Source organism: Pelodiscus sinensis, chromosome 7, assembly GCF_049634645.1.
Source record: "Pelodiscus sinensis isolate JC-2024 chromosome 7, ASM4963464v1, whole genome shotgun sequence".
Lineage (NCBI taxonomy): Eukaryota > Metazoa > Chordata > Testudines > Trionychidae > Pelodiscus > Pelodiscus sinensis.
In genome coordinates this window covers 23918329-23990417 of record NC_134717.1, presented here as the reverse complement: position 1 = coordinate 23990417, position 72089 = coordinate 23918329, and the positions used below count along the sequence as shown (strand labels likewise).

General features: G+C 41.6%; 1 long non-coding RNA gene across 1 annotated transcript; it reads right to left on the bottom strand.

The window, feature by feature from the left end:
- Positions 1–19620: 19620 nt before the first annotated feature.
- LOC142830289 (uncharacterized) lies at positions 19621–61521 on the bottom strand. Its single transcript, XR_012905440.1, has 6 exons — positions 61416–61521; positions 54393–54491; positions 33820–33896; positions 29911–29985; positions 21523–21650; positions 19621–19857 (listed from the first exon to the last, which is right to left on the bottom strand). It is a non-coding gene; the product is annotated as an uncharacterized LOC142830289 (long non-coding RNA).
- Positions 61522–72089: the final 10568 nt, after the last annotated feature.

The following is a 72089-nucleotide window of genomic DNA, read 5'->3' as shown; positions in this document are numbered from 1 at the left end:
CTGGGGAGGGGATGCTCAGGGTTGGGGAGTCTCACTGGACCAACTTGATTGTCATGCAAACCTGCTCCTGCGTTCGCATGTGGCCTGTGGTGGGCAGGCTGGCAGTTATCCTGCCATAGACGGCTGCGTTCCTCCAGCTAGTGCAAAGATCATGGCTATTGGGGGCATCCCCCCACAACCTGAATAAGGTCCATGATCTCCATCCTGGACCAGGAAGGTGCCTGCCTTCTCCAGGCCCTCGCAGGCTCCTGGGAGCTGGCAGACTCCTGGGGAGCGGTGGAGGGTTGGCTGCCAGTGGCTTGCTGGCTCATGTTTTCAGGCCACTGGGCCATGGGCAGTGACTGCTGGCTCTGGGCTGGCAGGCTTGGAGCTGGCACAGGAACTGTGGCCAGAGTCAACCCCTTTAAGGGCTCCGGGGAGGGGGAGAGGGAGTGGAGTGTTTTTGGTTGCAACTGGAGTGGCCACCATGGTACCCTGGGAAGGCTGGAGGCCCCCTATTTCAAAATAAGTGTCTACACAACACTTATTTCAAAATAGCTATTTCGAATTTGGCATTATGCCTTGTAGAATGAGGTTTACCAAATTCAAAATAAGTGCTTCTCTATTTCGAATTTATTTATTTATTTCAAAATAGCTGTTTGACTGTTTAGATGCTAGGAAAGTTATTTTGAAATAACTTTGCTGTGTAGACATACCCTTTGTGAATATGTGTTGAATTTCCTGAATTGTTTCTGTTAAGTCAACAAAATTTTAAAAAATCACTGAAATTAAATATTTTGATGTTTTCAAGTGATTATGCATTTGGACCTTTTAAAAAAGTTTTTAAATGGACTTTGACCTGGAATAAATAAATAAATAGGTAAACAAACAAACAAACAAATAAATGTTTCCTTTGGCCAGCAATCCAAAATATCCATTATTTGCATAGCTTTAATAGTAACTGTCATGAAAAATACCAAAAGTCATATTAGCCCAAAAACTAGTAAAGGACACTGGTTAAAGTAATTTGACTAAAACAATTTGTATATTTATACAATATCAAGTTGTGTTTTATAAAGTGATATGACCTCACCTGAAACAAAAGAACAGGTGGACAAGAAATTTAGATAACATCAATTTAGATTGCAGTTAAAGCAGAGAATCCACATAGAGAAACCAGGCAAATGCTTAGCATTCCTAACATAATTAACATCCCAGACAAATGAACATACTGTATTTCTGAACAGTTTGATGCAGACTGTACATTACTGGTATTACTTAGGGAGTAAATAATACATCAGTAGGGAATAAAACAGCAATAAGACAGATTTGATCAATTCACAGATGATAAGGAAGAGGAGATATTTGCATTCTATTCTCATATCTATTTTTATGTCATTCAGGGTATGTCTACACTAAAGAGTTTTGTCGGAAAAAGGGCAATTTTTCTGACAAATCCTGAGTTACATCCACTCTGCAATCATGTTATTCCAAAAGTAAATCAAAAGAACTGAGGAGTTTTCCCAGCATTGGTAATCCTCTTTCTATGAGGAAGAAGCCTTTTTCTGAAAGAGCTCTTTTGGAAAAAGATGTGTGTGGACGGGGAAGAGGAAGTTCTTTTGAAAGAAGAGGAAAGAGGAAAAAGCACAGGTGCCCTGGTGGCCACTCCGTCCATAGTAATCACCAGTTAAATGCGAGATAGTGTCCATTCAGTGTGGAAGCTGGCTTTCAAAAAAGCAGATCACTTTTTCAATGCACTTTTGTGTGTGAATGCTCTCTTTTGGAAGAAGTTTTTTGGAAGGTCTCTTCCGAAAAAAGATCCTTCCGAAAGAAGCCTGTAGTCTGGATATAGCCTTGCATACTAAAATTCTGGTTATCGTATTGCAGAAATGAACCTTGGAGAAATGCAAGCTAAATCAGATGCCTGAAAGAGGTCCAGTAGTCTAAAAAGGTTGAGGACCACTGGATTAGAATGTCTAGTTTATTACAATTGTTCTGTGTTTGTGCAGCACCTAGAAAGATGGAGTCCTCGTCCATTAATGGGGTTCCTAGGGCTATAATAATACTAATAAAACCAAGTACTCTACTAATGTGGATTCGAACAATGCAAATTCTAAACGATTGACTAGCCATATGAAACTCAGAAGTGCTGTTTACATGTTTAACATTATTCATGCACATGTCTGAGTTAACATTTTAGCCATGATTTTCCATACATATTTTTCTGATGTATAGATTTTGGTTTAAACAGTGAGATACTTCATGGCTGAAAAAAGCTCTGAAATTTATAGAATACTCGTATAAGATACACATATTTAAAAATCATGAGAACCTATTTAGGAATAACTGCTTCTTCAGTATATCAGCTACATAAAAGGCATTACAAAAAAAGCCTAACTACATATTTAACCAATTGACCAGAATGGCACTGAAGGAGTTGTAACGTATTTTGAAAAATTGCCTAAATACATATTTACCCAATAGACTGGAACAGCTCCTTCAAAGACTCTCTGGTCTCTTGGGTATGTAATACGTGTTTTTTAAAAATTGTCTGACTATATATTTAGCCAATAGACCAAAACAGCTCTTGAGTAAATAATGCACATTATATAACACACTATCAATGATATTTTTTATTTTTCTTAAAAGTAAAACGCAAATGAAAAGGAAAAAACCCATATGTGGGCCTTACTGAGACTGATAAAAAGCCATGAAATTTGAAGATAGTGTGTATATTTCAGATTCTAGGAAGCATTGCATATTTCTAACACATTCCTGAGTTGCACACATATACACATATGTGTATTTGTCAAGACCATGAGGGTCTGTGGTGCTTAATGTAGGATACAGGAGAGCAGATGGGAGTTGGAAAGATGTGGCAGAGAGGAGAAAAAAGGAAGACAAGCAACCAGAATGAATGGGTAAATCATGCATTTAATTATAATAATCCTGAAGATAGAACATGAAACATGGCAGAGGAGGGGAAAAAAATTTGGCAACAAAGCACAACAGATTATCCCTTTATCAATGAAGAGCGGCTATGCTGGCTGCAGATCACACCCTTCCCTCCCAGGAGGCTTTCTACCATGACTCCTCAACTATCCATCTGAGGCAGCTTTAGTGCTCCTTTGTGCCATCAAAGATACAAAGGGGCCTTAGCCTTGTTCAGGATCATAATTTTCTTCATGCATTTAGTCTTCATATGTTTTCAGTATACCCATGTGAAAATTTTTGATGAAAAGTGGGAATTTGTTGAAAACAAAATTAAAATATCTTTAAACATATTTGAAATGAAATATAGGGAGGAAAATTTAAAAAAATGAATAATTCAAATGTCTTATTTTGAAATGTTGAGGAAAATACCCACACAATGTTTTAGTTAACGTTTTTCCTCCAAGGAAACTGGAGCAAAAGTAATAATACTTTTTTTAATTTAAAAAGAGAAAGAAGCTTTGACAAACACTTTTTAAAAGTAAGATTTTTTTTCACATTTTAATTTCCTTTTTGTTTTCAGTTGGAAAAAAGTCCAAAATGAGAGAAAGTGGGGATGGCTTTCATACTTTGCTATTGAATTTTCCTGCAGGAAAACTGTTTCCCCACAAAAATTCCAACAGGAAAAAAAAATCACATTTTCCATCTAACTCTAGTTTTCGGTAACTTTTCCCCCACGATCGCTGCAGCATGAACATACTTTGTAATCAGGCCCAGTCTCAGGCAGCAAACACAACTCTAAACATTAGATTCTAGAAGAGAAATCTCATGGTTCTGTACCCCAAACTGACAGGTTCTTCTGCTTTATTATCTATGTCTGTATTAGAGAAAGAAGCTAACATCATTGCCATTCTTCAGATCAGTATTATTAGAGTAGTGGTTACTGACCTTTTGGGGACCATTACACATTTTCACCTAACACTTAACTAAAACGTCAGCTTTGCTGAGCTGCGAAGTTCTCTGCTGTCCATCCATTTATGGAAGCATCGGCCTGAAATAAGGAACTTGGACTATTCCAAACCCCAGTTGATTTCATCATTAAATTGAGAGAAAGCTCCCATACTAAGCCACATATACTTCATCTGAATTGAGTGCACTCTGCAGCACTGGGTACATTGTTAGGGTATCTCAGTGTTCCTGAACCCTTTCTACCCATTCAGACTATGTCTAGACTGCAGGCTTCTTTCGAAAGAGGCTCTTTCGAAAGCATCTTTCGAAAGAGCCTCTTTCGAAAGATCGCGTCTAGACTGCAGGTGGATCTTTCGAAAGAGAAATCCGCTTTTTCGAAAGAGAGCACCCAGCGAGTCTGGATACTCTCTTTCGAAGACGGCCTCTTTACATTGAAGAACTCCTTCTTTCGAAAGAGGAACTTTCGAAAGAAGGTGTTCTTCCTCGTAAATTGAGGTTTACCGCCATCGAAAGAAAAGCCGCGTTCTTTCGAAATAATTTCGAAAGAACGCGGCTTGAGTCTGGACGCAGGGGAAGTTTTTTCGGGAAAAGGCTACTTTTCCCGAAAAAAACCCTGAGTCTGGACACGGCCTCAGAGTAATCAGATGATGTTCATCTAAATCTGTTTGAGTGGGTTTTATATATTATAGACTTAATTGGAAATAAACCAAAATTGTAGCTGGGTTTTTTTTTTCAATACCTGACTTTAATAATAATGAAAGGCTGTTGGGCTGACAGTTGGGGAGTATCTAGACTATGCTAGACTTTCAAAAGCAGATATGCAAATTCAGTGGGAATTTGCATATCTTCTTTTGAGATCACTTTTGAAAGCGGCACTTTCAAAAGTGAAAGTAATTAAGACGCGGTTTTGTTGCTGAACCCTCCCGTTTGTCGACAAGCAGCGTAAACCTCATTTTTTAAGGAAAAGCGGCTTGTCAACAAACGGGAAAGTTCTCTGACAAAACTGCATCTTAATTACTTTCACTTTCGAAAGTCTAGTGTAGTCTAGATGTGTCTTTGGAGATTAAAGCTGCCTACCCACAGAACACATACTGAAGACATAGTCCATGTCTACACTACGAAATTATTTCAAAATTACTAAATTTGACTAAGAACTCCTGATGTAACAAATTCAAACTTCAAAATTAGTCTGAATTAGTCCAAAATAGCGCATTCATCTTGAATGGAGCCTGCCTCAGACTTAGAACCTCTGAAGCACCTGAGGAGGGTACCAGGAGGGCAGATACTTCTTATGGACGCTTGGTCCAGTAAACTGTGATGTGTGCTTACAGGGACTCCTCTGTACGGCTGCATCTCACAAGGCACTCCACTGCCTCCCCCTTTGTGGGACAGAAAAGGGATGCAGCAGGCATGCACCTTCTTGTGCTCTGGTTACCCACGTGGGTGCCACTGCACTGACACCATGGAGACAGTGCTACTGCAAAGCAGTGCCAAGTTTATGGGTCTCATGCTGTGCCTCATGGTTCAGTACTTCCAAACTGCCATATGTTGCTCCAGGAGGACGAGGACAAGGACAAGGACAAGCCCCTCAAATCCCCTGGGCACCATGGAATGACACTTCTGGAGGAGGGAGATGAGCTCAGACTGGTGGGTCTGCATTGTCCTGCAGGTATGGGATGATCAGCAGTGGCTGCACAGATTCCATATGCAGAAGGCCTCCTTCCTGGTGCTCTGTGAGTGGCTTGCTCCTGCTCTCAGGCTGTAGGACATTCGCATGAGACCTGTTATCCCCATGCAGAAGCGCATGACCATCACCCTGTGGAAGCTCGCCACGCCAGATAGCTATTGCTCAGTCAGGAACCAGTTCAGTATGGGGAAATCCACAGCTGGGGTTGTGCTTGTGCAAATAGCCAAGGTCATCAACCACATGCTACTACAGAGAGTCGTCACTCTGAGCAACATGGACACCATTGTTGATGGCTTTGCTGCAAAGGGCTTCCCCAACTGCCTGGGGGGCATAGACGGCAGGCACATTCCCAATCTGCATACCTCAGACTTCATCAATAAAAAGGGGTACTTCTTCATGGTGCTTCAGGACCTCATGGATCACAAGGGATGCTTCACTGCCATGAAAGTGGGATGGTCAGGAAAGGCGCACAACACTCACGTCTTCTGGAACTCCTGTCTCTTGTGAAAGTTGGACACAAGGTGTACCTTGGCTGGACTCAACCATAGTGGAAGAGGTCACTGACCCCACTCCCAGGATGGCATCAAGCTGCTCATAGTAGCAGCAGGGATGCGGTCCCACCCTAAAGCATCCACTTTGCTCCCTGGCCTTTTGGTAGGCCTGGCACAGCTATTTGATTTTCATCCAATGCTGGTTGAGGGTCCTTCTGTGCCCTTTCTCAGCCAGCCTGGCAGCAATCCTGCTATAGAGGTCAGCATTGTACTTCTTGGTACAGAGTTCCTGGAAGTTGGACTCCTTCCCCCACACTTAGATGAGGTCCAGGATTTCCGCAAGTGTGAAGGCCAGGCACAGGAGGCTGTGGGAGCAGCAGAAGTGCTGGCAGTGATTGGAGGATCAAAGGGAATGTTGGGAGTGTTTACATCTCACTATGATGTTTCCTCGCACAGGGTTTGTGAAACTGGCCATATGGAACATGCTCTTTTCCTGTTCTTGGGACATTTACAGCTCCACAGGAGGAGAGCAGTGGAAACGATAGGTGTGGCCAGAGTGTTCATAGCTGCAGCTGCAAGAGCCTCTGGAGGCCATTATTTCGAATTAGCAGCACTGGAGCATCCATGCTATCATTATTTCAAAATAACTATTTTGGAATTAACGTTACTCCTGATAAAAACCAGGAGTACAGAGTTAGAATTCTGCAGCTCATTATTTCAAAATAATGAGCTTGGTAGTGTGGACGCACTGCTTATAAATTTGACATTGGGAGGGTTAGTTTGAAATAAGGTCCTAGTGAAAACCAGGGCATACAGTGCGATACTAGGATTGCAAACTTCCCTATGATGCCACTGTTGATCTTCCATGGTTCAAATTAGCCATCTAGCTAAGACAGCTAATTTGAAGCAAGAGGGGCAGTCTGCTTGATGTCGTTAAGCCTACTTTCACAAGGGCTATGTCTAGACTAAACGCTTTTTTCAAAAGAGGCTTTTTCAAAAAATCCTCTTTCAAAAAAGAGCGTCCAGTAGTCTTTTGAAAAAAAAAAAAGGAACCCAGAACTGCTTCTGGCAGGGCATGGGAGCAGCCTTTACTTCCTGATGCTGCTGCATGCTCTTGGACAGCGATTGCTCTGCTCCTGCTTCTGGCTTGCCTACCTCCTAGAGGGAAAGCAAATCTGCTGCAGTGCTTGTTCTGGTTGCCCTGCTTCCTCGGACACCACAGCAGTTTATTTTCCATGGTTTTTTTTTCTACTTTTCACTGTCTTTTTGGCCATGGAGCGTGAGCTGCCCCATGGCAGGCGATGGCCCCACGCTGCCATACTGCAGCTTCTGCTGCATCTTCATGACTTCGTCATGAATCTCCTGCTCCATATGGACCCGGACCAGACCTATGAGACCTTTGTCTGGGATGCAGGAGCTCTGACCTTGCAACCCAACTTTTTTGGGCACAGGCAGATTTGGAGGCATGTGACGAGTTCGGACTGGTGAGACCGGCTCGTCATGGGGCTCTGGGATGACAACCAGTGGCTCTGCAACTTCTGGATGCAGAAGGCCACAATCCAGGAGTTGTGTGCCTGGCTTGTCCCTGCTCTGCAACACCAGGACACACACCATCCCCCTGCAGAAGCGGGTTGCAATCGCCCTGTGGAACCTGGCGACTCCTGACAGCTACCGTTCCATGGGACACCAATTTGGCATGGGGAGGTCTACTGTCGGGACCATTTTGATGGAGGTAAGTCACTTTCGGGGACGGGCCCTGCTGAGTGGGGGGCTTGAGAAAGGGGGACTGCCAAGCAAGGGCAAGAGGGAGTGGGGGATGGAGTGGCACTTGGAGGCAGCTCCTCGGCTTACCCTATGCTGATGCGGGGGAAGGGGGCATCATGACAAGGGGAGGGGTGGGTTGGTTGGGGGGGGTTCTCCTCCCAAGCTATTAGGTAACCTGAATAACTCCCTGGTTACTGTCTAGTTGTCTCTTGCTGCAGGTGGTAAGGGCCATCAATGTGGAGCTGCTTAAGAGGCTCATCCGTCTTGGGGACCTGGACAACATCATTGCTGGGTTTGCTGCCTTTGGCTTCCCAAAGTATGGAGGAGCCCTCAAGGGGACACACATCCCAATCTGTACACCGCCCCGTCGAGCAGCCCAATTTATAAACAGGAAGGGCTACTATTTGATGGTGCTACAGGCCACCAGGGGCATTTTATGGACATTTGCATTGGGTGGTCAGGGCGGGCACATGATGCCCTCATATTCCGTAACCCCGATCTATACCGCAGGTTGCAGACAAGAACATTTTTCCCCCAGCGGGACCTCGTGCTCAGGGACAGGCAGATGCTGGTGTGCATCGTGGCCAATGCTGCCAACCTCCTGAAGCCGTGGCTCATGTAGCCCTACACTGGCCACCTGGATGTGAGCAAGGAGTTTTTTAACACACATCTTAGGCAAGCTCGCATCCAGGTGGAATGTGCATTCGGATGTCTGAAAGGGAGGTTCCATTGCCTCCTAACACACCTAGGGTACGTCTACACTACAACGCTAATTCGAACTAACTTAGTTCGAATTAGTTAATTCGAACTAAGCTAATTCGAACTAACGGATCCAGACTAAAAAATTAGTTCAAATTAGCATTTTGCTAATTCGAACTAGCATGTCCACATTAAGTGGACCCTGAACCAGGCTTAAGGATGACCGGAAGCAGTGCCGGCAGGGCATCAGAGAAGGACTTAGAGCGTGGAGATGCTGTCTCAGGCTAGCCGAGGGCTGTGCTTAAAGGGTCCCGAACCCCACCCTGGACAGACAGTTCTCAGGGGTGCCCCGCTTGCAAAGCAGTCCTGGCTTGGATTGCCCGAAGTACCCACACTGGGCACATCACAGCACTCGACCATCAGCCCGGCTGCACTTGCCACAGGCTGCCATCTGGGGAGAGAGGGGCAATTGGGGGGCTGCACGAAAGCTTCCACCCCCAGAAGCCTGCAGAGCCAGCCCAGTCCTCCCCATTGGGGGCTCGTGCCCCATTCCTCCCTCATCTCCTTCCACTTACCCTTCCCTAGCCCCTCTTCTTGATGTACAAAATAAAGGACAATTGTGTTCAAAAATGGAATCTGTCTTTATTGAAAAAAACTGGGGGAGACTGGGAAAAGGAGGTGGGAGAGGGGAAGAGAGAGGGTGGGAGAGGGGAGGGCAACTAAAATGATCAAGGGTTGGGAACAGGTCCCATATGAAGAGAGGCTAAAGAGACTAGGACTTTTCAGCTTAGAAAAGAGGAGACGGAGGGGGGACAGGATAGAGGTCTCTAAAAGCAGGAGTTGGGTGGAGAGGGTGCATACAGAAAAGTTCTTCATTAGTTCCCATAAAGAAGGACTAGAGGACACCAAAGGAAAGGAATGGGTAGCTGGCTTCAAACTAGTAACAGAGGGTATGTCTACACTACCCTCCTAGTTCGAACTAGGAGGGTAATGTATGCATACCGCACTTGCTAATGAAGCCCGGGATTTGAATTTCCCGGGCTTCATTAGCATAAGCGGGGAGCCGCCATTTTTAAATCCCCGCTGCTTCGAACCCCGTGTAGCGCGGCTACACGGGGCTCGAACTAGGTAGTTCGGACTAGGGTGCCTATTCCGAACTACCGGTACACCTCGTTTCACGAGGAGTAACGGTAGTTCGGAATAGGACCCTAGTCCGAACTACCTAGTTCGAGCCCCGTGTAGCCGCGCTACACGGGGTTCGAAGCAGCGGGGATTTAAAAATGGCGGCTCCCCGCTTATGCTAATGAAGCCCGGGAAATTCAAATCCCGGGCTTCATTAGCAAGTGCGGTATGCATACATTACCCCGCTAGTTCGAACTAGCGGGGTAGTGTAGACATACCCAGAAAGTTGTTCTTCACAAAGCAAAGAGTCAATCTGTGGAACTCCTTGCTGCAGGAGGCTGTGAAGGCTAGAACTAGAACAGAGTTTAAAGGGAAGTGAGATCAAGTCATGGAGGTTGGGTCCATGGAGTGGTATTAGCCAGGGGGTAGGAGTGGTGTCCCTGCCCAAGGTTTGTGGAAGGCTGGAGAGGGATGGCATGAAACAAATGGCTTGGTCACTGTCTTCGGTCCATCCCCTCCAAGGTCCCTAGGGTTGGCCGCTGTCAGCAGACAGGCTACTGGACTAGATGGACCTTTGGTCTGACCCAGTACGGCCGTTGTAAGCTCAGGGCTCAGGGTTGGGGGTCTCAGTGGACCACTTTGATTTTCATGCACACCTGCTCCTGGGTGGCCAGGCTGGTAGCTCTCCTGCCCTAGCCGGCCACTTTCCTGTGCCTAGTGAGGTCATGGACAAGGGCCACGATGTCCGCACTAGCCCAGGCGAGTGCCTGCCTCTTGCGGTCCCGGGCAAGCTCCCGGGAGCCGCCAGCCTGGTCCCGGGAAGAGGCAGAGGGCTGAGGGGCATCGGGTGGGTGGCTCGATTCATGCCAGGTGCATGGTCTGCTGGTTGGGTGCTGGCAGGCTTGCACCTGGCACGGGCACCGTAGCCAGCCCGTGCCCCTATAAGGGCTCCGGGGCCGGGAGGGGGGCAAACGAGTTTCCCTGGTGTTGGCCAGAGTGGCCACCAGGGAAAGCTGGGGAGGGCTAGCCTCCCACTAGTTCGAATTAAGGGGCTACACACCCCTTAATTTGAACTAGCTAGTTCGAACTAGGCTTAATCCTCGTAAAATGAGGTTTTCCTAGTTCAAACTAACATCCGTTAGTTCGAACTAACTTTGTAATGTAGACATACCCCTAGAGATGGGCAAATGCCACATCCCGGAGGTGATGGCCGCATGTTGTGCCCTCCATAGCCTGGTGGAGAGGCAAGGGGAAGCCTTCATGCCGGGGTGGGGGAGCAATTTGAGCAGCCATCCATCAGGCTCACCAGTCTGGTGTCCAAATCCAAGTGGCCTGGAGAGAGAGATTCTCAGAAGGATCCCACTGACTCTCCCCAGGGCCTCCCTCATGGGGGAGTTTGGCCTGGCCTACCCCTACCTGTCCCTTCACTACCCTCACCCTCTTCCCATAAAGAAAACATACACATCCGGTTTTCTCTGTGTTTTATTAGAAACACTATCAGAAAGGAAATTGTGCTGTTTAAAAAAATCCTCTCTCTTTTTACTGTTCAATTGTTTATATACAAGGTAAATCTTTCACTCAAAAATAAAGATTTTGTTATATAACTGAAATGTCCTTTAACTGCGGTGGTAGGGGACTCATAACCTGGAGAGGAGAGGGGAGGGGAAGGGGACTGGCTCCCGGGAGAGGGTATCTTCCTCCTCCTCCTTCTTCAGGAGCAACTCTCCTTAATGGTTAAGGCATGTGCTAGAGATCTGCATTATTCTGTGTCAGTTTATAACTGGCCTTGCATAACAGGAGCTTCAGAGTACCATTCTCAGCTCTCTGTGGGAAGGTCAGCCTTTAAAAGGCACTGCCTCCAATATCACATCTTTCTTCCAAGGCATCATAAAAGCACTACTGTTTTTAAACCAGTTATAACATTTTGTGTGTTCTATTAACAAACAAACATAATACCCAATTTGCTAACAATGTTAATTAGGCATTTAGGTGTCTAGTGCTTTTGGCTGGCCCTTCAGGGCTCCCCTGAAATACTAGTCCTACTGTTGTCAAGATGAGGCAAGTCCACTTGTTTTGGTTCTGCTATGTCTTGGAGCTTGTCTGTCTCAACCTGGTGTGGCTATTGCTTGTCTGAAACCATCTCTGGTAAACCAACCAACTCAGTGGCACTTCTCTTTCTACCTTCTGGGCTATGGGGAAAGCATTGCCTAATCATCCATATTATGTATTCATCTGGGGGTGACAACCTCATACAATCACAGTGAAATGGGTGACACTGGTGCTCTTTGAGATTGTTGTGTCCCATTGGTTGAGAGGTACAGAACCAAATATCCCACAGCATAGTTCAATTTTTATGCCCCTTCACTCTTTGACCTGCCTGTAGCTTGCTACCACAAATGACAGCTAATGATAATTGGAGCAGTGTTTTTTTGTGTTTTATAAAGTTATGTGCATGATTGCTCTAACTGAGGCTATTGGTTCAGTTCATACAGGCTATTAAACAACTATCAGGTAATATACAGCCATGGAGAATTTGTGCTGGATTTGAAATAGTGATCTTCAAGTGCAATCTTTTGTACTTTTTTTCACCTTCTCAATAGTCATCCATCTATGTACCCCCATGTCCTGCTGTTTTAAACTAGGATGCAAGCATATTTTTAGGATTAAAAGTAGGGTAGAATTAGTATGTGATACTTAAGGTAAAATTGTATTGCTATCTCTTAAATTTCAAGTTAAAAAATCTGTTTAGCTAGGAATTTAGCTTTGTTGTATCATTTCCAAGCTCTCTATTCACTATTTAGAAGCCTTGCTGCAAGACACAAAATCCATTGTATAATATTTTCTAGCAGACTGCAGGAGTGTAAAAGTATACACTGTTTCCTTCAAAAATGGAATCATCTTTCACAGATGTAGATGTGTACTTGTTATGCCAAGATGAGACAGATGTGGCTCTATTCACTCAGGGACAGGTGCGGAGGAAGAAGAGATAAAACATTTGTAGAAAGTGTAAGCAACTGCATCGATGTTGTTAAATAAATAAACTCTCTGCCAAAAAAAGTTTATTCACATATTTTTTTCTAGAATATTTCTTTTAAGATGTAGTTTAAATGTGCTTTATTCAGATTTATATTTCCGTATCAGTTTCAAAAATTTATAATATAGATTACATATATAGATATACAATATATAGACAACAAGTATCTACATTCACCATACACAGAAATACATATAAATGGTAAATATATCTATACATATATGCACTTACTAAGTGATAATGTGAACAATGTAGGAGATTATGTTGATTTAAGGAATATTTGTGTGTGTGTGTGTGTGTGTGTGTGTGTGTGTGTGTGTGTGTGTGTGCGCGCATCCGAATGAGTCAGAGACAGAGAAAGAGGGAGGTATGGATGGGATGGCTGGATACTATTACTTGTTCAGGATTAAATCACTTTTAGCTCTGGGTTAATGACTATAGATAATCCTAATTCTCTGTTGGTCAAGTGGACAATAAGAGGAGTAATAGAATCATAGAAATATAGGACTGGAAGGGACCTCAAGAATTCACATAGTGCATTCATCTGCACTGAGAACAGACTGGCTGTGTCTACACTGGCATCCCTTCCGGAAAAGGGATGCTAATGTAGCACTTTGGAATAGGCAAATCCGCGGGGGATTTAAAAGCTTTCAAGTAGGAATAAGAGATCCTCTGGAAAAGGCTTTATTTTCCGGAGAATCACGTCTAGCCTGGCGCTTTTCTCTGGCTTATCTCCAAGCCGGAAAAAAGCGGCAGCCATGTTAATGCAAATACCGCGGAAGATATTTAAATCCCCTGTGGATTTGCCTATTCCAAAGTGCTACATTAGCATCCCTTTTCTGGAAGGGATGCCAGTGTAGACACAGCCACTAAGTATTATCTAGGCCAGAGATGGGGAACCTCAGACCCAGGGGTTGCATCCAGCCCCTGGCTTGCCTGGATCCGACCCCCAAGACCCACAGCTCCCCCACACAGCATTGGGGATCCCGCGCCTACTGCAGACATGGACCACACAAAGTCTACTAGCCTAGGCCCCACTAGGCTCTGGTGTGCAAGTGTAAGAAGTGTTGTTCTTCTCAGTCAGGGGCCACATGAGTGAGGGTTTGTCTTTTGGGGGGGGGGGACTTCTCACTTGTGGGCAGCCCCTGACTGATTTTTCTGTAGGTCAGTGGCCCGTGACCCAAAAAAAGTTCCCCACCCCGATCTAGGCTATCCCTGACAGGTGCTTGTCTATCCTGTTCATAAACACCTCTAATGACAGAGATTCAATAGCCTCCTAGATAATTTACTCCAGAGCTTTACAGTTAGGAGGTTTTTCCTAATGTCTAGACTAAATCTCCCTTGCTACAGTTGAAGCCCAATATTTCTTATCCTGTCTCCTGTGAATAAAGGGAATAATTTATCATCCTTCTATTTTAACAATCTTTTACTTACTTGTCATGTCTCCCCTCAGTGCTTTCTTCTCCAGACTAAACAAAACCTTTTTTCAATTTTTACTCATAGGTCATGTTTTCATGTAATTCTTGTTGTCCACTTCTGAACCTTTGTCAATTTGTCCACAATTTACCTGAACCATTGTGGTGTAGCTGGCTAGGCCTCCAGGTCAGTGGGTAGGCACTCTGCCCCACTTCAGGGGCAAACAGTTCAGAGCCCAGCCTTGCTTAGGTGAGGCAACAAATAAACCCTGTTAAAGAGCCCCTAGGTCAGGGCTGGGCAGCAAATAAACACAGTTACGGGCAGTTCAACGGGCCCAGGCCTTGTTTCAGGCAGGGCAGCAAACAAACAGTTCAGGCTAAGGCCCTGGTTCAGGGCAAGGCAGCAAATAAACACAGCAATAACAACAGTTCCTTAGCCCAGGCCTTGGTTCAGGCGGGGTAGTAAACAAACACCATCAAATCCAGAGTTCAATAATAAGCAGTTAGTTCAAAGGCCCTAGCCCTGGTGCAGAGCAGGCAGCAAACAATACAGTTTGTCTCTTGGTTCAGGAGGGTACAGGTGCTTTGCCTTTGGTGGCAGAGAGTGGAAACTGCCACCCGGTAGGTTGGTGGCAGGGGAGATGCAGGCCTGCCCACTCCACTGTGTCCCAGCCCAAGGCCCTATAAGCAGCAGTTCAGTCTGCTGCTGGGTCAGCGGGGGCTCCAGACTGAAACACACTGACCCATGTATTTTACTGTCAATAATCTTCCCTGGGCCACTTCCTTCTTCCCCTCGGCATGTACCGGGGTTTCTAGATGGTCTCTCGGGGTGTCAAGAGTTCTCGAGTCCAGCTGGGGTCCGGGTGATCCAGGCGAGTCCTTGGCTGCTTGCAGGTCCAGCAGTCCTAGCTGGTCGTCTGGTACAGGCTGGTGCAGGCATTCATGCTGGTCCTCTGGGCCAGGCATGGCTGAGGGCCCAGGCAAGTCCTCTGGTCCTTGCAGGTCCGGCAATCCCAGCCAATCTCTGGGTGCAGGCCAGTGTAGGCATTCAGGCTGGTCTTCTGGGCCAATCACAATAGGAGGACCAGGCCAAGCCTCAGCCTCCCAGGTAGAGAACACTGAGCTGGCCTCTAGTTCCTCCAGAAGGTGGGCCCAAACTGAGCAATCAGGCCTGGCTTTTATAGTCCTAGCCCTGCCTCTGGGCTTCTGGTCAGGTGACTGGGAGGCGTTAGGCTATGCCCAAAATGGCTGCTGGAAGGATTCCTCCACCTCCGGGTCAGTGAGTGGTCCTCCTCTCCACTATAGATAGCCAGAACTGGACACAATACTCCAGGACTGTGTCTAGACTGCATCCCTTTTCCGTAAAAGGGATGCAAATTAGACACATCGCAATTGCAAATGAACTGGGGATTTAAATCCCCTGCTTCATTTGCATAAAAATGGCTGCCGCTTTTTTCCGGCTCGGAGCTTTGCCGGAAAAAAGCACCAGTCTAGACGCGGATCTTTCGGAAAATAAAGCCTTTTCCGAAAGATCCCTTATTCCTCTTAAAATAAGGAATAAGGGTATGTCTACACTACCACCCTAGTTCGAACTAGGGTGGCAATGTAGGCAACCGGAGTTGCAAATGAAGCCCGGGATTTGAATTTCCCGGGCTTCATTTGCATAAAGCCGGGCGCCGCCATTTTTAAATGTCCGCTAGTGCGGACTCCGTGCCGCGCGGCTACACGCGGCATGGACTAGGTAGTTCGGACTAGGCTTCCTAGTCTGAACTACCGTTACTCCTCGTTTCACAATATAGTAATGGTATAGTAACGTTTCACGAGGAGTAACGGTAGTTTGGACTAGGAAGCCTAGTCCGAACTACCTAGTCCGTGCCACGTGTAGCCGCACGGCACGGAGTCCGCACTAGCAGACATTTAAAAATGGCGGCACCCGGCTTTATGCAAATGAAGCCCGGGAAATTCAAATCCCGGGCTTCATTTGCAACTCCGGTTGTCTACATTGCCACCCTAGTTCGAACTAGGGTGGTAGTGTAGACATACCGTAAGGGATCTTTCAGAAAAGGCTTTATTTTCCGAAAGATCCGCATCTAGACTGGCGCTTTTTTCCAGTAAAGCTCCGAGCCAGAAAAAAGCGGCAGCCATTTTTATGCAAATGAAGTGGGGGGGGATTTAAATCCCCACTTCATATGCAATTGCTATGTGTCTAATTTGCATCCCTTTTATGGAAAAGGGATGCAGTCTAGACAGCCCAGCTGATCCCTTATCAGTACTGAGCAGAGTGGAAGAATTTTTTTCTAGTGTCTTGCTCACAATTTATCTGCTAATGTATCCGAGAATGATATTCACTTTTTTTAAAGCAACAGTATTATGTTGTTGATTTATGTTTAGTTTGGGATCCACTATAATTTACAGATTCTTTCTTTCTTCTGCAGGATTCTGTCTTAGGTAGTCATTTAAGCTTGGTATTTGTGCAATTGATTTTCCTTCCTATGGTGGTATTTTTCATTAGCCCTTATTGAAAATGATGGTATTTATTTCAGGCCATTTCTTCAGTTTGTCAAGATCTGTTTGAATTCAAATCCTGACCTCCCAAAGCGCTTGCAAACAAAGCCAGGGGCGGGGGGGGAGGAGGGGGGGAGGGGAGCGTATCATACACAAACTTAACATATGCAGTCACTATGCTATTATCCAAATAATTTATGAAGATGCTGAGTAGAACCAGATCCAGAACACATACCTGCAGGGCCCCACTCAATATGTCCTACCCGTCTGACTGTGAACTATTGTTATCTATTGAGTAGGGTTTTTCAATCAGTTGTGCAGCTACCTTAAAGTAAGTTTGTCTAGGGAAATTTCCCTAGTTTGCTTATAAGGTCATGTGAGACACTATCAAAAGCCTTTCTAAAGTTGAGATATATCACACCTGTTGCTTTCCTCCATCCACAAGGATTGTTCTTGTTATAGGAGGATATTAGGTTGTTCATTTTTCTTCACAAGTCCATGCTGATGGTCACTTATTGGCACCTTGGTAGTTACAAATTGATTATTTGCTCCATTATCTTTGCGGGCTCTGAAGTTAAGGGTATGTGAGTTCCACTATATGAAGATTACTTTCAGTCAGACCTGGAGAAATATACAAATCAGTTTGAACCAGGTTTAGAGTCCCAAGTCAGAAAAAGGAACTTTAAGGAAGATAGATTGTGAATTCAAACACAGTGGCTAAGAGAAAAGGTCTGGAAACGTGCTGGATGAATGTTAGACTCAGAAGGGACATCTGGACAAGTGGAACCCACTTATAATTGCCAAGAAAAGGTTATAGTGTTGGTTATATAAGAAGTTAATAGGTTTTTATTGCCGTTTTTTCCTTTGCTTATTGTGTTCCTATAGGTAAAAAAAAAATCATACTCCATTTTAAACAAGCTTTTCCTTGTCAGTTTGTCCAAGCTACTGGAGAGGATTTCATGACCTAAAAGGAGCCAAACCCAGTTGGACCAGTGGGAAATATATAGTTAATATGGTAAGGAGCCTAGAGGTCCTATAACCTTGTAGTCCAGGGAAAAGTAGGATGAGCCATGGACTACTACTCAGTGAGAATGACAGGCAATAGGTATAACACATGAAACAAATGACCATGGTGAAACCAAGAGATGTCACTGGTATATGAAAATAATTCATTTTCCCTCTCTTTAGAATAGGAAATATCTCCGAAAAGTTGGTGACAATGAGTAGCAAACATTCTGATTAACTCCTCTTTGGTCCATTAACGTTGCTTTGTGAAATTCTGACAGTGAAAAGGAGTCACAAAACCAGAATAGGTGGCCAGTGGAAAATTTCTCCTGCAAAGGAAATTTGCTGGTGTTTTAGGGTCTCTGTAGTGACTGCTACACATACTCCTACAAACCTCCAATCCTTTGAAACAAGGGTCACTGAAACCCCATATTATATAGTGCAAATCTCAGGCAGGCCAAAATAAGGGAATATAAAGATGCTTTGAGCCACCTGTTCTGCAAGCTCTTGGGTTCTCATTAAGTCAGTTTTGAGAATCCATGCCAATATATTTAGAGTGGAGTTGCCATTCAGCTAGTCTTGTAATTTGAATGAGGCATACCCTGCCACTTAGAGGCAAAATTTTACACTCACATAAAGAGGCTGCTCAAAGCATTTGTATGGCATTACTCAAAGACAACCAGTTAAAAGTGGGGCAGAGGACATTTTGAAGCAGGCCCTAGATAAGGTTTGGGTTATTTTCCCCTGAAACATTTCACTGTGCTGGGGATTCAGAATGGAACAGGGAATAAAACTCAACAGCTGTGAGTATGAAAAGGAGGAAGATGGAAGATTCTTTCAAAAAAATTTTTAAATCCCCAAACATTTCCATTAATCACAGCTTCAGAGAAGGAATTAGGATGGAAATCAGTGATCAGGAAGGGAAGAGGAAAATGGAAAATATGTTTTATTTCAAATATATTTGTTAAATCATAACTGCATAGAGAATATATGGGAAGTACGAGGCTGCAGATAAGTATAAGAAAGGTAGTGGTGGATAAAGAAAACAGACTATTTTAACTTTGTACATCATACTTGGGTTTATGGAGACTGAGACCTGGGAATGAGATATGTGGGAGGGTAGAAGGATTCTGTAGCTGAAATTGGGTTGGTTGTTTTTAGATTTGTCAGTGTATAATATGCCTGCTTTCCTCTTTCCTGCTGAACAAACAGGAGAGTATCTTTTCATGCAGTCACAAAATGCAGCACATTATAAAGTAATGTCAAGTGACTATTTTTTTAAAATTCCTACAAGCTTGTCTGCTTAAAGCAGTTTTCTGCCCTTTGCCTTCATTTTAAAAAAGAGCAAATTTGTTCACCATGTGTTAGGTTTTTCTTTTTAAATCCAGAATTTCATAGCTTGACCAATGAATCCAAATTAACAAAAATGTTTCCCTTTGTAGGCTGAAAACTCAAAGAGTTCACTGATTTGTGTGAGATACTATTTTGTTTGAATGCCAAGCTAACAAAAGGATAATATTCATCTTTATTTACATCCTGAGGAGCAATGGGTACCCCTTGTTCAGTAGTACTCAATATAATTGTATCTTTTATGCATATCTCCAGCTCTGAATATATGGCATTTGCCCTTTGTGTCAACAGGATGACTGAAAGTAGACAACATTTTAATCTTTCAATGAAGCTAAAAGCACAAAACTGTATAGAATGTTATTTCCTTTACCTTTATATTTTCTACACCCCAGCATTGATTTGCTCCTTATTTAAGCAACATTTTCTTGATAAATTAAAAAAGCAGCAATAGCCATTACTGCAGGCTATATACAGCCTCTAATATCACTTAAGCATATTACAGAATATAATATCTGGTACTTAACGACTAACTTGCATATGAAAGCTCACATAATGTCTCATAAAACCCTTAAAATGGCTTCAGTTTAAGAGTCTCTTTAAAAAAAAACACACCTTCAGGGAATATTGTAAATGAAGTAGCACTCCAGCCTTGGAAAAAAAATTCACACACTTGCAGAAATTTTTAATATAAATTGAACACATTAAAAATTAATTTTGCATGACCATTTCGCATTGCAGTGCCAATGCCTAGTTAAGATAAGGCCTTAACTCTTCACTTGTTTAAAGTAACATGGCAGCTTCTCTCTCTCTCCCTCTTATCGGTGCATAATTATTATTTTCATTAATCAGAAATTGGAACGCCATCCTGTTATGATGACAGCCCAGCTGGACTTGAATGCAACCTACCTGTGAGACAAGGATAACTTGTTATAAACTTTGAGGAAACTCATTAAAGAAAGATGTGACCTTAAAATTAGCCAAGTCCATGTATAACTTCCACATTTATATTATTTGCACTTCACAGGATAAGCCATTTCACTGGAAAAAGCACACAATCTACTTTTACCATACTTAGCAACCTTCCACTAATGAAGATTCTCTAGCAATGTCAATCATTAGCTGTGCAGACTGACGTGACTTGAGTGCTGGCATCTAAAAGTTAGACCAAAAGCACAGCTTGATTTACAATATTACTCTTCATTGGGAATAATAATAAAAAACCCTCTGTGTTGATTTCTTTTTTTTTTTTTTACTTTTGCAGATTTTTGATTGGACTTGTGGCCACAATTTTACACAGAAAAATTCCCAAGGCAGGCGTCAGTTGCAATAAGACATTGACGAATGTCTTTTTCCACCAGAGAGCTGGTGTTGCATGGATCTGACATGCTGTAGTTTTGCTATGGCTCTGACATGAGCAGCCTGCTAGCAGTGTCATGTGCCAGTTGGGAGCTTGCTAAGATTCACTGTGGTGATTCATGTATCATACCTCTAGTGATCAAGTTTTAAAGGTGGAAAAGGTCTTAGCTGAAAAAAAAAACAACACACCTAATTAGGAAAGGTTTTTTCACGGAAAAGGTATAATATAATATAATTAATAAAATCCTTTGCCACCTCAAGACCCAAATCAGATTTTGGGTCCTGTTCTGCAAAGTACTACAACCAACTATATGGGGACATGCTGTATGTCACAAACTTGCTGTTCAAGGGATATTTTGTCTTTATCGTATATGTTAAATATGTTAGATATAATATGTAGTGTGACTTACTTCTACTGTGTGCTTGTCACTAGTGTAATATTTATTTATTTAGCTAGCTGAAATAAACTGTTGCTAAGGTTGGAGAATAATGTACATGGCATTTCAAAACTTTCCCAGTTTTCCTTTACTTCTTTCATCTCATGCTATTGATACTTCAGGTACAAAAATGAAAGTTTATTCTAAAGTCTCTGGGAGAGATGTTTGCTGCTAAAAACAGAATAAGAGCAGGGTGTAAGTTTTATCTTTGAAAATCCATATGAATAGAAGACAACACACTCTTATTTCCAGAAAAAAAAACCCAATACTTATCAAACATGCAAAGGTAGCCAACAAAGAACAGCAAAGTTGGCTCAGGAAAATACATATGCTTCCGTATGTGTGGCAAAACAGTGAAGTATTTAATCTAACTGGGGGTGGGGGGTGAGTTCTGGGTACAGTGAGTGTCAAACTTTTTCATGGTGTATAGACAGAATAATCAGGGTTTGCACCAAAGAGGGAGTCCTCTATAGATTAAATCCTCACCATGATTAGCAAATGGCTGTTGTACCTCCTCTGTATGGGTGGAAGGTATAATGAGTAAGAGCCTCAGGATGGGATCCCCAAAATCTGTTCCAGTAATGGAAGCATATTGTAAGCAGTGTGAAGAAGAATAGGATTCCAAGTCATGAGTGCAGGATTAGGCACATCATATCAAGCTGAATGCATATTTTGTAACCCACCGGATAAGACAGCTGCAAATCCTAATACAGTGTGGTACAGTTAAAAACACTCTAAATTAATTTATTTAGAGTATATAATAAATCCCCATACTCACCATTTTAATTCATGCCAAGAGCTTTTCCCCCACCACTAAAGTATTCCTCATGTCCATATTTATTTTTTCCCTGCTCCTGGTCTGCAATTGTTCCTTTTTTGATATAGCATGCGTCCTGCTATTATAGCCTGTTATTATTAAATATGTTAGTGACAATACAGGAATCTTAATGAGTAACAAAAATTGCATATAACTGCACTTTCAGATGAATGTGAAGTATTACCAACAGGGAAACTTTATATTTCTCTTACAGTTTATCTCCTTATGTGGTTTATGTCTGTGGCTTAATTGAGGATGCCTCGGCACCTACAGCTACAAAAAAGAAGCATTTGTGAGATATTCTGAGGTAGCATGATAAGGGTGGTAAACCATGCTCACCACAGATGTGTCAGCGTCTTTACAGTTAGCACAGTTCCCTGGGTGAAGTCTTGCCAGCACTGCTAGGAGCCACATCAGAGGTGGTATGCACACTACTGCTTTCAGGTGAAATGTTCTGCAGATGGCAAGATGCATGCCACTTTGGTCAAGTGCCTGGTTATGCACTGTACATGGGAGACTACAAACTTTGGGGCCACAGTTAGACTCCCTTAAACTTTAACTGGGAAGAAAGAGGGTCCTCATGGCCTTTTTTCCTTTAATTGCTTTTCTACTGAACAGAACAGAAGGTAGGGCATATTCTTCCCTCTCCTGCTTTCATAGTTAGGTAATGCCATGAGTGAAGGACTTGACCTCTTCCAATTCTATTATTCTATGATTCTATGTTGCTTCAACCAAACATTTTCACTTAACAGTTAAATGTTGGGAGCTTGATTCTCATTTATGCTATAGCCCCCTTTACATAACTTGACAGCAGAAGAAAGCCTTACAATCAGAATAAATTACATCTATAGCCACTTTCAAACTCCTTTATCATGTCCAGCATGGTGTAACAGAGCTTTAGGTTATTTGGAATCAAGGCCTGTATTTTACTACCTGATCACCATTAGTCAATCACTAGAAAGTCAGCAATAGATATTTATGTGTATAGGTAGAATTTTGGCTGTTGCAATAGTGACCTAATTTTAAACATGACATGAACCACATGGTTTGAAAAAAAACTCTCTGAACCTGCAATTACTCTGCTTCTGAATATAATTGTTACACTGTCCACTCATAACAAATTTGGATGATTAAGCTAATGAACAGGCAGGGATAAAAATCTTGCAGTCTATAAAAAGATTTATTGGAAAAATGATTTTTGCCAATTTCAAATCTGGTATGAATGAATGGAACCCCCTGTACAGTTTTACCTGCTTGCATGAGATCTTAAGTTCTAAGCTCAGCAGGGCCATGACTATGCTAGGAAACTATTTTGAAATAACTGAATTCGACTTAACTCCTGATTTTACAAAATTAAAATAGCACATCCCCGCTACGGGAAAGCCTCAAAATTAGATCAACGCAGGATCCATTAATGTGTATGTACTACCTTGAATTAAGGCCCCCAGAAGCACTGAGGAGTAATTAGTCTGAAGTACTCTGAGGAGTAATTATTTCAAAATAGTGACACCAGAGAATCCACACTACTACTATTTAAAAATTAGCATTATTCCCCGAAAAAACGTAGGAATACAGATTTCAAAATAAGTGGCTCCTTATTTCAAAATAATGGGCTTGGTAGTGTGCATGTGCCACTTATAAATTCAACCTGAGGAGGGTTATTTAGAAATAAAGTCCTAGTGTAGGTCAGGGCCAGTTATGTCTCAAAGAAAGGCCTTATAGCTGTTCTGCATGCAGTTGATGTTAATGGAACTCTGCATAGGGGTTTGCACTCAAGAAGCAGCTGGCCTAAATTTGGCTCACTGCTGCCATATGTCCTGAAATCACCCTTTATATGATGGATCCCAAAAAATTATGTATAAAGTGAGAAATAATTTTTCATCTTCAAGAAAAAAATGATTATCTCATTTTATTCATAATAAACACTATTTTCTTTCATTTCCATCTTGTAAAATTTTTGTGGGGAATAAAAAAACCCTAAATATCAGACTAGGAGAATAGCAAACAAATTTTTTTGAGGAAGTTAACAACTGAAATACATCAGTGTTACTCTTTTTAGTGGTTATTAGATGAATTCTACACGATAAGTGGTTCTTGTCAGATTTATTGAGTGCCCAAAGTGTGTCTGGTGCTGCTGTAAACTGAAATATTTTATTTTTGGCTGTTTCATTTTTGAGCTGAAAAAGTGGTGAAAACCCTATTTTCTTTTGAAAAATGGTTTAAATGGATTTTTGGAGCCAGTCCTATCATAGTATTTTGTTTTGAATATGTTTATTGTTTTCTTGCTTTGGGCCCCAATCTTGCAAAAACTTACACATATGTTGGTAATCCCATTGACTTCACTCTTGCATAAATCGTGAAAAGAAAAAAAATCTTCAAGTAATTTGTGGGATATAACAGCTCAATTCCTAAAGGGTTATTGCAGTCAATTGGTCCAGGTGGGTTTGGGACTCTGTCTCAGCTCATAGATGTTATATCTCTCTGAAGTATTATATTTTGTTGCACAGGAAATTTAATAACAGAGGTGAATCTAGGAACAGCTATGGTACCTCCAGAAAATATAAAATATTAATGTATTATAAATATGTATGATAAATAAATTATATGTATGGATGTATATGTATATATTCACTTTTTAATAACTAGTGGCGATGTCACCTATTGCACGTTGCCCTTGTGACCTTTGTGTAAGAATTTGAATGACATTTTATCACAAGACCTGAAAGTATTGTTGCTTTGCTGTATGATCTAGTGTCTCCCATTCACTAAATTCTGAGCTATATGGGAAAAATCAAAATGTAACATGCTTAATAAGGTTTGAGATCTTAGCAGATTGCATGTGAGGCTGCAGTCCACCAAAATGAACTTTTCCAAACTGTTAAGCTATTAAGTAGCCTACTGCAGTTAACTCTACATGAAGATCCTTCTAGTGTTCTATATTCACTTTTTCTAGATGCTTGTTCCGATAAATTTGAACTGTAGCAATTTGTTACATATGCCATTGTAGCCTTCACCCTCAATGATATGCAGCTGCGGCAGCTGCTTTTCCCCTGCACTAAATGACCACACATCTCCCAATATATCCAGTTTCTCTCAGGAGCGCACATACAGTCCATTAGAATTAGTTTACACAATCTGCTGGCTTGCTACATTATATCCATAGGTTTCTCCTTCATATCCAATGACATTAAGGAAAGCTTGCTGCATATTCTCCTATTTTTATGAGGGCAGGGCATTTTTAAAGTAAGACACGAATAAAACTAATTGCTGTGGAGCTTGAGAACATTCGAGCAAAAATCTGCATGACTTAAATTACATTATTAACTTTTCCACTTTTGCTGCAGAAGTTGTTTCTGTCAATATTGTACTTTAATGGTGCAGGATGGGAGGAAGGAGCAGGGTCCAAGCAGATGGCTGTCAGCAAACTGATGACGGCAGTTGAGAATTAGTGTCCAAATACAGTATTTAAAACTTGCTACAGTACATAGTTTCCTGCATATGCATGCCAAAATAAATCTGGCTCGAAGAACCTTTTAGGATCTTCATTTTATTTTTATTTGAGCTTATTATATTTAGTACAACTAAACAGACAATCTACATTAAGTTAGCAATAGTGCAGATGCATAGAATATTGACTTGAAAATTGTATGAACCTGAACAGGATTCAGAAACTTTTATTAACTACTGCCCTTGAGTTTCTAAATGTCACTAATTAACACAAAAGCTAATAAATAGAACTGTACCAATGATCTGTACGATTTACTAATTTTTATTCCTTGTTCTTTACCTCCTCCGCCTCAAACTACTTTGTTAGTTATCTTTTGCCATGCTTATTATAAATGTTGTTGGGTAATGCTTATGTTCAAGAAGTGACCATCTCTCATCAGTTGTCATTGGTACTAATAGGAAGGTTTGCCAACCTAAACCAGATACATTTTTTTAGTGGATGATGATAGAAGCAGGATATTGGGTATTTCATTTTTCTCACATATTCTAGTCTAAGTGTGACTAATATGTTGTTTTAGATACCTGGCTGTAAAGAGGTCAAAAAGGGGTCAGGCTGTCTCTTCTGTAGTGAATTAAAGACTTATATTCATTATCTTCTAAGACCTCATTAAAATGGCTTTAATGTAGTGGCCACTTGATGGTAGACAAAAGCTTTAATCTTGTGATCAAACACACCTGTATTACATTTCCTTTTGTGGACAGTTTGAAGATACAGGTTAACAAGCTATTTTAACTCCTTAATCTGATGAATTTGTGTGGAAACCAGACTTTCACCAGTCACCTAAGTTTGAACTCAAATGGGCTACATACTCCCCTAATTTATCAAGCTCTTTTCTCAAACCTTAGACTGCTCTAGACACTTTTAATCATCTGTTTAATTTTGCACCTTTTTTTTGTCTCATATATTATTTGAAGGTTATACTTAAGGCCCAGATTTGCCCTATTTTTCTTCCTCACCTGACCTAGATTCAAATTTACACACTGTGAAATAGCTAATAAATCCCCATTAAGGTTGTAAAAGGTGAAGGTTCACCCAATGTGCAAGTCATCACGTTCTAATGTAAAATTGAATGAGCCTTAATATTAGCAGCAATCTCAAAAAAAAAAAAAAAAAAGGAGGTTGTAAGATTTTACAAGTTCCTAGACTTTATATGAAAGGCAATTTAAATGTAGCTTAATCCAAGACATTGCAATTTCATGTATATGACAGTGACAACAACACCCTTAAGAAAAAGTGATAGCATGTCAAAAAAAGAATGCTTTGCCTTTCCCTAGAATTGTAGAGCCTGTCATTGGTACATATTTAACTCTCTACATGTTCTACATAGCTTATTTTAAATAAATTCTAGATTTTTTTTCTGTGAAAACATCTGAATAATGTAAAAACCTCTTTTATAATTTCATTTGTGCATATATCCTTTTCAGTTCTGCACTTCTAAAACTGAGGGGGGGGGGTTGTTTGTTTGTTTTGCTCTTGAAAGCTAGGAAAAGAGGATTGTAAGTCCAACATGAGAGGGGTTTTTTTCCCACTAGCAATAGAAAGTATTACAATGATTTACAGAGACACGCTGAAAGTAAATTATGTTGTAAACGCCTGTCCCATGGGTTGACAAAGAATCACAGGAAAAAAATGCAAAAAGTTTGAAATTCCCCAAAGCAAAGGTTGACAGGAAAATATGGCGTTGTTTTTCTATGAGTAAAAGTAACTTTTATGTTCTGTTTTCCCATGAGAAATTATAAACTTTCAAAGGAATTTTAGTCTCTTGTATGCACACATAAGAGCAATTTATCTGGTACTGCCCCAGTGAAAACACTGTTAAGACTTTAAAGCTGTTAGAACTATGGCTGAACTTCATCTAGACTGCTACTACTTATTTGTTCTTGCTGCTTCTTCTTGTCAAAACATTTACTCAGACTTCGAAGAGTTGCAAGTTGGCAACGTGTTAATAATATTAGAATGCATTTGTGTCGGCCATGTGGCTGCAATATTTGAGTAAATTCATCACTTATTTAATGAATAATGAATTCACAAGAGTAGCTATGGAAACATAGAACCATATGTAGTAAATTAAATGAGCACTTGTCAACGTACAGTAACAGTGAGTGTCACCAAAGCAGTTGTTTCTCTTTTACAGTGGCAATGATGCACTGTTGTTTAGGCTGCTACCTATGCATTTCTTACTATGTTCAGTACAATTAAGCTTTCTTCACCTCACTTGTAGCAGGAATTTTCAACACGTGTTTACTGAAATTAACATTTATAAAATTTGTAGACACATGCGGAAAACAATGAAGAACCGTTTGAAAAGTTAGATGGAATTTAAATTATGGTTTTCCTGATATGGAAAATACTCTTAAAATAAAGAGTAGTGTCCTAAGATAATGTAAATATTCACCACTCCACTGAATCAATACAGGTAGACCAGTTCACGCATCTGAGAGTCTGGTCCAGAGCTGTAATGAGGGTGGAGAAAGGAGTGTTTCAGCCTCAAAATAGAGCACTTTCAAAGAATAGAGTTTTAAAGAGTAGAAAGACAAATTCATAAAAATATCTCTGTCCTTTTCTCTGATTGAATGTGATAGCCCTGGATCATGAGCAATGTTCTTTGGTTTTAGGTTTTGGTATTTTTTTTATTCTCACTGAGACATTCATTTTATATCATGAAAGCAATAATAGCATCACATTTATGTCATGTGGCATGATACAAACCCTGAACTTCTAATCACCAAAATAGGCAGAAAGTAAAATATTCCATTGGGCAGGATGTAAATCGGAGATCACACCCACCCACCACAGGCTACTCCTAATCACTGTGGAGATCACACCCCTAACCTCTCAGTGTATGTCTACACTACAGAGTTTTTTTCAGAAAAATGGCCGTTTTTCTGAAAAAAAACTTCAGTTATATCCACACTGCAATTGCGTTCTTCTGAAAGAAAATCAAAAGAACAGAGACGGTTTTCCGACACTGGTAATTCTCATTCTACGAGGAAGAAGCATTTTTTGAAAAGACCTTTTTTCGGAAAAAGGTGTGTGTGGACAGGGAAAAGGGAGTTCTTCTGAAAGAAGAGGAAAGAGGAAAAAGCACAGGTGTCCTGGTGGCCTCTCCATCCATAGTAATCACAGCTGAAATGCGAGATAGCATCCATTCAGTGTGGACGGTATCTTTTGAAAAAGCAGATCGCTTTTTCAATGCACTTTTGCAGTATGGACGCTCTCTTTTGGAAGAAGTTTTTCCGGAAGATCTCTGCAGTCTTGACATAGACATTTATATATATCCATGTCTGTTGTGTGTGTATGTGTGTGTGTGTGTGTGTGTAGCACCATGTCTCTGTAAACTCCACTCCAATTCTTCTGAAATTAAAGCTTATGACCTAATAAATCTATGAGTCTTTAAGGTGCCACAAGAATCTTCATTGCTTTTCCAGCAAGTCTTTTCCTAAATAACTGACTTGTGGCATTGAGCACAAGAGTAAACTCCAAAGACCTATATGCTTAAAATTATATGGGATGGGGAAGAAGACAAAGGTTCTTTATTATGAGTCTGAAACAATATTCAGCCTCAAGACTGTAATCTAAAAAATCAGAGGGGGAAATATTAACGGGTTGAAGCTATCAACAGACATTAGTAAGCCATCCTGCTACCATAGGGTATATAGTTTCTTCAACATGAGTTCATCCTCAATTAAGGTTGAGTGCTTCCTGTTTCGATTTTTTTGTTATACACGGTTTTATCCAAAGAATATCTTCTTAAGGACAATTAAGGATCAATTCTGAATGTCAACATGAAAAAAGACTAGGTGTTACTATTTTCCATATCCTGGAGTGAACATTTAATTTTTCTGTTGGTGAGTTCTGCAGCCGGTAGTGACACATATTTCCTGAAGTCAATATCTAATGTGTTAGAAACTTTTGAAAATGTATCTCAGTAATTATTTCCATGACTCTTTGCAATTGCAGTTGTGGAACCCCTGTCAGAATCTACAAAAGTTCTACAAAAGTTTTCCTTTATGTTTTAGCTGTTCAGTTATGTTACCTCTTATCATGTCATGTCATGTTAAAGAGCATCAATTTGCATGTAAATGTGATGAGACACAACAGGACTTGATGTTTTTCAAGAGATGTGACACAATATGACATATGTCACAAAATCATTGCCACTCATGAAAATACGTGACACATCAAATTCAAGAAAAGATTATTATAAAATTTTAGTGGCTATCCAACCAAATAAAAACAAATATTTCAAATTGGAAGCCAATTGTGTGGGTGTAAAAATAATAATTCATCTAGTCATTGCATATTTAACATGAAGTTTACATTTCTTCTACATAAACTTTTAGGGACCATTTAGGAAATATATGTTCAGTTATGTTTCTTAAGCTAGTGTAGTTGTATTAGCATTACATCTAAGGGTCTGTCTACACTGTACCATTATTTCAAGATAACTAGCATTTCTTTGAAATAACAATGCGAGCCTCTACACAGCCATTCAATTATTTTGAAATAATTTTGAAATAACGAGAGGCTTATTTTGAAATCTATAAACCTCAGTCTGTGAGGAATAATGTCTATTCTGAAAAGCTATTTCGAAATATGGGGTGTGTAGACACTCCACTGCTGCTCTTTCGAAATAGCCCTTCATCAGGGTCGTTCTAAGTTATTCCTCCCAGTGCTTCCTGGGGCTCTAAATCGAGATAGCATGTCTATGTTAAGGAAGCCTGCCTTGGACTAATTTTGAGGCTTCCCTGTAGTGTAGATGTGCTATTTTGAAATATGCTATTTCAGAATAACTATTCCAGAATATCTTATTTCGAAACAAATGTGAAGTGTAGACATACCCTAAGTATGAGTGTTGACCACTTTTCATGTATCTCATCCATGTAGCTCCTCCTTCAAGACAGATTTGGGATATTCTATTGTAAAAAACACAATGCACAGAATATATTTATTTTGCCTTCTTGTAACTATTAGCAGGCACTGAGTGTCTTCTGTGGTTCTAAATCTGAAGAATGGAATAGCTATTGCTATTTAGTATAAGTTTCAACCCCACCAATCCAATAAGAAAATATTTCTAGTAAGAATTGCATGGTGGGAGATTAAAAACCAAAAATAAATGAGTTGTTGCATATTCTGACAAATTCAACGTCACTACAGGATTAGACCCAAATAGACTTTTAAGACTGGAGAACGGACAACTGGCAGTATTCAGCAAGTGGTACAACAGCATGTACAATATTACAGAGTAAACAAGAAAAACAAACCCCACCCCTATTTCCAAAGGGGAAAGACAGCTTCATTCTGTGAAGGGGCATGAAAGATGATGTGGGTGCAATCTATTGTCCTGAGTGCATTAGGGAACCTTGAAATGTCATAAAATCCCTCTTTGATCTGTTGTCACTACTGTTGGTTGCATGGAAAATTAACATATTTAATTAACTGCCTGACCAAAGCAGCTGTTACCTTGTATAAAACCTTGAACACGAATGCCCAGCTTATCCCACTAGGTGCTTGAATCTGCCAGTGGCATAAGACTGATTATATGTTTATACGGAATGGCACAGCATGACTCCTCTTGCAGTAGGCTCAAGTCAAGATCTTCTTTAAATTCTGCATAGAGCATAATGATGCTCCAGCCCAAATTGCTTAATAATGTCCTAGTTCAGGCCAACCAACAAGTCATACCATGCCCAGCAAAATAAGCCCTGGCCAAAATAACTGCTTTTCCTGCTTTGCATTCCTGACATCTAAAAGTGTCCCTGCTGCCTAGACCATTGATAGGTTTGGCATGTAATTTCCCTGTGAATCCTCCAAGCACTATTTTATTTATATATCATTTCTATCATTTATGACAGATGGTTACTTGTCTTAAATATTTAAAAAAAAATCCTGGCTGCAAAATTTCTAAATTAAAAGTAAATTATCCAAGTCAGAAGCAACTTTCAGCAGTTTTCTAAGTTATTATTGCTAAAATGTTCATGCAATGCATGAGACTTTATATGCATTCATTTTGTACATATTTATTTTCTGACCATTGAAAATACTTTTTTAGTTAGAAGCAGAGAACAACACTTTTTTTCCATTCATGAAGAAACCATTGCTTTTTGCATTTTAAAAGAGTATGCCTTGCACAGAGCAGATAAAAAAAGATTTCTAAATGGAACTGTCTTATGAATTAAGGTTTAGAAATACTGTAATATATACACACATGAAATATCTTGTGAGTGTTGTAGTTTTCACTACTAAATATAGCTCCATTTTCAATAATGTAATATTGTAACAATAACATAAACACTTGTCCAGTATTTGGAAAGTCTGTCTTAAGACAACATGGGCTAGATCCTCAACTTGTATAAATTGGAATAACACCACTGATTTCAAAGGAACTATTCTGATTTAAGACAGATGAGAATCTGATCCATATACCTTTAAATAACTTCACATTCTTAAGGTTCAGCCCTAGATACATTTAGAAAACAATCAGTGATTTGATCAAATGTTGGTCAGTATACATCTATTATAATAGTATCTTGTTCTTATGTTCGCTTGAAAATCTCAAAGCACAATGGAGAGTCTACAATCCTGCAAAGTTATGCACATGGTTTATTTCATCTATGTGACTAATTCCATTAGTGTCAATAGGGTTGTGGATGCACATAAAGTTAAGCCTATGTGTAACTGTTTGCAGGATCTGGGCCCTACAAAGTAAACAGAACTTACAATGAACCCTTAAATATGGTGGGCATGAATGGGTGTGATGTCCCCAGATATCTCCTCAGTGCTCAATCTGGCTATTTATGGCAGACAGTACACATGACAAGCTAGGCATATAAAAACAAGTATTTGTAGAGTACAACAAAAACCCATTGGCACAAACATTCCACAATAACAAAACCACAATCAAGCCAAACATATATGAACAAAGTTCATGGATGCTGTTTTCACGGTGTTTGACAAACTCCTATGCTGGATATTTATGCTGTGTAACATTTCAGTTGTTACAGCTAATCAGAAAAATGGTATCAAACCTCATGTTTCAGACTATAAACTGGGATGGTATACAAAATGCAATTGGCAAGGTACATACTGGTATTGATAGGGATTTTACCTCCTTACGTGTCAGTTATTGGTAACTGATAATGGAAAGGTAACTGGACTCAGTCAGTACTGGCTTAAAAGAGCAACTCCTATATTATTTTATTTCTTTTTGATATTATTAACTTCAGCTATCTGACAGTTCTATCATTGTTTCTGAGATTTTACACCAAATCCTGAAGCCTAAGGATGCGTCTATACTGCACTGTTATTTTGAGATAACTAGAGCTATTTCAAAATAACAATGTGAGCATATACACAGACATTCCGTTATTTCAAAATAATTTCAAAATAATGAAGCAAAATGCAGGACAATGTAGCACTTTAAAGACTAACAAGATGGTTTATTAGATGATGAGCTTTCGTGGGCCAGACCCACTTCCTCAGATCAAATAGTGGAAGAAAGTAGTCACAACCATATATACCAAAGGATACAATTTAAAAAAATGAACAAATTTTTTTTAAATTGTATCCTTTGGTATATATGGTTGTGACTACTTTCTTCCACTATTTGATCTGAGGAAGTGGGTCTGGCCCACGAAAGCTCATCATCTAATAAACCATCTTGTTAGTCTTTAAAGTGCTACATTGTCCTGCATTTTGCTTCAACTACCCCAGACTAACACGGCTACATTTCTATCACTATTCAAAATAATGGATGGCTTATTCCAAAATCTGTAAACCTCATTCTATGAGGAATCATGCTATTTCGAAATAAGGCATGTGTAGATGCTCAATGGTTACTAAGTCAAAATAACTCCTCACCAGGGCCATTCTAAAGTTATTCCTCTCCAGTGCCTCCTGGGGCTCTAAATTGAGATAGCGCATCTGCAGTGTAGATCTGCTATTTCAAAATAAACTATTCTGGAAAGACACAATTTTACCCGAAATTCTAAAGATTTTATTCAGATTGATTCAAAATTCCCATTGACTGAGTAGGAGTTTTGCCTGAGTAAAAACCATGTAAAAAATCAGGATTTTGAGCCACAGTGAATAAAGCTAACTGTCTATGGCTAGCAAATATAATGATTGAACACCTGAAACTAGTCATTGTGTGTGGCAGGACAGTTACAAGGCATAAAAACTCTAATAGCTCATCTTTTTATCAAAGATTTTTAAAGAAAACCAGAAAAGGGTACACAATGGTAATATGAGTGAAAGTAGAACAAATATAAAACTGGAAACTTGTGTGGTCTCCTCTGATGCCATTCTCAAGATTTTTATTGCAAACACCTTTCCTCAAACATCCATTTAACATGCATCCATCTGTCAAGTGATGTTTTCCACTGCAGTGTTAATGTGCATGTGCCCCCTTCCACTTTGGTAGTTCACACCTTTAACTAGGGCTGGTGCCAGAGTGCAATAAACAGGCATCCACAGTTTCAAGTACGAAAGGCTCAAAACATGAGAGACAATTCATCAAATAAAAAACACACCAAAAGGACAAAGGCAGAATCAAATTTATATTTAAAAGGCACGAGGAGTGATACCCTTTAAAATCTTCACTAATCAGTAGTTTAAAAAATTAGACATGACAATAGGAAAAACCATTACAAACAAAACCCCGACAAGAGGGGACGCTTATGTTAAAATGAGAGGATGTGCTTGGAAGTACATCCTATAATATTTTATCTTGTTTGAAAAAAAATCCTTACCTTACTTTATTAGTGACAAGACCCCCAAAAGTGCAGGAAATGTTTGCTTCTAAGGTTGACGATAAAATTCCAACTGTCTATAGGAAAAAAAGGATCAGCAAGAATATAAAAACCTGACAAAATATAATATGAAAGTTACTGGCTTAATGAAATATTAAAATTGAATCAGGAATATTGTTCTGGCATTAAAATAAACAATAACATTTCTTCCTAGTTATGGTTGACTTCAATTCTTTAAAAATTAATTATTACCTCTTTAAATATTTGATTAAATTAGATTTGGGTGGCTTATCGCCATCCACAAAACACACATTGTTTTGTGTAAATTTGCTTTCTTCAGTTTCTGACATGTAAAGGCATGTTATATAGTTGTATGATTATTTGAAAGCTAAATCCAATGACTCTGCTCTGGCAGTCTGCAAAATGTATACAACTGAATCTCTGACACTTTGAATGAAAATGCAATATTATGTTAAGAAATCCCTAATAAAGTGAGAAATGTGAAATAGTGAAATTACATTATAAGGTAGCTAGGACTTTTCCATCGTATCTTATTATCATGTTGCTGTATCTCACACTGTAGATAGGCCACTTTATTTTTAATAATTTTTAATTAGGATTTTGGGATAATAGCCTGGCAATCACTAGAAAACACTAGGCATATGAGGTCTATTCTGCTCTCAATGCATGGAAATTTATATCTAGCTCTCCTAGATAGCATGTGGCAATAAAATCTAAGAGAGGTACAACAATTATGTCTCAAGCATTGTGATAAAAGTGAATTATCATATCCAACAAGGTGAATAGGAAATGTTGCTGGGTAACTACAATGTGAGAAACAAATTATACAATTTTAGTAAAAGAAGATTATATATATTAAGGCTGCTCTTACTATGATCATGTTTTGGCAAGATGATGGGCTGATAGCCCTTTTTTCATGGAACTATGCAACAGAACAGCAGCAGCATAGTATTCCCCAAAGTGGCCCACTCCTGCTCTAGTGGGAACGCTAAAGTGGTGGAAAGAGCTGTGTTGTCTCCATGGCTTGCTAGTTCTTGCCCTCCATATCAACAATGCTAATTCTAGGTTTCCCTGGTCCTAGTCTCTCATCATCATAGCACATGATGGCTGTATGTTTCTCTCTCTGAAGGGAACTCAGTCCATTTCTGAAGTGGAAAGCATCTTCAGAGTGCCAATAAGAATGCACTCAGAGTGAGGGTATTTGTTGGCATTGAGGACACCTGCCATTTAAATAATTCCCCCAAAATAGGGAAATGAGATGAAGTTTGGATCCTGATTTGAAGCTGAACTCCTATGTTCACACAGGACTTTCCAATTCATACCTTTGTAAACAGAGAGGCGTAGGTCTCAATTTTCCCACAATTCAAGAAACAAGGATGTTTGGATTTGGGAAGTTGGGGGGAGGAGGTTCAGGATCACATCTGCTTTCAACCACCCGATAGCATTATAAGCACATTCTTTTCCTTCTCTTTCAATACCACAATGGCAGCAGCTGGCTCCCAGACACAATATGCAGGGGCATAAGGTTGAAATTGCAACTGACTTTGTGGCTAGGTACACTAGATGATATTTTCTTTACTCTTCCACAGTTTGAGAAATTAACACATATTCATCCCTTCCATGCAAAATCTCTTGGAGGCTCTATATATTAAGCTCTCATATGATAAAATGGCTGTATTTCCATATCAAGAATGATTTCTTTATGCATTCAAATGCTGATGATCATGTCTTCTAGAAAGGTGTAAAATATTCATAAGGAATAGCAACATTCAAGGTTTTTAGTTTTATTATAAACTTGAAAATCTTTTCTAAGTTATACATGTTTTTTTTTAATCCAAGCACAACTAGGCCTCTATTTTAGACAAAGAGAAGGTTTTTAAAAATTAGATATATTTGAACATTTGCATATTCATAAGTTTTATACATTAAAATATTGACATTTTCAAGAAATTGTGAATAACTCCACATCAAGAAATGTTAAATTAAGTAAAACATTCTTACAGTGTGAATTTCTCTTCATTGGACACCCTTCCAGTCACCAAAATGCTTGTGTCCCCAATGTAAATTCACCAATTTGTCGCAGGAAGATACAATATAACTAAAAGAATGTATATTTATACCTTATATTGGCTATTCCCCATCTGATAATTCATCTCACTATTCTACATCCTACAGCTTGAACATTTATTTTTCAGCCTGAGACCCTTAACGTTTTAGGAAACAGTTGGCTTCTGGCACAAACTCCTTACATCCATCCCACTTGCACAAGCTTCTCAAACTAAAATAGAACTAAAGTGGACTGAAGAGGCTGACTGAGGCATTCATCCATCCCTTGCATCTGAAGTGAAGATACCCAAATAATAAATGTAAAATCTAGAAGTAAAATATCACACTGTCTCATGGAGAATGTGAAAGAAAGTGAGTGTCTGTAAATACCAGCCAATGAACTAGTCCTCCTGCTTCAGTACCATTATTGAGTGCTTCAGATGAACAGCTATATACAAGACCAAAGCCCTTAGTACAGGAAATAGGGGACAGGCAACAGTATAGGAATAATGTTTTCATGATTGTATGTATAGGAATATGAGGTTGATTTTCATATTTTGATTTTGCTATTCAGTAAAGTTTGGTTCCTAAGGCACTCTGTAAGGTCAGTCAGGGAGGCAACAAGAAGTAGCATTTGAGAAGTATTGAGGAAAGTTGGCTCAGTGCCCAAAAAACCTGTCCAAAATTGGAAATAAACTGTTCTTGCTGGCAAAAATCTTTGGTTGAGAAATCTGTTTCCTTGCCAAGTGGTATTGTGTACACTGGCTCACCTAGCATGGCCAGTTGATCCTTAGCCTTTGAGAGTCTTACCTGCCTGGCAATGGAGAAAGTGGGCTGGAGAACTAGTACCAGATAAAAATTACTAGCTCTTGAGAGTGGTGATCAGAGGGGCAAATTAGAGCTCCTTAATTAGATACAGCAGGATCAGCATCAAACTGGGAAACATGCCTCTCTAGTCAGTTGCCAGAATCTTGATGAGGGAAGTGGAGGTGGCAAAATCTCAAAACCCACTGCTATCAGGTAAATTAAAGGGAGGAGAGGAGACATTCATCTGCCTCCTGCCATGTCATCACAGCTGCTACTTCTATTCTTTCTTGGCCCAAGAAGACATGGCTTCAAAGTGGCAAGAAGCAAACTGCCTTTTCCCCATGGCTCCTACTACCAACATTCAATCAGATACCTAACATATGTAAGCAGAGCATCTCTGCAACTAGAGCACACAGAAGGAGAGAAAAAGAGACATAGCCCACCCACTCCATTAATCTATCTCTAGCAGCACAATGACAGTTCACCAGCATGCCACCCCAACAACATCCAAATCATCCTCTTTGCCATGATACTACATGCTTAGTGGATATGAACAGAAAGTGAATCACAAGAACAAACCATGGCTGGAAAGGTGCTCCCAGGTTCAACAAGTCTGAGAATGCCTGTACTGGACTAGACAGCCAACTAAAACTGTTAATCCAATAGTTTTATTTTTTTTTAATTTCAGAAGTCATGGAATAAATTTTACTAATATATTAATTAGTTTGATTAGGTCTGTAAAATGAACAAATGGGGAAATGTATAATATAACTTATTAAAAACATATAATGTGTCTAATATATTATTGCAGTAGTGATTAATCTTCAAATTTGCCAGCTCTCTATCAATGACAAACAGAGCCCAAGTTCACAGTGGCATATCTTACAGCATGGATGAGAGCACTAATGGATTTCTATGCAAAAAAAAAAAAAAGCTGGGGGGAGGGGAGGAAAGCAAGTTTCAGAGCCCAGGTCTACAGTCTGGAGCTTCTGTTATGGTGTTAAAAGTAGCTTTGTAGACATATGAATTTGGGCTGGAATTCAAGCCCTGAATCCCACCTGCTCCTTGGGTTTGAGAACCTGATCCTCATCTTGAGACCAAATTTAAACTCAGGGTCTGAGATTAGCTACCACAGGTTTTTTTTTTTTCTTCCATTTAGACATACCCTAAGACAATATTGTAACTATAAAGAAAGAACTGATTAAATACAAGATGAACCTCTCTAGTCCGGCACCCTCAGCTCTGACTGTTGCTGAACCAGAAAATTTGCTGAACCATGGGAGGTAATATGTCCAGCAGCATTACCAACATTTCCACTACTTACTGGGCTCTTCAAAGACATTTAGGGGGAAAATTGCAAGCAAATAACAGCACAGAACTCTAGGAGTCAGGACTGCTGGCTGTAAACATACTATATGGGTCTGTGGGAAACTTGGCCATTCCCATAATAGGTGGACATCCAGCTAACTAAAATCTTTTGGAACTGCTCCCACAATTGTTACTGAACCAGAGAGTGCCAGACTAAAGAGGTTCAGCTTGTAGAAGGTAATCTTATGATATTGGGAACTTGGACTTTGATCTGTCATTGAGCAGGAGCTGACAGTTGGCAAATTTTAATCACAAAATAATTTTTAAAATGTTGAGCTATTTAATGTTATTTGACACATATTCCTTACTATTCATTTGTTTATAGAACTAATTGAACAATTCATCAACATATCATTTGTATGCTTTCCTTATTCATTGAAGCCATGGAACTAATTCTGTATCAAGACATCCAATGAAAGATGTCAGGGTTGCTGGGTATTCTACATATCATGACTGTGAGTCCTTCATGATCATTTGTGGAAGTAGGACTCAACCTTCTGTTCCAGAAACAAAAACCTCTGCTGTTTAATATAAAGGATATTCTTTGTGGTCAGTAGCGGAAGGGTTTCTACAATTGTATAGGCCAGACACAAAGAGGTGGAATGAGCTAATATTGCAGTTAGGAGAGGGCAGTGACAGACAGGCAAAATTTCCAGAACATTATCAGTGATTCAGACTAGATGAACTCAGATTGGTGAGAGAAAGAAAACTTTCTAAGACATCAAGCACAATGAATGTTAAATAGTAGGAAATGCACAGCCTGAGAACATGAACAGTAAGGCTGTGTCCAGACTCCATGCCTCCGTCGACGGAGGCATGTAGATTAGCCAGCTCGGAAGAGGGAAATGAAGCCGCGATTAAAATAATCGCGGCTTCATTTAAATTTAAATGGCTGCCCCGATCTGCCGATCAGCTGTTTGTCGGCAGATCGGGAGAGTCTGGACGCGATGCCCCGACAAAGAAGCCTTTCTTCATCGACACAGGTAAGCCTCGTGAAACCAGGTTTACCTGTGTCGATGAAGAAAGGCTTCTTTGTCGGGGCATCGCGTCCAGACTCTCCCGATCTGCCGACAAACAGCTGATCGGCAGATCGGGGCAGCCATTTAAATTTAAATGAAGCCGCGATTATTTTAATCGCGGCTTCATTTCCCTCTTCCGAGCTGGCTAATCTACATGCCTCCGTCGACGGAGGCATGGAGTCTGGACACAGCCTAAGCTGATCTGTTATGATGGAAGGCATGTAGAATTGGAAGTAAAAACAACATGAATTTATGTTTTAGAAACACTTCACATCATGACAGGGGTTGTATACAATGCAATGGAATGTTCAGTGATCTAGTCTGTATGGTTATGTCTACACTACAGTGTTATTTCGAAATATCTAATTTAGAAATAGTTATTTCAAAATAGCTTATTTTGAAATAATGTGTCTACACACAAAATGCATTTTGAAATAGCTTTTTTCTTTTTCAAAATAGCGTGTCCACACTGAGTGGACACTGAATCGCATTTAAGGCCAGCCAGAACCGGTTCTGGCAGGACATCAGGTCAGGAGTTAACCTCAGGCAGCAGCCACACAAGGTATCTGAGACCTGTGCTTAAAAGGACCCCTCTCCCCCCCGGACAGCCGGCTCTAAGATTTCCCTGCTTGCTTGCCAACCTTGCTGAGGGACAGCAAAGAATTTTTTTTTCTGTGTGCTCTGGATGCTCACACTCAGGACACCACAGCACTGTGCAGCATGGAGCCGGAGCCACCCCAGGCACTCTGGTGCTTCTCCTGGACTTGTTGCTGTAAGCCTGGCAGCACGTTCTGCAGGCAGTAACAGTTTCCCTTGTGTTCCACGGGGGGCTTGTGACTCATTCCTCCCTCATGTCCTTCTACTTACCCCTCCCTAACTCCCCTTCCTTCTGTACAATAAAAGACACATGTTCATTACAACAAAGCCTCTTTATTGAACAAAACTGGGAGGTGTGGATGAAACTGAGGTGAGACTGGGGAAAGAAGGTGGGAGAAGGGAGGGAGAAACCTGGGATGAGGGAGCTGACAGGGGGAGGCAAGGGTGGAAGGGGGAGGAGAAGCTCATGGCTCAGGGTTGGGGATCTCGCCGGCCCAACTGTCTCCCAGCAGCGTGGGTGAGGGGGCCTTGGCATCTCTGGGGGTGTGGGGAGGAAGTAGCGGAAGGGGGAGAAGGAGTGGGAGGAGGAGCGGTAGCTGGGGAAGCAGCAGGGGCAGGAGCAGCAGGAGGCAGCAAGCTCTGCCCCAGGGTCAATAACAACCTGAGAGGCACGGACCATCCTGCCCCCAGGATGCAGTCCACGGCATCAAAATAGGGAAGAGGTCTGGGTCTGCCCTGGTTGGGAGTTGCCTTCTGTGGCCCTGGCATACACCTGCCGCAGCTCCTTTATTTTCATGCAAACCTGCTCCTGGGTTCACATGTGGCCTTTCATGGCCAGGCTGGCAGCCATATTTATTGAACAAAACTGGGAGGGGGGATGAAACTGAGGTGAGACTGAGGAAAGAAGGTGGGAGAGGGGAGGGAGAAACCTGGGAGGAGGGAGCAGACAGGGGGAGGCAGAGGCTGGGGCCACTGGGTCAGGTGCAGCGACTGCTGGCTCTGGGCTGACAGGCTTGGAGCTGGCACGGGCACTGTGGCCAGAGTCTACCACTTTAAGGGCTCCGGAGAGAGGGGAAGGAAGAGGAGTTTTCTTGGTTGTGCCCAGAGTGGCCACCAGGGCACCCTGGAAAGGGCTGGAGGCCCCTTATTTTGAAATAAGCATCTACACATCAGTTATTTCGAAATAGCAATTTCAAAATTGGTGCTATTCCTCATGGAATGACGTATACCAATTTCAAAATAAAGCCTCTGTTATTTCAATTTAATTTCAAAATAGTGGTTTGGCTGTGTAGACGTTGGTAAAGTTATTTCGAAATAACGGTTGTTATTTCGAAATAACTTTGCTGTGTAGACATACCCTATGAAAGATTCTAGTGTGATGTGGATAGGAAGGAAAGGGAAGAGGGACAAAACAAAAAGAGGACTGGAGTGAAGAGCTCACTCACATGGCATCAAATCTTAATCTGACTCTAAGTAAAAAGGTAAATTTGACAGCTAGAAGTCCAAAATCCTTCCTTTGGGGCAAGAATCAAAAATGAACTTAGGGGTATCAAATCCAGAACCCCTGGTCTGATCAAAAATTTACAGGCTACTCTGGACATAATTCTTCCGAGAATGGTAAATGTGTTTGCGCTGTCCTAAAGGTCTGATAGCATTAATGACCCACCAAAAAATAGGATCTTTATGGAGGAAGACACCCACTCCCCTTTCACATGACACTAACATTTTTTTCCATTTTCAGCCACCCCACCCTCCTACAAATGCAGCAGCAGTCACATACAAGAAATTACATGTTTTCCTTAGCACTCCTCAGTCTCTCTGTTTCAGCAGTTAATTTATACCTCATTCTCATTGCATAGTTTATTTTATATAGGAAAACATTTACTCTGTTGTATTTATTCGGAAGGAATCTGTTTGTACAGTTCTATTTTTGTTGGCAATGTTTGTTCCCCATTTCCCAATTCCACACCCCTTATTCCACTATTCTTGTACCTTTCCACTTTAATCTGATGTGTTTCTTCAGGCTCCTCTCCTTCACAAAGTACTTCCTTCTGCGGACAGTCAAGGCTTTGGAACTGGTTACTGAGTGTATGTCTGGACTGAATCCCTCTGTCGGCAGAGGGATGCAGATTAGGCAGGTCGACATTACAAATGAGGCAGAGATTTAACTATCCTGTGCCTAATTTGCATAAAAATGGCTGGCGCGTTTTGCCAACTCAGCATTTAGTCAGCCAAAAGCGGCAGTTTAGAGGGGGATCTGTCGAGAAAGAAAGCCTTTTTTGACAGATCCCTTATGCTTCCTGCAAGGAGGTTTACAGGATCTGTCGAAAAAGGCTTTCTTTCTCGACAGATCCCCTTCTAGACTGCTGCTTTTTGCTGACTAAGTGCTGAGTTGGCAAAACGCGTCAGCCATTTTTATGCAAATTAGGCACGTGATAGTTAAATCCCTGCCTCATTTGCAATGTCAACCGCCTAATCTGCATCCTTCTGCCGACAGAGGGATGCAGTCTAGACATACCTCGAGAGAGGCAGTCAAGCTGTTAGGCCTCGAAAATGTTCAGGTATATATTACAGAGGTAAGGTAGGGGACATAATAGCTTTCATTGGCCCAACCTCTGTTAATAAGATATTAGATCCCTACTTTGCCTCTCTCTCATATCATAGCCTGTGACTAATTTGGCTATTGTGCACCACAAACAAAAAAGTATATTTTAGATAAGACTACACGAAAGGATGGAAAACTGCCCTACACAGTACATGGGGCAAGACCAATTAGATTTTTTCTGTTCTTTTTATCAATAATTCTGTGAACATCACCATTAACATTGCTCTAAAGATATTCTGATATGTTCTTTCTTCTCCATAAGAAACCTCTACAACTGGAGACCATTTGCATTAGGTCCAGACTAAGAGCCCAGAGATTATCTCTAGATTCAGGACTCCCACATGGCTGCATAATACAATACTGTTAGGGACTGTCTACACTACAGAGAAGATTGCCACTACTGCAGTCAATCTTCCAGGGTTTGAATTAGCGGGTCTAGTGAAGACACACTAATTCAAACTGAGAGGGCATTTTTGTCTGCATCAGTTGTCCTACTCCTGTGAGGAGTAAGGGAAGTCAGCAGGAGAGTGTGCTCCCATAGACCTCCCACTGTGCAGATGGTACCAAAATATGATTTAAGATACCTCAATGTTAATTATGTAGCTGGATTTGTGTATCTTAAGTTGACTTTCTTCTTTAGTGGCGAGGAGTCCTGTGGTACTTTATAGACTAACCGAAGTGTTGGAACATGTCTTACGAAGTGGGTCTTTGCCCATGAAAGCTAATGCTCCAACACTTCGGTTAGTCTATAAGGTGCCACAGGACTCCTCGCTGCTTTTGCAGATTCAGACTAACACGGCTACCTCTCAGATACTCTTTCTCCTTTAGTGTAGACCAGGCCTTAGACTACTTTACCGGGAGGGGAAGGGGAGCAAGGGGAGGGAGAAGTGGTCATTTTCTTACATGAGGTCTTTTTGATACATTTGTTTTCTTTTAAAAAGGTGTGTAAGGTTAGGATTTCCTTTGGAAATGATGTTCATTAAAACAAAAATGTAATTAGTTATCTGGATTGCTTCATGAAGAAATGTTATTTTACTGCCTAATGTTAGAAGAGAATGAGAAATTAACTTTGAGGCCTAAGTACACGCCTTCTGATATCTGGAATTAATTTTGCTGCTGGATTTAGCTGTTTCCCTTGAAAATTCATAGATTTGTGTGTCAGCTTCCATGGAGAATCAATAAACTCAAAGCTAACCAGACCTTTCACTTTTACTAGAAGTCAGACAAAATTCAACCCTCAGATCCAGACTCCACAGAATTTTACAACGGTTTAGGTTCAGATCTGCAGCCACGTCTCCAGTTCTTGTTCTGGGTGGATCAGAAACTAGAACCTTCTGAGCACTGGGCAAGAAGTGGCTGAAATCTTGCAAGAAATGACTTTCTTGTGAAACCTTGAAAGGTTTAAAATCTGCTTTGGTTAAGTACTCATGAGACTGCTACCTATTTTGACCAAAATCTCAGGTAAAAATTGCAAACATATTGATAGTGCTACAAGACCAATTTTTATTTTATTAGCAACAGAAGAAAATGAAAAGAAAAAGAAAGAAAGAAAAAGATCAGAGAATGCAAACCTAAAAATTGGTTCAGGGCATCCAAATCTTTCCTTCACTAGAACCTGGCTCAGATTCTCTTTCCTTCTGGTAACTCTTTCATATCCTGGAGAGGGTTCTTAGTCCAGCCTACTCTTAAAGGGATAGCCTCTCAATGAAGGTGTATATACAGCACATTTTAAAACTGAAGATAAATTTAAAATTCATATAAATACTGTTAACTATATGAGTATAACTTTTTCAGCAAAAATAACACTAGGACAACTGCTCAAAGGTTTCTCCTGAGAATCCTTACCCCCTTCCCTTCACTATAGGGAAGGATGATAGAACAGGAAAAAACTCCAAATATATCCAGAGCCCAAAGACATATCTAAGGAAAAGAAAGGTAAAACCCTACAGCTAGTCTGATATTTAGATTGATAAAATCTTCACCTAAAAAGATTACTGCTCTGGTTTATTTGTAGAATATTTGATTTTTTTCAGATACCTACAGCAAATGAAACATATCGGAATGTATAAAAAACAGGTGACAATGTATTTGAATTCTGTATAATATAATGAACTGCATTTTCATTTGAGATGTGTAAAAATAAAATACTGCAGGGAGAAAGCGTGTGTCACTGAATCCCTCATAATAGGCAACACAAGCAGTAATGTGTGAAACCAGAGTAATTCAAAATATATTTTTTATAAGAATCACCTTTTAAGGGCGGATAGAATAGTTATATTGTAATATTTTAACATTTGCTATTAGGAAAGGTCAAGAACAAGATCACAAAAATCTTGGTCCTTTAAAGTGATTTTATGTTACTCTCATTCCTGCTGCTCCCCCTTCATGGGAGCAATTGATACAAAGTGTAGGGTGCTGAGAGGAACTCCATGGGGATCCCCACCACATGGCACATCAGAGCACCATAGCACTGTTTTCCTATGAGTGTCTGAGTAGATGAGGTGTATCTTGCAATTCTGTGTGCTATGACCTAGTTCCACTTTAGTTAAACCCTCTCTGAATTTCCCACATGGGAAAACAAGTTCACCTTAGTGGATGTGGATATACAGACAGAAAGAAATATATATACTGACACCAGAGATTTCCTCATGTGGTCAGAAGAACCACTCCTGGGACTCAGGGGGGTACATCTACATGGTGGCACTATTTCAGGACACTTCCGGTATCCTGAATTAGCTATTCCACCTCTTCACAGCGTGCCCATTATTTCAAAATATTTTTCAAAATAACAGGCTTGCTATTCCAATGTTCCTGTAAATCTTGTTCCATGAGGATTAAGGGATGTTTTGGAATAGTGGTTTATTTCAAAATTAACTTGAAATAAGCTACACAATTTGTGTAGCTCAAATTGTGTAGCTTATTTCAAGTTAAGGGTGCAGTGTAGCTGCACCCAACTGAAATTAAAAAAGATTCACTATCTGGGAAAAAGAATGTCAAAGTTAGACTCAGGACTCATGATTTTCGTAGACCACTCTGTTTTATTAGCAAAGCGCTTCACTAAAACAACCAGAAAAAGTGAGCCCCCACAGAAACCCAAGTCACCTTATTTATACAGATATAGGAGGAGAGTAGACAAAGGATTGAAAAAGGGCGCAAACTGACAAGGTTATGTGGGGTCAGTCAAATACCTCATTTCCTTATTAATGCTTACCAAACTCCTGTTAATGTCTCACTATCACCCTTAAGTGGAATGTAGCGGGGTTCCCGCTCCACCACAGCGCCCCTGCCGTCTGCTCGGGGAATTATATCTGCCGGCAGGTGGCGCGGTCTCTTCGGGACACTGCCCTCCGGCAATGTCCACAATAACCTGAGCTTTTCCCCCCTTCCGGGGGATGGTTCGTTGTATGCCAACCGGCCTTTAGGAGGCGGATCCTCCGCCTTGGTACACTGGATGGCTAGTCCATCCCATGGCCCTACCGTGCCTTAGAGTAGTCTGAGTCCTGGCCCTTTAAAAGGTCCAATCCTGGTGCTGGCCGGGTGTCAAAACCCTTATACGGATGCCCAGGCCCTCGAGCAGGGCAGGGTAGCAACTGCTGGCCAGGCCCCAATGCAAGGTGGGGCCGCAAACAAACCCACAGATCTGTAGGAGCTCCTAGTTCAAGAGCGGGGCCGGCAGTGCAGCTGCAGCAGTGGCAAGGGGGTGGGAGACTGCCACCCGGTTAGTGGGTGGCAGGGGGCGCAGGCCCACCCACTCCACTGCGCCCCGGCCCAGGGGCCCTGGATGCAGCCGTTCAGCTGCTACGGGCTCAGCAGGGGCTCCAGCCTGCAACTTGCTGGCCTAGGGCTGTCCTCAGCCCATGCTACCCCCTGGGCCACTCCTCGTCTCCCCCCCCTTCCCCAGTACCTGTAGCCTCAGCGGCCTGTCGGGGAGTTGAGGCCCACGTCGTCTCCGCAGGGGCCGGCGGCCCAATCCAGGGGTTAAGAGGTCGGAGCTCTGTAGTGTCCCGTGGGGCTTGTCCAGCCCGGCGTTCCCGTACCACCGGGGGTCCAGCTGGTCCAGCGGTGCGGTCCTGTCCTCTGGGTCCGCGAATGGTTCAGCTGGCGGGCCAGGCCAGGCCTTAGTAGCCTGGGCAGGGAGTCTCTGGCCGGCCTCTGGGAAGGTGGCTGAGGGCGGCCTACCCCGGGTCTTAGCCTCCCCAGGCAGGAGCTCCAGACAGGCCTCAGGCTCCCTCGGAGGCTGGCCTCTGACTGAGCTCCCAGGCAGCCTTCTTATAGTCCTAGCCCCGCCCTTTGACTTCCGGTCAGGTGAGGGGGCGGAGCTAGGCTGGCCCCAAAATGGCTCCCAGAGGGTTTCCTCTGCTTCCGGCTCAGAGGGCGGCCATTCCACCCCTCTACATGGAACCATTGTCCTGTGCCTTAACATCCTCCTTCCTGCTTACACACAAACAACTTTACCTTAACATCTCTCTCTTCCTGCTAGAGGAACAAACAACATTTCTTTAATTCATTCTACTTTTATAATATAATTCACTCTACTTTCACAAGAGAGAAGAAACTACTTCCATCCCCCTCCAAATAATCCTGAACCTCAATAAAGGAAAAAAAACACAAGCAAAATTGCAAAAGAAGCACAGTTGCTTTTCCGAAATAGCGTCTTTGAGAAAAAACCCTTCCTTTAAAATAACCCTTAAACCTCAAACAATGAGGAGTAAGGGTTATTTCGAAGGAAGGGTTTTTCTCGAAATAACCCCGCAGGGACTGCGTTTGTTTTCTCGAAAGATGTTATTTCGGAAAAGTGGCAGTCTGCGATTATGCAAATGAAGCATGGGAAATTCAAATCCGCACTTCATTTTCAATTTCAGGTCTCTGCATTTGCGTTCGTCTCTTGGAAGAGGTCTGCAACGTAGACATACCCTATGGGAAAGAATTAATGGATACAAATCAAATATCCGAAAAGGCAACACACGGAAACATGCTGGAGAACACTTTAACCTGCCCGGGCACTCAGTAATAGATCTCAAAGTTACCTTGTTGTTTCAGGCTAATTCCACAAGCCAAATACACAGTGAAGCCTTTGAATTTAACTTCATTTACACGTTTGGGACCCATAAAGGTATGAATAAAGACATTACCTGGCTAGCACACTACCTTCCACATCCTAATGACTTAAAAAACCAAACAATGGGTACTTAAGAACAATTTGCACCTTCTCTATCAGCTTCATGTAACATGAACACTTAGTCTAAATGACTATTTTTTTCTCCCTTCTCCCCCACCCATCCCCTACTTATATTGGAACTGGAATTTTAATTCTCCATTTATCTGAAGAAGTGGGTTTTACCCATGAAAGCTCATGATACCATTTACATGTTTCATTAATCTTTAAGGTGCTGCTAGACTATTCATTGTTTTTTAACTTTTTCCAGTTATAGACAAACTTGGCTACACCTCTGAAGTCCAAGGGAAGAGGCAGCCAAGTTACTGACCACTGGGTGCCTCAGTAACAGGTTACTCCTCCTTTAGATCTGAGTTTGTAAGAAAAACTCACACGAAAATCCAAATCACCTAGATCAAACATTTCACGCACCTATAGCAGACCATCTTTAATTTACATTTCACCTCAAATATAGGTAATACAGGCAGTCCCCGGGTTACGTACAAGATAGGGACTGTAGGTTTGTTCTTAAGTTGAATCTGTATGTAAGTCGGAACTGGCGTCCAGATTCAGCCACTGCTGAAACTGATCAGTTTCAACAGTGGCTGAATCTGGATGCCAGTTCTGACTTACATACAGATTCAACTTAAGAACCCCAGGCATCCCCAAGTCAGCCACTGCTGAAACTGATCAGCGGCTGATTCCAGGAAGCCGGGGGCAGAGCAACTCTGCCTTGGGCTTACTGTAGTCAGCCGCTGGTCAGTTTCAGCAGCGGCTGACTTGGGGACGCCTGGGGCAGAACAGCTGGGGTGCTGCTGGGTTGGTCCCGCAGCGCCGCTCCTCAGCGCTACTGGACCAACCCAGCAGCACCCCAGCTGCTCTGCCCCAGTGTCACATTACTGAATTGGAGGGAAGCAGCCAGATCGCTGCTGCACCCATAGGTGGGGGTGCTAGCCCCAACAATGATATAGAAGGGAGCCATATGGGGTATTGAATGGGAGCTTATTGTTTGTTGATCCTGTGTACACTGTTTATGTGAGTATATAATGTCTGTGTGTGTAGATAGGAATCTGTGTGGAAGCTGAATATTTCTTGGAATGGGTTAAGCATTGCTGTGAACAGGCTGAGTAGCGAGGCCCTGTGGGACAATGGCACTTGATGGGCCAAAGACACACCTAAAGCAGGAGGGCGGACACCTAAGAGCTGCCAGCAGAGAGAGGCTGAGGACCAGGTGACCGGCTGAGACCAGAAGAGGCCAGGAAGGGGGTATAAAGAGGCCATGCAGTCGATGCCATTTTGTTCTCAGCTCAGCACTTCATCCCAGAGGCAGCACTGCAGGGACTGAAGAGCCCGGAAGACCTGTGAACCCATCCTGATCGTAGGATGTGCAATAAGAACTTTTAAACCAGCAGCTGCAACATCTCTGCTAGAGCCTGCATCGAGAACTGGGAGATTCGGTGCATGTAACGTACTGTACTTTAATAACCTTACTCTCATGCTTTTCTTTCCTGTAATAATAAACCTTTAGATATAGATTCTAAAGGATTGGCCCAGCGTGATTTGTGGGTAAGGTCCAGAGGGTAAATTGACCAGGGATCTGTGGCTGGTTTCTTGGAACCGGACAGAACTTGTTCGGGGTAGGTGGGATTGGGTGCTAGGACCCCCCACCTGTATATAGGCCCGGGGCCATCTGGGGCACGGATATTGGTGGGGTGTCGGAGGGGTTTTGCTCGGGAGGCTTCAGGCAGGCTGCTGAAGCGCTCTGTGAGACTGGTTTGTGGCCTGTTTGGAGAGGTCGCCAGTCAGGGGGACTGTAAAGAGCCCCGGATTTGAGCAATTCGCCCTGAGCGGACGCCCTAAGCTGTGCCCAGACACGGCCCGGTCCGTCACACCCAGGCGTCCTGATTCAGACGCTGCTGGTCAGTTTCAGCAGCCACTGAATCAGGACGCCTGGGGCAGAGCAACTTGAGTGCTGATGGGTTGCTCCAGTAGCGCCGAGGAGCGGCGCTGCGGGACCAACCCAGCAGCGCCCCAGCTGCTCTACCCAGGCGTCGTGGGCAGAAAAGCCTGGTCTGCTGAGGGGAAGGGGGCACTAGCTGTGCCCCCCCAGCAGACCAGGGAGACGCGGAGCAAAGCCGCGGAGGATGCCCGCAGCGGGACAGCCTCCGAGGCTCTGCTCCCCGTCTACCTGGTCTGCTGGTCAGACCAGGGAGATGGGGAGCAAAGCCTCGGAGGATGCCTGCAGCAGGACAGCCCAGGTGCGCTGCGGCTGTCCCGCTGCGGGCGTCCTCCGAGGCTTTGCTCCCCATCTCCCTGGTCTGACCAGCAGACCAGGGAGATGGGGAGCAGCTTTTCTCGCCTCGGAGAACGCGGGCGGTGGGACCGCGGCTCATCTGGGTGTCCCGCCGCTCCCGTCCTCTGGGGCGAGAAAAGCCCCGTTCGTAACTGCGGATCCAACATAAGTCGGATCCGTGTAACTCGGGGCTGCCTGTAACTGCAACTGTGAAGCATACCAGTATTTATAATCCACTTGTCACTGAATTATATGTAAAATGAGCTAAGGTTAACTGAACAGTCATCCAAACTTGTTGGCACAGAAAGAACTACAGTGCGAGGGGTTTTTCCTATGATACTTTCATTACTGACCTTCCTTTTTAGCCTTCACTTGATGGATGCATCATGACTCTAATTCAGCATGGTACTTAAGCCTGTGCTTAACTTTAAGCATGTGAGTAAAACCCATTGACTTCAATTAAAAAGACAGTAGGCAAATGGGTTTCTCTTAATGGTTTAGAGATCTCTTCTTTAGAGATCTCCCTCAACCCATCTTTTTTCAGTACTGTTTCCTACCATAGGCCCGATTCAGGCAGCTACTGAACCACATACCTAACTCCAAGTGCATAAGTAGCCCCATTGACCTCAGTAATACTATTCACTAGTTTCAAGATAAGCAAATGAGTAAGAAACTGATTGAATATGCAACTCAATATCATTGCTGGAAGATGCTAACCCATTTCTGCGGGTGATCAATGTTCTTAAAGTACAAATGGAAGTTGATGATGAGCAACTCCACGGATCAAGGCACATTGCAGGATTACACTTTATATTGTCCCTCCAGGTCTTCTACAACAATGAAATAATGCCATATTGTTTGGCCTTTTATTATGATACATAATATTCGTAATTGCATCATAGTTTAACCTTCTCAGTGGCAGGAGATGGCTTTTCAATCAGTTATTGACCCTACCACATAGAACAGTTCTCTCTCTAAACTCATATGGGCAGTAGAAGCCTTTTTTCCCTGCAATTGTTTGCAAGTAGGATAATGTATGTGTCTAAAATACACCTCTCTAGTACACTGCACAGCCAGCTCTGCCTAATGCTTGTCCACTAAATAATCGCCATATGTGTCTGGGAATACAGTTTTTTTTAAAAAACAGAAGTTAATCCAGCTTTGTGCTGGATTAATTCCTAGTGAAGCTTGGAGATCGACAGCTGTTCTCTTCTTTTGGCTAGGAGTATTGCTCTTAAAAATAGATACATATTGTTCAACATCCCAGCTTTACCCAAGATATGCACAACTCCCCAGTTTCTTCTCTGATGCATGGACAGCAGTATTGTCTGAGTTTCTCGAATAAGTCTATATGACACTTAAGAATCTTCTTTGTTTTGGCACAGAGTAAGGAAGGTTTTGAAACTACCCTCCTCATTTGGTGACTAGGGGACAAGGAATATTTGCAAAGGAGACATCTGACAAAAAATAAAGACAGTATTAGCCAGTAAGACAACAGCAGAACCAGGTAAATCCCTAACTGGCTCTTATGACGGAAACCTTACAAACAAACAAACACACAAACAATATCCCACAAACCATGATTAATGAATATAGTTCCAGAAGTTTTTATGTATTTAAGCCATAGAAAACAAGGGTTAAAGAGGTAATATAGCTTCGGTGTACATTAAAAATAACTTGCATTTTCATTCAGAATGCTTCTTTTTTCTTCATTAGCCCAGATACCCAAAAAAGCACTGTGTACCCAAGTAAATTAAATGGAATTTCTATTTGACATAGCAAATGTACAATATACAATAATCAGAATTCAGTACAGCAGATAGGAAATGCTATCTGTATTGGTAGAAAAATCAGTTGGGAACATTTTCTTTAAATCTTTTCATTTGCTCCTATGTTTTGTTTTCTTAACCATAATGTGAAAGAAAGGCAAATGTTACCTAAAACAGTCTCAATTTGTGTTTATTCTCCTTTTTTATTGCCACATTTCAATAAAATTAATAATTCAATGTTCTAATATTAGTTGTCATCTTAGCTGTGATAAAATTAATAATTCAACACACTAATATCAAACAAATGGTACCTTTTAATGGTAGATGAGAAATACACTTTGCTGCATTGTGGGGAGTTAAATTGGGTAAGTTTCTCCACTTTATTTCAAATAAAATAATATTTTACTAATTAGAATATCATTGTATCATCTTCACTCAAGTTAGAGTTATCGGTAAGTATGGCTTCTACAAATCAACAGAGGTGTTTATTTTCCCAACACATTTCAATAGAAACCATAATATGAAGAGAACAGTGCCTGTACATGAAATCATTTTAAAATCTTTCCCTACTGAAATCATACTACAATCCTTTCCAGGGAATGTATTCACCATACCTGCAGTGTCCTGGCAAAATTCCAACTTGGGTAATTACAGTCAGCCTACCTAAATTCCTCCTGTAGTTTAATTTGCAAAGGTATTCTTCATTTCCCTGCCCTAAATTGTTGTGTAGTGTTGTGTGTGTGTTGTTAATCGGGTGCTGCACTTCTCTTCCCAGGGGTTGGCTGTAGTCCAATGCTAGGTGAAATGATTCCTGTGTATAGAATGCATCTCATTTTAAATCTGCAAAGAACATGAAGATCCTTTGGAAGCAAAATGCTCTGTGCATGACTGGAAGGTCGTTAGCTATACTGCAAATACATCCAATTCAATAGTCAAGCAGAAACACAAAAATATATAAAACAAATAGTTTTTGTACATTATGACATATGCTCAAAATTCACTTCACTTGATCATGTATCTCCCCAAAAAGGTAAAAGAACAGTTTAAAAAATGTATAGAAAAATGTCATCAAAATGTAAAGGATGTCAGAGCTATACAGTAAAAGCCAGATTGTTTCTGCCCCATGGGCAGGTGTGTGGATAAGCATGTAAAATGGAATTTTCCCATTACTTGCCCCTCACTGTGCACTGGTCAGCTTTAATTGCACTTCCAGTTCCCTCCTAAATGAATGGGCTGGTTACAGGTTCCCTGCAGGAACTAGCCTTTCTCAAAGGTGCTGGAAAGGACACAAAGAGACAATACCCACCCACCTGCAACAAGTAGAACTAGGTCTCTGCAGAGACCTAACTCAAATGTGCTAACACTTCCAGAGCTCCTCCTGGGAAAATAAAGTTTCACACTACCCTTCTCAAATCTTTGTTGTAATAGTAGGCATAAAATAAATGGTATGCGTCCAAGGGAGGGTAGATTTGCACTGTACTCATAAAACACAAGTGAAATATGATTGAAGTGCTGCAAAATGCACTGAAAACATAGGCAGTGATAACTGATTATTAAAAACAAGGATAATCTGTGATAGCAAAGTGACCAATAGCACAGGACTAAACAATTTCTTATTTGCATTATAATACCACAAAAACTTATAGCATCAAGCAGCATTCCCTCTAATCTTTCCCATCCATGGGAGGAATAGATTTTTGTGTGCACCATCAGCAAAAAGAAAAAAATCTAGCTGTGGGCACTCTGCTGGGTGGCATTTGCATCTGCCTCCTATAACTACTACTGGACATAGGTTAGTTACAGGATATGTTGAGATCCTTATTTAACAAATACACTGGGTCACATTCTGATCTCTGTTACACCAGAGTACTGCTACAGAAGACAGTAACTGAGATCAGAATCTGTCTCAAATACACTGTGAACAGTGTGAAAAGTTACATTTTATGTTGGATTCAGAGATAGCATAGCGCTTGTTGGATTCTCCTATCATTTCAACTGATTTCAACTGAAGTCTTCATTGACTTCAGTTATGGCCATGTTTGTTATTATGGGTTTTCAAAGGGTAAACAAGTATGATCCTGAATTTCCAAATGTGATCACATGTCTTGCAAATGTAGTCATTGTTGGCCTGAGGAGATTGAACCATTGAATTTACAACATGCTCTCTTCTCCTGCAGAAACCTCACACATTGCTCCTAAGAAGTGGACATGGCTTCATGGCACAGTCCTCTCCATCTGGGTCTTCCCTGTACAATGAATTCCCAGCTTTTAAAGTGTATCTTCAGTGCTTTGAGGTTGGCCTTCAAAGTGACTTTTTATGTAAGACAAGTAGGCAGTAATTCACATCTCCATGAGAAACTGTTTCAGTCTATACTCAGTAAAGGCTTATCAATATTAACACTTAATTCATGGCATGCTAAGACATTTTAAAACAGGGAAGATCAAGACACACTATGTTGTATAGCAGGGTATTGGGATAGATTTACACTTCAGCTTGCCATTAACTAAAGGTGCTCATAGACAAGCCCTGTGAAAGTACTGAATTGGCTTAATATTTGGATGGTTTGTTCTCGATTATGAGGCCTTGCAGTTAAGCTTCAATTTTAAAATAGGGGCTTTTTTTTAGAATTGCAACCTATTGTAACCTCCTTTTCTTTTATTTCATGGGGTTCAGCCAAAAAACATTTATTGCTTTAATTACAGCTGTTTCTGATGGCTCTGTGTTGATATGGAAACATGCCAGACAAGGTGGCAGTATGGAGCCTTGAGTGACTGAAAAGAAGTAATTGCTGTTTCAACACATGAGAAGGAGTTCAGGAAGTAGTTAACTATGCTTAGAAGCTAATGTGAACGACTTCATTAAGGGCAGACATTCCTGCATGCACACACTTACCCCCTTAGAAGATGAAAGTTCTTTGCCAATCAGTAGTGAGTTTTGTCAGGGATATAAAACTGATAGCTATTTTGAACCCCAGTCAGATCCAGCCCCGTCCTGTAGGGAAAAGATAAAGTTACCAGGGGGGATTCACACTCATTTGTGAGTTGCATGTCAATACAATTTGCTACAGAAGTCAGTGGAATTGAGACTTGGAAAAAATACCTTAAAGGAGCAATTGCAGACTGGAAGTCAAATGTTTTCAGGAGATATGCTATATAACTGAACTAGAGACCAGATAATTATAAGATATCTTGATAAGATGGAATCGCTAGTAAAATTTGCAAATAAGGAGAAGGAGGACTTCCTCATCACATTTACTCCTTAATCCTCAAGATCAGGAATTCAGAAGAAAATCCCAGTTTACCTTAGGAATACCGTGATGTGACTATTTTCAAGAAAGGAGACAAATCAGATTGTGGAAATTTTGAGGACTCTCCCTCTTGCCCATCTCCAGAAAGATGCTGACTGGCTGCTCTCCCTTGTAGAGAAAATCCTCCCAAAATCACAATCTGGGTTTAGCTGAAGCAAAATGCAGGAAAATGTAGCACTTTAAAGACTAACAAGATGGTTTATTAGATGATGAGCTTTCGTGGGCCAGACCCACTTCCTCAGATCAAATAGTGGAAGAAAATAGACACAACCATATATACCAAAGGATACAATTTAAAAAAATGAACACATATGAAAAGGACAAATCACATTTCAGAACAGGAGGGGGATGCAGGGGGGGGGGGGGAAGGAAGGAAGGTAAGTGTCTGTGAATTGATGATATTAGAGGTGGGGAGAGTGGGATGTTTGTGAGTTAATGGTATTAGAGGTGATAATTGGGGAAGCTATCTTGGTAATGGGTAAGATAGCTTGAGTGTTTGTTCATTCCTTTTTGGAGAGTCTCGAATTTTAACATGAATGACAGTTCAGAGGATTCCCTTTCAAGTGCAGATGTAAAAGGTCTTTGTAGCAGAATGCAGGTGGTTAAGTCATTGAGAGAGTGTCCTTTCTGGTTAAAATGGCAAGAAACTGTTTTTTCTTTGTGATCTTGTCTGATATCTGTTTTGTGGGCATTAATCCTTTGGCAAAGTGTCTGAGATGTTTGTCCAATGTACATAGGACACGGCTACATTTCTATCACTAATCTGGGTTTAGACCATCTTGAGGTAATACCATTAGGATCTTGACTTCATACCAAATTCAGGGAAAATGATGCAAATACTATTGACCTCATGAAAGCATCTGATTCTATGAACTATGAGGTTCAATGGCAAATTCTCCTCAAATTTTGCCCACCAAAATTTGTTTCTGCCTTCCAACTTTTCCATATTAATAGGCCAATTTTCAGCAATGGATCTGAAAAAGACCCCCTTCCTCATCAAGACAGGCATCAAATAAGTCGGTGTCATCCCTCCAACCCTCTTCTATATGGGTATGTCTACACTACAGCACTAATTCGAACTAACTTAGTTCGAATTAGTAAATTTGAACTAAGCTAATTTGAATTAGCGCAGCTAGACCTAAAAACTAGTTCGAATTAGCGTTTTGCTAATTCGAACTAGCATGTCCACATTGCGTGGACCCTGAACAGAGGTTAAGGATGGCCGGAAGCAGTGCCGGCAGGGCATCAGAGTAGGACTTAGAACGTGGAGCTGCTGTTTCAGGCTAGCCGAGGGCTCTGCTTAAAGGGACCCGACCCACACCCCGGACAGACAGTTCTCAGGGGTGCCCCTCTTGCAAAGCAGTCCTGGCTTGGAGTGCCCTGAGTGCCCACACTCGGAACATCACAGCACTTGGCCATCAGCCCGGCTGCACTTGCCGCAGGCTGCCATCTGGGGAGAGGGAGCAATTGGGGGGCTGCAGGAGAGGTTCCACCCCCAGAAGCCCGCAGAGCTAGCCCAGTCCTCCTCATCGGGGGCTCGTACCCCATTCCTCCCTCACCTCCTTCCACTTACCCCTCTCTACCCCCCTTCTTGATGTGCAAAATAAAGAAAACGTGTGTTCAGAAATAGAATCTCTCTTTATTGAACAAAACTGGGGGAGACTGGGAAAAGGAGGTGGGAGAGGGGAAGAGAGAGGCTGGGAGAGGAGAGGGCAACTACAATGATGAGGGGTTTGGAACAGGTCCCATATGAAGAGAGGCTAAAGAGACTGGGACTTTTCAGCTTAGAAAAGAGGAGACTGAGGGGGAATATGAGAGAGGTCTATAAAAGCATGAGTGGTGTGGAGAGGGTGCATACAGAAAAGTTCTTCATTAGTTCCCATAATAGAAGGACTAGAGGACACCAAAGGAAAGGAATGGGTAGCAGGCTTCAAACTAATAAAAGAAAGTTCTTCTTCACAAAGCAAAGAGTCTACCTGTGGAACTCCTTGCTGCAGGATGCTGTGAAGGCTACAACTAGAACAGAGTTTAAAGAGAAGTGAGATCAATTCATGGAGGTTGGGTCCATGGAGTGCTATTAGCCAGGGGGTAGGAGTGGTGTCCCTGCCCGAAGTTTGTGGAAGGCTGGAGAGGGATGGCACGAGACAAATGGCTTAGTCACTGTCTTCGGTCAATCCCCTCCAGGGTCCCTAGGGTTGGCCGCTGTCGGCAGATGGGCTACTGGGCTAGATGGACCTTTGGTCTGACCCAGTACGGCCATTCTAAGCTCAGGGCTCAGGGTCGGGGATCTCAGTGGACCACCTTGATTTTCATACAAACCTGCTCCTGGGTGGCCAGGCTGGCAGATCTCCTGCCCTAGACGGCTGCTTTCCTGTGCCTGGTGCGGAGGTCGTGGATGATGTCCACGATGTCTGCACTGGACCAGGCGGGTGCCCGCCTCTTGCGGTCCTGAGCAAGCTCCCAGGAGCTGCCAGCCTGGTCCCGGGAAGAGGGGGCGGGCTGGGGGGCATCGGGTGGCTGGCTCGAGCCGTGCCAGGTGCAGGGTCTGCTGGCTGGGTGCTGGCAGGCTTGCACCTGGCACGGGCACCGTAGCCAGCCCGTGCCCCTTTAAGTGCTCCGGGGCCGGGAGGGGGCATACGAGATTCCCTGGTGTTGGCCAGAGTGGCCACCAGGGAAAGCTGGGGAGGGCTAGCCTCCCACTAGTTCAATTAAGGGGCTACACAGCCCTTAATTCGAACTAGTAAGTTCGAACTAGGCTTAGTCCTCGTGGAATGAGGTTTACCTAGTTCGAACTAAGCGCTCCGCTAGTTCGAATTAAGTTCGAACTAGCGGAGCGCTAGTGTAGCGCCTATCAAAGTTAATTCGAACTAATGTCTGTTAGTTCGAATTAACTTTGTAGTGTAGACATACCCTATCTTCCTTGCTCCACCCTTCATCTCATTGCTAACAAATTCATTTCCAGACTTGACATTTAATACATAATGTATGGCATGCTCTTCTATCTCAATCGCCTCTGATCCAAGACAAAGATTAGAATGAAATTTGTCATTGAACTTCAATATCCAGACAATTGTGCCCTGTGTATCCAGTCACAAGATCTCAAAAAAAGGTTGACATCTCTGAAGCCCACAACCTCACACTCAGCACCAAAGGTACAAAAGTGCTTCACCAGAAGGCTGCAAACCATCAAAATCCTGCCTCTGCGTTTAGAATAAACAAAGAGATACGGGAGAATATTTAAGATTTCCCCTGCCTTGGCAGTTATCTGTCACAAAAGGCCGACAGTGGTGAGAATATTGATCACCCCCTCCAGTGAACCAGAGAGTATGTCTTTGAAGATCATGACATTAAGCGCCAAACCAAACATCTTATATGCAGTAAAACTCCATTAGTCCGGCATCCAATGCTCCGGGACTCCTGATGGTCCGGCACCATCAGGAACCTGGAAGTGCACTCAGCTGCTGCTGAAACTGACCAGCAGCTGAATCGGTAAAGCCGGGAGCAGAGCAGCTGGGGTGCTGCTGGGTTGGTCTGGTAGCGCTGCCCCTCGGGGCTGCGGGACCAACCTGGCAGCACCCCAGCTGCTCTTGGGGACGCCTGGGGCAGAGCAGCTGGAGTGCTGACGGGTTGGTCCCGCTGCGCCAAAGGACGGTGATGCGGGACCAACCCGGCAGGACCCCAGCTGCTCTGCCCCAGGGGTCCCCGATTCAGCTGCTGCTGAAACAGTTCAGCGGCTGACTTGGGGACCCCTGGGGCAGAGCAGCTGGGGTGCTGCCGGGTTGGTCCCGCAGCGCCGAGGGGCGGCGCTACAAGACCAACCCGGCAGCACCCCAGCTGCTTTGCCCCAGGCGTCGGGATTCAGCCGCTGCTGAAACTGACCAGCAGCATCAGTTTCACCAGCAGGCTGAATCCGGACGCCTGGGGCGGAGCAGCTGGGGTGCTGCCAGATTGGTCTTGTAGTGCCGCCCCTTGACGCTGCGGGACCAACCTGGCAGGACCACAGCTGCTCTGTCCCAGGCGTCCCCAAGAGCAGCTGGAGTGCTGCTGGGTTGGTGCTGTAGCGCCACCCCTCGGTGCTGCGGGACCAACCCGGCAGCACCCCAGCTGCTCTATTGCAGGCATCCCCGATTCAGCTGCTGCTGAAACTGACCAGCAGCGGCTGAATCAGGGACTATCGTAAGGGGGGGCTATATGGGGTCTGGGGTAGCATCCTCTCCCACCCCACTCCAGACCCCTCATAGCCCCCACTTCTGATAGTCCGGCATATCTGATAATCCGGCACCCCTGGGTCCTAAAGGTGCCGGATTATCGGAAGTTTACTGTATTAGGTTGTCGTTATATCTGCCTTCCTTTATGGTGCTGAAGTCTGGATCGCATACAAAGGACCCAACTGCTCGATGTCAGGTTGGTGGTCGGTTTCTAGCAGAGTGCCCCAAGGATCTGTTCTTGGACCAGTTTTGTTCAACATCTTTATTAATGACCTGGATGAGGTGATGGATTGCACCCTCAGCAAGTTTGCAGATGACACTGGGGGGAGAGGTAGATATGCTGGAGGACAGGGATAGGGTCCAGAGTGACCTGGACAGATTAGAGGATTGGGCCAAAAGAAATCTGATGAGGTTCAACAAAGACAAGTGCAGAGTCCTGCACTTGGGACAGAAGAATCACAAGCATTGTTATAGGCTAGGGACTGAATGGCTAAGTAGTAGTTCTGCAGAAAAGGACCTGGGGATTACAGTGGATGAGAAGCTGGATATGAGTCAACAGTGTGCCCTTGTAGCCAAGAAGGCTAATGGCATATTAGGTTGCATTAGGAGGAGCATTGCCAGCAGATCCAGAGAAGTGATTATTCCCCTTTATTCGACTCTGGTGAAGCCACATCTGGAATATTGTGTACAGTTCTGGGCACCCCCTCCCCCACTAAAGAAAAGATGTGGACGCATTGGAGAGGGTCCAGTGGAGGGCGACCAAAATGGTTAGGGGGCTGGAGTGCATGCCCTATGAGGAGAGACTGAGGGATTTGGTTTTGTTTAGTCTGCAGGGGTATGTCTACACTACCCTCCTAATTCGAAATAGGAGGGTAATGTAGGCATACCACAATTGCAAATAAAGCCCGGGGATTTGAATTTCCCGGGCTTCATTTGCATAAAGCCGGCTGCCGCTATTTTTAAATGCCGGCAGTTCGAACCCCGTGCCGCGCGGCTACACGGGGCACAAACTAGGTAGTTCGAACTAGGCTTCCTAGTTCGAACTACTGTTACTCCTCATTTCATGAGGAGTAACGGTAGTTAGAACTAGGAAGCCTAGTTTGAACTACCTAGTTCGTGCCCCGTGTAGCCGCGCTGCACGGGGTTCGAACCAGCAGGGTTTTAAAAATGGCGGCTCCCCGCTTATGAAAATGAAGCCCGGGAAATTCAAATCCCGGGCTTCATTTGCAAGTGCGGTATGCCTACAATACCCTCCTAGTTCGAACTAGGAGGGTAGTGTAGACATACCCTCAGGCTCTTGAATGACACTATCAATGGTGCTTCTATAAGATCTTCTGAATTAAATGGAATGACCAAAGAAACAACCTCAGTATGTTTGTATTAAGCCACAACCGCCTGGATTGAAGTTATGACCATCTGCCACTAATGCCTTTGGCCTGGTGACATGCATTGAATATCAGACAATTGATTCTCAAAGCAGGTCATTACCTTACACCTGAAATAACAGCAATGGGTGAAGAGGGAGAAAAGCAACTCATTAGAGACACACTCAAAGCCATCATGAACTTATGAGAAATCCAAGCCCACAATCATCTAAAATGGACCTTGTGGTGAGGAGCCCAGCATTTTTAGTCTCATCAAAGACAACAGAGTAATGGAGATGTAGGAAAGGTGGCCCCAGCCCAATTCACAATCCAGATCTGCCATTTCCACTGCCCAATCTGTGATAAGATCTGTGGCTATAGATTGGTTGTATTAGCCATCAGTTGATCCACTAGCAAGAAGACAATCATCCTCACTTCCAAGAGATGCCAACTATGGCTAATAGCTACAGTAATTGTCAAGTTTTTTTTCCTTATTTGAAGTTGTGGATGTGCTCAATAGCCTGGATGCTGAAACAACTGGTTACAAAATACAACTACGTGTTTTATTTAAATTGCTGTTATAATACCTAGAGAAAGCCTATGTGAAAGTAGAAGGTCTCAGATTGTCAGAAGCCAGTAATGATGTTGTAAGGTAGAATCAATATATGTACTTTGGGGTTTAGGCCCAGGGTTTCATTCTTCATTTTCAAGGAAAACAGAAATCTCTATTTAGTGATGTTAGTCTAGTAAGGGTACATTGTAACTTCTGTGATATAACAGTTTATCTTTGGAGTGTTATTCACAAAAAGAAATTTGAAATTATTAATTGTGTCTGTGCAATGCTGTTTTATGGTAAAGACTGGTACTTGATTCCTAAAAAGAGAAAGAAAGTGAATCCTATTCTAATTTCCACTTATAGTACTGTATTTAGAATATTCCTATAGAAAAAAATCAGCAGTAGTTTCTTGCATGGTCTGTGCAAAAAGGTCAGATTGAGGAATTCAGCAGCATAAAATAAATAAGTAAATGGACTTACCCGTCTTCTTTGTAGCTTACATTGTCATGGAAAAATGGCCAACTCCAGTCCATCTGCACTTTATACATGGAACTTTGTACATGGGAGCAGTGCATCAGCAATTTACAGTGTCAGAACAGAGATACACAATCAGACACAATTATGCAAGAGTGTAAATCAGACATTCAAAAGGTCACCAGTGTTGAAACTAATCAACAGCACTGTAAAACATACAAAGAGAATGTACTTATGACATGACAGTGATGCATCCAAACAAGCTATGAGGAGAGACAAGGTCCAGACAAACACCACAAGATACTCCAGCTTCAGTCATTCTTGTGTAGTGTGCCAATGGTTTACAAACAGATTTGATGGTCAGGCAGATAAGACCAGACTCATAGGCCATCAGTGACATGCACTGGCACTGTATCTCACATACCACTGTGTAGCAATTATTGGTAAATGTAGAACTGCCATTTAAGCAGCCAGCACTGTAGTACAGACTCTCCCTGAGGCTCTATCTTCCATATTTACATCAGAAATTACCCCCCTTTCTCCCCTCTCCCACATCATTCCACCTGTTTTCTTTTTCCTAGATAATTTTATTAAAATCTGGTTGGCTATCTGCAGACTGTGAAAACTGTCACTCAACCAGCCTTAAAGGGACAGAATTTCTAATAGAAATTGAATCTGAAAGATCAAATTCCACGGGGAAATTTTAAATTGACAAATTTTCTGAATGGATGTCTCCTTTCTTGCTATACAGGCAGTCCCCGGGTTACATGGATCCAACTTACATCGGATCCCTACTTACAAACGGGGTGAGGAAACCCCGCACTAGCGGTTTCCCCCCAGTAGACCGGGGAGACGCGGAGCGGCTTTTCTCAGCAGGCACCTCAGCTTGACAATAAGGAACTGAGGGAAGTGAGGTGTGGAAGAATAAAACTGAGCTCTGGAGAAATGTTTGGCTAGAGTTTCCCCTACAATATGTACCAGTTCCGACTTACATACAAATTCAACTTAAGAACAAACCTACAGTCCCTATCTTGTACGTAACCCGGGGACTGCCTGTAAATAATACATGCATTTATTGAGCTTAATTTTTGGTTAGTATCAAAATGTATTGATCTGAAAGATAAATATTGACTTGACCTCCCTTTCCCTTCACCTATATTTACTCCTTGAGTCAATAAAACTTGAAATGGACTTGACAGGAGTCAATAAGGGCTTAAAATTCTCAAAATAGCAACTTTGCTGCAAGGTTATAATTCTTTACTTTATAGTTACCACTTACACAAATTTCTAAAAACCCTTCAAAGTTAACAATTTACTATATGACACCATCAGGACACTTTAGACTCTGTGGTCCTGGGTAGAATGTGAGGCACATGCAGATGCCAAAACACAGCTACTTTAATCTAATGATGCTATTTCTGCACTGGTCCAACAACACTGTAAATATTTTAATAGTTACGTAGGGCATTCCATCTTTCTATCTCTTTCCCTGACAATTTTGGATCTGAGCTCAGGAGAAAATGCCTCCATGATATTGTAGGCTGGATTTATCATGGCTAAAATTTCTTCTGACCTGGGAAAATTTAACATTTTTGTAGGTAGATAAAAAGGGTCCTTATGAAGATGCACTCACTGCCTTCATTTCACCAGAAAAACTTAAAAAACAACAACAAATAGTCTTGTAGCACCTTAAAGACTTCTTTAGATGTAAGTTGTGCCCATGTTTTGTTAGTCTTTAAGGTGCTGCAAGACTATTTGTTGTTTTTTAAGTTTTTCCAGTTACAGACTAACTCAGCTAACCCTCGGAAGTTTTTGATTCATTTCACGGTTAATTGAAGGAACTTATTCAGAGGTAATCCGCCTGCTTCAGAATCATGGCATTAGTTCTGATTATATGCTTTCCAAAGAAGTCTTGTTCCCCCTCTAGGTACTGGGCATATTGTAGCCACAGTTTATGTAGGTTTCACTTGTACTTATCTCATGGTGACCACACACAAGTAACAAATATCCTCTTGACTCTAAGGCTTATTTACCTCTAGTGGTTTCCAAAGAACCTCTATCGGTGACATATTTTCAGAATCCAGAATAATATTTACTTACTGGCTACAGTGACAATTGCTATATTATACTAACCCAGCTATGCTTTCGCTGCTTATAAGTAGTGGGTTTACATTAAGTTGAAACTGTTTGCTTTTAAAACTCTCAACAAAGTGGATTTTTACTATATTCAAAGCTTCCTTCTTTAGCTTTTTCAACTTGGCCCTGTGCTCACATAAAACTTGCCCTTTGTGGGAAATCTATTGTTTCATCTGATGCTAGCAAATGATTAGGACTTTGTTGTTTTGGGGCTATACCTTGCAACTATCCATCTGTCTTTTCACTCCCTCTCTCCCTGCTTTTAGAAAATGCATCCAAACCATTGTATTTAGTGGGAGTGGGGACCATTGGCTGATCAAGCTTCTATTACCAAATTTCAGATATTTTACCCCAGTTGAATCTTGTGGTTTCACAAATTTGACTCAGATTTGAATGCAAACATTATTGGGTTAATAGTGTCTTTAGGAGACACTGGAAAAAAGAGGCAGAAATGTGAAACAATGAGAATATACCCAACAAATTAAAGTGAAAATGAAACAGAATGGATGAAGTGAAAAACAAATACAAGAAAGATTATTAAAGTTGGGTAGAGGGAAACTAATGTATTATGATGTAAACAGAAAAACAATAGGACAAATTCAGACTTGACCTAAGGTCATTGGAAACTAAGGCACTCTCAAGGGAAAAATCAACATAAATATTTATATTGTAGACAGCTGCACATACACACCCCACACATGTAGCCCCCTCATGTCTTTAGAATTCATGAAATTCTTAGTAAATTAAAGTCTTCACACATTCTAATCACCAATACTGCTACTCTATAAAGATTGGTGTAAATTATACAGTATATGATTGTGATATGCAGCAAAGTGTAAAGTTACTTTCCAGCTCAAGTGAGAGTAGAGTGGCAGCTTGTGGTACATACAAGGTTGGATTTGCACTTTATGTGCTCCTAGGCACAGCATCTTCAGCACCTCCTGCCTACAGCTGACATTCATGTTGCACAAAGTTTTAGAGAGGTAAGGCACCCCTAGTGTGCTGGCTCTGCTGGACCTCTGCCTACTGTGCCTAATTGGAAATCTAGCCCTGGGTACAATATGATTTTGTGCCAGGTGTAGTACATAATCCTGAATGGGATTCAGACTCAAACCCCTGGCATCTTCACTATGGTACTGTCAAGTATGAAGGGCAAAAAGGAATAGGATGTGGGAAGAGAATGGGTAAAGTTGAATATTAGTTTAATTGTAATCCTCAGCATCTAAATTAGTCTAATATCTAATATCACCCCTCCTCACCTTTACCACTTAAATTTCTGATTTCCCTCTGTTCCCTTTCTTGGTCATTCTTTTTACTTTGAATTTATACATGAAAACACCCACACCTGCCCTGTCCAAGGACCAAGTTCTAATGAACCCTAAAGCAAATATGTCCTCCAGGATATCATTGGTTCAGCAAAGGAAATATTTAGAAATAGGCCTTACCCACAATTGTATCATTCTTTAAATTATCCTAAAGATTGTCAGAGTTTGGGTCTGTGTTTTAGTTCATGCCCATCTGTACATATAATAGAGTTGCTTAACAGGTGGGTACTGAGGTCTTGATCTTTGGACCTTATTTTAACTGCTTATGTGACCAGAAAAATATCTAAAGGAGCAGCTGGAGATGTTGAAGTGTGGCATAAAACTACATATTCTTCCCTCTTCTCCATCCATCCTTTGTAGCCTTCAGATTACTTTAAGTTATAGTGGGAGTGGAAGAAGGACCTTCACCCCCAATTACAGCCCCAATTACAGCCATGGAGGTGTTGCAGTTTAAGGAAGTGCAATTCGCGTACCTTTTTCTGAAAAAAACTGCCATGCAGACATAACCTCAATGTCTATTATGATTCTTTTTAGCAACATGATAAAATGGTGAGAGAAACAAAACAACCATGTGGATCAGTCCACTGTTTGAAAAGCTTTAGCCCAAGGAAGTTCTTGAAATATTCCCATGTTACATGTCTCAGATGCTCAGTATAAATGGTATGTAGAGATGGTTCCAACTTCAGTGATGATAGATTCATTGCCTTATGGTTATAATTCTCTAGCTGCACATTCTTAAGGTTGTAGAAGAATGCAGCATAGCTTAAAATATGCTTAAGGACACTTACAAACTAACAGAAATTAAGGCTGTTACTTTTTTATCTTGATTTGTTTATATTAGAGAGAGAACCTATTTTTAATTAAATGGTAGAGTCCAAATGCCAAAATTTACAGAGTCTCTGTCCTTATCTAGAATAGATTTATTTGTAGTTGCTGAAAAATAATGCTTTAAAAAAGTTTATTGTTTACTAAGCAATTGGAACAGATTTCAATTTATTTTACATTTGGGTGAGATGTTCAGAGAGATTTTTTGTGACTGAGATCATCAGAATCCAGAGCTGTGGCAATTATGTAACGGATTAATTCAGAAGAATTTATTTCATAATGGACAATTTCCGTTTTAAAATACTAATTCATGCCCACAAGGAAAAACTCCAGGGAAACTCCTTACCTACTGTGATGGCTTCAGCTGGTTATGTCACTGCAGTCATGATTTGTCTGAGAGAGGAGGGTGCTTGCAATGGGCCATTTAATTCCATAGGCCAGGAATTGTGACTATGCTCACAGAGTAAATTGAAGGGAGAAAAAGAAATGTATTTCATTTTCTATGCTCTAAGTTTTTTTCTAACAATAAGCCTGATCACAGCCTCCCGCCTTTGTGAGAGAAAAATAACTGTTTTTGTTATTTAAAAATATAAAAAGGGACAATATGCTAAAAATATGCAGCGAACAAATATCATCTGTACAGACTGGAAGAGAACCTTCATAAATTAACCTTATTAGTGCATTACTGTAAGCGAATGCCAAAAAAGCTTCTAATTTGCATTAAGATAGATTTTTCAGGTTGGCTGCATGATTTAATTAAAGAAAAGATTAAGAATCATTAAACAAGCTGCTCTACCTTGCAATAACAGAATTCATATCTGATTCAGGTTAACGAAAACACAGATGGTGATTCAGTAACTGTTGAGTTGCTGTAACAGAATAAAAATGATCCCATTAGTTCTCTGGAAATGTGAGGGAATTTGAAAATTAGTATGCAGATACATTGTATGGTGCTAGACAGCTTGGTCTGCTTGGATCATCACTGATTACTCTTTGTTTGGGTTGGCAACACTGAACTTAATAAATGAAAAAATGTTCCAGTATACCACAGTTGGAAACTGTTCAAGGTTGAAATAGGTGTGCAGACTTTCAGGAAGAGAGAGTTAAGTAAACAAATGTCAATCATTTCAGGGCTGGCAACATTTCTCCCCCCCCCCCCATCTTTATAATGTCTGTTCTAGAAAAAGAAGTGTAATAAAAATTGTAATTCTTTGTTTCATACATATGTTCATGTGGTATTTATTATTACAGAGTTATTTTTAAATGGATAGTATTAATTTAGAAAGGAAATTCTATAGCTGTTTTAATATCAAGATGTAGAAAAATAGCCCCAGAAATTGGGTCAGACTGGATATTGTTATGGGTAATATTCAGATCTATCTATCTATCTATCTATCTATCTATCTATCTATCTATCTATCTATCTATCTATCTATCTATCTATCTATCTATCTATCTATCTATCATCACAGAGAAGAAGATGTAAAGTATGGATGAATATGAATATTTCAGGAAGGCTCATAAAGAGATCATTGTCACCCTATATGGGAAATAACAATTTAGACAAGTAGGGTAATAACCCAGATCATTGCAAGTCATTCGCATAGAGATAACTATACTGAAATGCAGTGTATAATACCTGGATCACATCAGCTACGCGACTATTAAATATCTAGGTTTTATGATGAATCTGAGAAAACTGCACATGGGCAAGCAAAAGGCCCTGAAACGCATATAGCAAATGACTGTGTTGGGTTAACTTTTGTATAATAAAACATCTATGTTACCTTGTGTTTCAAAATTTATTTTGCTCCCTTGATATTACTGAAAGTGACTTCAGGGCCAAAAGATGGATCATGAGAAGTGCTTACAATAAAAGGGAGGTTGAAACACTTAGACTTCTAGGTTAAAATGTTCTTTGCTTATCACGTGTTAAGATCTTTCCAGAACTGATGTAATGCACTTGGGACTGTGGTTGCAAACCACCTTTTTTTAAATCATTAATTGACATCATATAGTAAGGTCCAACTCACTACTCCCAAAGTGATGGTAATTAATCTCATGAAAAAAATTACATTTTTTAGCTTTTAGCGTAAAAAGGTCATAAACAGGTTTCCTTTGGTCTGGCTGGGTTTTAACATACAGATAAAACTATTTTTTTAACGTTCTTGTACATTACCTAGTTTTTTAACACTTAACATTTTTAAAAATCTTATGTCGTATAGATATTCTCAGCAACTTGGCAATGCTTAAAAGCACACATGTTGTTATAAACAAGCGTGTCTTAGTTACAAATGAAGCCTGCACAGTTCCTCTATGACTAGAACATTTTTATGGCTTTAAAAACTATTTCACATATGAGGAGTGATGTAACTGCAAAAAATGACTTGTCTTTGCTGTTCAGAGCTATAACCTGGTTCTCAAATGAGGTAAACTATGCAAAAAAATAATCATATACTTTCTGAGTAGTCTTGCCTATCCTATCAGACTATCTTTGTACTGATCACACTGTATGCAATTTTCTTGTGATTGTAACTCCGTCTCCACACTCTGTCTCTCTCTCTCTCTCTCTGCTGGCTGTTGTAGTTAAGATTGTAAAGGACTATAGACTGTACACAGAGACTTCCTTGCAAAACTATATAGTCAAGGAAGATGTTAAGGGGTTATGATGTGCATACAACATACAGTGCTACTTTGAAAGGATTGGATTGCTAACTAAAGAGAATAGATCAGGATATTAACTGCCAACTACCAAATGATCACAGGATATTTTGATAGTTGCCGCTGTGAAACTGATGAGCAGATCATTTTAATACACTGCATCACTTCTACTGGAAGCTAAAAAGAGCACAAAAAGGTTATATGGTTCAGTTTTTGATTTACATTAGTGCACTTTTGTTTGGATTAGAACTGTGAGAAACCCAGAGGTTTTGGTTCATGGGAAGTTTGGCGCATCACTTGTTTGGTTTTGATTCAAGTGGGTTCACATCCCTTGAGTTCACTTTGACTTTTAAGTTTGAACAAATCCAAAAAAATTAAAACAAATCTCTGATAAAACCACTGACATTCACATAGTTTCCACCCAAAATAACAAACTTTCCCCCTTCCCTTACCAAACTTGAAGGCTATCTGTAGTCAAAGGGATGTGTATTAACAATGCCATTAATTAGAGTCAAGTCAAGAGAGGAGGAAGACCCAAATTATTTTGATTCAGCCTTAGAATGGAGGCCAAAACATCCCATTTTCTGCATTTAAAATTCTACATACCTCAAAGGTAGTTGTGCTATGGGCTGTACAGAGGTTTGAGTCCTAAATTGAACTTCTACTTGGGAAAACAATGCACCCTTTGATTTAATTAATACTGAGCACCTAAGAATCTGTTTAAGAACAACAGGCGTTCTGAGTATCAGTACTGTCAGAGCATGCCATACTCCTAATACTAAATGTTCCCACATTCCATGGGGTCATCTAAAATGGAGGGTTTGGTGAAGGCACTTGGATGCCTGACAGGACTTCTTGTAAACTGTGTGTCCTTGGCCAATTCAAAAATATGTCCCTTGTGACCATATCACAGAAAAACATACACATAATTCTGGCCCTTGTTAAAAAATATAGATAATGAAAAGCAGAAAAACCTCTGGACTATTCAATAATAACTTTTATAAATACTCTCAGAGGAGATGATTACATATTCCAGATGAAATACCTTGGAGGCCTACTTATTCCAGAAGGCCACTTGAAAAAAAACAAACATACTAATCATTGTATATTTATACTTCTGTGAAATCTTAGTTATCTTTGTGCTATTCTTGTCTAATGATGAGTGAATGCTACATATTCTGGTAAAAGATATTTGTATAGTCTTTGGGGACTCATTTTTATTTTAGGTTCAATTTTGCCTCAAAAGCTGTACATACCACTTTTGAAGGCTCTTTATAGACATTAGCTCCCAATGCCTCAAAGTGGTAAGTTATGAGTATTGTCTCTACAGATAGGAAAACAAAGTCAGAGGAATTACGGATAGGAAAACAAAGTCAGATTCCTGATAGGGTTTTTGATACTAGCTTCATCAGGCAAATAGTATAGCATCTGGCAGCTCTGGCAGTCTATCTAGGTTATCATATCATATCTAACCGTGGATATGTACCCAAACACCTCACAGAGCTATAAAATTTACCAAATTATCTCTGTGAGAGGTGTTTGTGAGGCTGGATGACTTCTAGTCAGTAAGCAGAAATAATACTATGGGAATTAACTGACCAGTCAAATATTATGAAAAGTGAACTATAAATAGCATATAATCCAAGCAATAATGTTAGCAAATAGTTTATGTGCAGTCCAGAGACTGAAACATGCTTGCATAGATCATTACAAAAAAAATCTAGTAATGTACAAATTAATTAAAATTAAGGTGTGTGTGTGTGTGGATGATTTACAAACAGAAATAGAGGAGACATTTGATAAATAAATTGTTAGCTTTGAACATGTTCAATTTTTCATATACTTGAGATCTCGGAGAACTCAGCATACTTTATAACTTTTTGTGATATGCAGATACAAAAGATAGGTATATTATAAGAATCTGCTTAGACAAACTGAGTTAAGTGGGACTACTTGCATGAGTGTTACACAAGTGGGCACATTTATCCTAAGAGATAAGTTTGAGTCTAATACAGTTTATTTCCTACCACCCAATTTTGTGAAGTCAAAGGTCCGTATCTTCACTGCAGGGAAGAATCAAATGTAGTTCAAATAGCATGTCCCCATTAGGGAACCTTCCATCAACTCAGACAGCAATGCACCATGGGCAGCTCTGCATTCCGAACTATGTTCATGGTATCTTCTGGGTCCAAAACTCTGTGGTGGTCAGGGGCTTATGTTGCCAGCTTCCCAGAATGCACCCATTTACTCACTCCCTCCTTTCATGATCAGTCCACTCATGCCTTTTGGTTCCCTGGTTGCCCATGTGGAAGCCATACAGTGTGAGCATGGAACTCTGTGTGCAGGAATGCATCATCATGCTCATGTATGTCATAGTACGTTTCATGGCACTGTGCTTTGAGAGCGTACACATGTTGCTCTGTCAGGAAGAGGAGGAGGATGAAGCTTGGTGTCACATGGAGGCACTACTTAGGCAAGATCTGGCACATATGCTAGTGAACCCCTCGCCCCCGGACAATCCTCTGGATTCAGTGGCATACCAGTTCTGGCACCATGAGACGAGTTCAGACTGGTGGGACCACATTGTGATGCAGACATGAGAGGATTAGCAGTGGCTGCAGAATTTCCGTATGCAGAAAATCACATTCCTGAAACTGTGCGAATGGCTTTCCCCTGCCCTGAGACACCAGGATACCTGAATGAGATCTGCTCTGACCATGGAAAATGCATGATAATTGCCTTATGGAGTCTTGCCATGCCAGGCAGCTACTGGTAAGATGGGAACAAGTTCAGGGTGGGGAAATCTATGGGTAGGGCTGTTGTCATACAAGTAGCCAGGGCCATTTATAACATTAAATATCTAAAAGGGTGTCACAAGGAGGAAGGAGAAAATTTGTTCCTCTTGGTTTCTGAGGACAGGACAAGGAGTAATGGGCTTAAAGTGCAGCAGGGGAGGTTTAGATTGGACATTAGGAAAAAATTCCTAACTGTCAGGGTGGTCAAATATTGGAATAAATTGCCAAAAGAGATGGTGGAATCTCCCTCTCTGGAGATATTTAAGAACAGGTTAGATAGACATCTGTCAGGGATGGTGAAGACGGAGCTTAGTCCTGCCTTGAGGGCTGGGGGCTGGACTCGATGACCTCTCGAGGTCCCTTCCAGTCCTATTATTCTATGATTCTATAATTCTGCTATGGAGGATAGTAACTCTGGGAAGTATAGACATCATAGTAGATGGGTTTGCCACAATGGAATTCCCTAAGGGTATGTCTACACTACAGCGTTAATTCGAACTAACTTAGTTCGAATTAGTTAATTCGAACTAAGCTAATTCGAACTAACGTATCCAGACTAAAAAACTAGTTCGAATTAGCGTTTTGCTAATTTGAACTAGCATGTCCACATTAAGTGGACCCTTAGCCAGGGTTAAGGATGGCCGGAAGCAGTGCTGGCAGGGCATCAGAGGAGGACTTAGAGCATGGAGATGCTGTCTCAGGCTAGCCGAGGGCTGTGCAAGAAGGGACCCAACCCCCACCCCGGACAGACAGCTCTCAGGGGTGCCCCGCTTGCAAAGCAGTCCTGGTTTGGATTGCCCGGAGTACCCACACTGGGCACATCACAGCACTCGGCCATCAGATCGGCTGCACTTGCCGCAGGCTGCCATCTTGGGAGAGGGAGCAATTGGGGGGCTGCAGGAGAGCTTCCACCCCCAGAAGCCCGCAGAGCCACCCCA